Here is a 72,089-nt window from a genome sequence, read left to right as displayed (position 1 = left end):
ATTCTTTATTTTGCTTATTTAGATATAGCCAATGGAAGCAAGTAGGTTCATACACATACACACACACACACACACACACATATTGTCCACCCTGACACCCTAATTTCCCCAGAATCTCTGTGGAAATTAATTATTTTAGATAGCCAGGTTTTGCTTTGTTTTCTTTTCTTTTTTTTTTTTTATGAATAGCTGAGGGTTTAGACATCAGGACTTTTTTTTTTTTAATCTTGTTATATCAGGGACAAGGCTGTTGAAATATGCAGGTAAGAATAGTAAGGCAGCATCTGCAGTCAGCTGACTACTGCTATTAGTAACCCTCAAAAGGGCATCTGAGGCTTTCTGCACATAGTGATAAATCAGGGGGACCTAGAGCATAGGACTGGCAGGAGAGCCAGGAAAGACTTACTTGTGGCAAAGCCTTGTGACTGGAGGGGATCTGGTGTTCCTAAATCGATTTCTGTGAGTCTGTGTTTTTGTTCTCTGGTATGTACATGACCTTGAGAAAGTTTTGTGAATCAGGATGTACTTTGAGCTGTCCTGAGATCTCAGGGATAAAAATTACCAAACAGTTTGGGCTTTGGTGACCATGTTGGTGACTGTGACATAAGCTCAGCAGCAGCTGCAGAGTTAATTACAATTTCTGAGTTCTCTATTTGGTCACCCGTGCCTATAGGACCCTAACAAAAGCATTTTGGATAAAAAAAAATCTGTTATTTTACCTGTTTCCTCCCTTCTTAGATAATAGTCATGAAGGGCAGTGACAGTTTTGTTTGGGACCTAAATCAACTTCTGAGAAATATAATTGTTTGGGTTTTTTGTTTGTTTGTTTTTGTTTTTTGTTTTTGCTAGGCAATGGGGTTAAGTGACTTTGCCCAGGGTCACACTTAGTTCCTCCTGACTCAGGGTGGGTGCTCTATCCACTTCGCCACCTAGCTGCCCCATATAATTGCTTGTTTAAATCTGCTTAGATAGTTCACTTATTTGGACAGATAAGGTTCAAAGAAAACTCAGAGTTGTAAGGGAAATAGTTACTCTGACTCAGAGTTCTAAACAACAGTTGTTGCTCATTTTGAATGTGACAAGCAGCTATATGGTATGTTGGAACAATATGAATATCAGAACTGTTCTATAATTATGGGACAAGTTTAATTTATCTGACCATATACAAAAAAATGACAATTTAACCACTGACCATATGCTAAGGTGTATTCAATCTTGGAATCAAGGCAGAAATGTGGTACCTGCTTTTGTTGGCTGAGAATGAAAATCGTGACAATGTTTCTCCTTCCCCTCTCCCTTCCGAGGGAATTACATTCATTCCAAAATGTCTCTGTTTCTTTAATATCTATTTTGCATTTCTGTCCATCTAATCTCTAAAAACTGATATTAAGATAAAATTGTGGTTAACCTAATGCATTACTAGTCTGTATGTATTTCATTTTCTCAAAGACGGCTGAGAAGATGAATATGATGTATAGTTAGCCTCACAGAGAGAATGAAATTTTCTAATTTTCTGAGATCACCAGCTGAATATTTGAGAGGAGGGAGGATCTAAAAGTCTTTCCATAGGTAAAGTTAAGAGTATTAGCTCATGGACTTTACAAAAAAAAAACCCCAAAACTTGGATGCTTAGAGGGGCTTTGTGTTTACTTCCTGGGCCTCAAGTGAGTTCCAAAAAGTTAAGAAGTGAGGTGGTATTGTAGATTCCTCACAGAAAGCTGCTAAGATTAAAATTATGTATATTGTTATAAAAGATAAAATGTCATTCAAAGTATAATCTGGAAAGATGGCTGTTAGTTGAAGATTAATTGTTAATTCTCACCTTTAAAGACCCTTAAAAGCTCACAATGCCACAGCCATCTCTAATCTCCTTCACCTAAAATCAGGTGTAACATTGATGCCTTGGCCCCACTCTCTCAGGGTCAAGCTTGTTACATATCCCTCTCAGTGTTCTCAGGTACCCTGAAAAGTTTGGAGGTTTCTCTTCTGTTGCCATTGGCTGAAGTCCACACCATCTGTATTTTACCCCATTTATTAGGAACCAATGAGTAACACGCTACTTCTGTTTAACCAAGTAAAATCAGCAAGAACAAATATACTAATATTTCCCCCCATACTTTGAGAGCATAATCCCCCATATGTATAATCCTTCCTATACCAACTCAATATCTAGGAAGGATTAGACTCATAATTTAGCTCAGTTCCTATATACTTAGTCCCATCAAGTTCATATCCAGGTGCAGCATAACTACTGAGTGAAACCTTCTAAGGGGCTTGAGTCCTGAAGGTCATTACCAAAGATTACTCCTTACTCATTAGGGCATGGATGCTGAGCTGGAGGCAATACATGGGCTTACTTCTGACTCCTGGATTCTTGTGGTCTGTGCTCCCAGCCTAAATCAGAGACTCTCTCTACACTCAGAATATAAAAGAATGAATGAAAAGGCAAAAGGGGAATCATTTTTCGGGGCCACTTAGCCTCAGAGAGGGAAGAAGGTTCTAAGATTCCTCTCCCTCCCTTGCCTACCCTTACCATGTGGTTTCATTAGACATTATGAGTGAAAGAATCGCTAAACTCCCTAAACGTGAATGTAGTCAAGACAAGGACAAAGCTGACTAAGGCTTTGTTTTTGACAGTTCCAGTGAACTGAAAGAGGCTCCTCTCAACTGTGTGTTTAGCCAATCAGGACCAGTTACAGAATGTCTAGCTATGCTCCGTAGTCTTGCCAAGGTATTTCCTTTACTTGTTCACAGTTCTCTCAGAAGTATTTCTCCTCCCTATCCTCCACGTGAAGAAATATCATCTCCCTACCATTCTCTATGTGGACATGCTTTCTGATGCATTCTGCACATGCACCAGATCCCAGTTACACAGGAAAGAATGGGCACAATAGAGACAGAAGCAACAGCAAGGCCATGAACTCATGGCCCTGTCATACAGCCCTGTCAAACAGACCTGAGGTCTCTCTCTACTCTCCTCACCAAGAGCTTTCAACATTCCTTCCCTCTTCACCAAAACATATCTGGGGAGGAACAAAGACCAACTTCACGTTGGCTCATTCATGCCCAACTAATTGTCCATCTCTTCACCACATTTTTGTTTTTTGTTTTTTGTCAATTTTTAGTCCTGTCTGACTCTTCATGACCCCATTTGGGGTTTTCTGGCAAAGATACTGGAATGGTTTGCCATTTCCTTCTCTAGCTCATTTTACAGATGAGGAAACTAAGACAAACACGGTTAAGTGACTTGCCCAGGGTCACACAGGTAGGAAGTGTGTGAGGCTGGATTTGAACTCAGGAAGAGGAGTCTTCCTGACTTAAGACCCAGCACTCTATCCACTGCGGCACCTTGCTGCCCATATGACGTGTTTAGCTGACCAGAATGAGCTATAGAATGTTCTGTGCATTTTCCAAATCAGGAAGCAAAACATTTCCATTATCTATCATCTTGCTTTTCCAGAAGCAGGCTCCCCTACCTCTTCTGCATGGAGAGTGTCCCAATTATACTAAATTTTATTTTTATTTCATTCTCCGAGATTTTAACAATTACATGAACCTGATTTTCTCTTGAAAAATTCCATAATATACTCATTTTCTTTGTTTGCACTGTATGTGTGCTGTCTTTTTCTTATTTGCCCCCATATATCATTGTATCTTTTGCTTGCAAACACTATGCACAGTGTAAATCTAATATAAATATTCACTCCTAAAGTGCATATAGTCAAGGACCATAAGCATAAAATAAGTTGAATTATACTTCCAACACTGTATCCTTCTCTGTAAAAGTTTTTCTGAAAAATATTTCTCTCAAAAGACTCATTTGCATAGCCAAAAGAACACAGGCCTGCATAGGATACTTCCCCTTTTATGCATTTCTCTGCTGAAATACCACTCATTTCTCTTTTCTTGCATCATACAAAGATAATTATTAAAATAAGTTCATTAATAAAAATGTGCTTCTGAATAATGAGTTGTAAAGTCTCTATTTTCTCCTTTTTACTTATTTGTTTATTCAATAAATAAATGAGTCTGTTGGTGTCCAAGCCTTGCAAAGTAGTTTGAGATGAATTGACTAGGAAGGCTTAGCCACATGCAATTAGCACCAAGCATAGTACTGTTGTGTGGCTCAATTAATAATTCATAAAGATATGGCACAATCAAAAGTCTTTTTTTTAATCCTGTAACAATCATGCCATAATCTAGCTCGAAATAGCACAGGCTCTTGCTGAGTCTACATTGTACTATGAAAATGAAAATGGTACACTTGTCAAGACAGAGATGAGGGGAAAAAATGATTGGGAAACTCTAAGGGTTCTATCTATCATCTACTATTCCCAGAACAAAGACCAGAAATAAAAGGTACATGGCAGCCATGTAACAGCATCTTATTCCACCATTCAATTTTAAATGTAAGGTCCCTTTAATTTTTTTTTATCCCCTTGATTTGCAAACCACCTTTGGGAAGGAGAAACAAAAGGAAAAATCCCCTTTTGTGCAGCATTTTAAATTTTGTGTCAGCACACATGCACATAAATAAAATAAAATGGACACAGAAGGGAAACAGAGCTACAGTTCCTGAAAATTGATGATTCTTTATAATAAATCTATTGATGTAGATGTGCAGACAGATGGTAGAGGTTTCACATAGAATAATGAGATTTGTTTGTCATCAGCCTTGAGTACAGGGAACATCCATGCCATAACATAGAGGTCCAAATAAAGAAATACATAAACATGTGCCTAAACTGAGCCTCCACCCAACAGATTTGATAGAGGTAAGCACAGGCTGTCTCTCAGTTAACTGAGGCCCTGTTCTTTTCCTTAGTAATATTCATACAATGGTACCCCCACAATGCCTCTGGGAACTGAGGTTAGACCTAGGATTCCCCACTTTGTTATCTGTGTGGAAGGTGACCAGTAGTGAAAAAGCATGACCACTCCAATGAGTCCTAGAGATGACCACTTGGAGAAACTGGGATTATGAAAGCCATATGGCCAGCTGGACACCTATAACCTCATGCTAATCTACCTCAGAGATCACTCAGGTGAGCACAGTGCCAGTAATTGCAGCTATGACAAGATCAAAACTATCTCGGAAACCTATGAAGACTAACAAATACCAAGCCTCTTTTTTGCTAATTCCAAGAATCTTTTTTCTTGATGTTGACATACACATAGATGGAAAAGAAAAAAATCCCTTTATCAAATTCTTCCCTCACCTAAAACATTGACACCGCCAGATGCATTGACTAATGATGCTTTTTAACGTTTCTGACACACACAACCATTACCTTGCCTATCAGAGGGAATGCTTGGGATAGGAATGTCCCTTTTCTGACCCCAGGTCAAGGGGTCATAAACTCTTACAATTCCCTCAAGGTACATAATCAATTTTTTGTATATATGTATTCAAATCCACCATATCTAATGAAAGCTTTGTATTTAGAAGCTGATCATTTTTTTAAATTACTAATTAAAAAAATTTTAATGTCAAAAATAAGCTGGCTCTTGAATGTCTGTTTGAATCTGGAGATTTCTCCCCACTTTGGTGTAGCAGATCAATAGAGGACTTGCTCTGAAGGGACCCATATCTATCTTTGGTTTCTGATTCAGGGTGCCAAGGAAACTCAAAGCCGCTGCAGATTCTACTTTTCAGTGAACTAAAAGTCCTGAGAGTAGGAGGCAGGGTGGGGCTTTGCCTCCAGGGACTCAACTTTTCAGTGAACTAAAAGTCCTGAGAGTAGGAGGCAGGGTGGGGCTTTGCCTCCAGGGACTCAAAGAACAGAAGTTGAATGTCAGCTTTACATTCGGGGATATTCTGGGTTGAGCCTTATCCTCCACCACTTTGTGATGAGACTCAAGGGAGGGTCATAACATGTTGAGTTCAGCACAACTCCTAAAGATCTATTTGCCATATTATAAATTCCCCCACCCAGAGAGTTCCTGAATGCTTCTGAACCAGAGGCATTCAAGGGACCATAACAAGGATAAGTGCCCAATTAAGATTATCCCACCATGAAATGCTGGGCAAGCTCCCAACTACTGCTCCTCTTTTGCTTATGATTCAAAGTCAGTGTCTGTCAAGAGGAAAATTCTCCTTTCCTACCTTTCCCTGTATTCTCATACCAAAATATACCTTAAGCCTGTCACTCCACAGTCAGTAAATACCCTCTTCTGCTCTCTCATTATATAGCTACATGGCAATCCTTTTATTCTTCCTGATTGGCTTTCTATTGCAATCTCCACAGCATCAGTTCTAAATCTTCTTCTGTTTCCTCAGTCCTTTTAAACCACATCCTCCATCCCTACCACCTCAGCAGAAGATTACATTTGCTCCTTTATTGAGAAAATAGAGGCAAAAGTTCTCCCTTCGAGAGGTGGAGCCAAGATGGAGGAGTAAAGGCAGGGATTCTTCTTAAGAGCCCCCAGACTCCTACAAATACTTTTAAATAATTACTCTAAGCAAGTTTTAGACCAGCAGAACCCACAAAAAGATGGAGTGAAACAATTTTCCAGCCCAAGACAACTTAGAAGATCAGCAGGAAAGGTCAATTGTACCAGGGTGAGAGTGGAGCACAATCTAACACAGGCCAAGCCAGTGCAGACCAGGCCCCAGCAAACTAGAAGCAGGACAGGGCAACTAAGTAAGTGGCACAGTGGCAGTTTCTAGACCTCTCAGCCCATAGACAGTAAAGGGATCAGACAACAGTTCATAAGGAGATTTACATTGAAACACTAATGCATTGTTGGTGGGGGTGTTAAATGATACAACCATTCTGGAGAGCAATTTGGAACTATGCCCAAAGAGCTATAAAACTGTGCATACCCTTTGACCCAGCAATACCACTACTTGGTCTGCATCCCCAAAAGATGATAAAAAAGGGAAAAAAGATAAAAATATTTATAGCAACTCTTTTTGTGGTGGCAAAGAATTGGAAATTGAGGAGATGCACACCAATTGGGGAATGGCTGAACAAGTTGTGGTACACGAATGTAATGGGATATTATTTGCTATAAGAAATGATGAGCAGGTGGACTTCAGAAAAACCTGGAAAGGCTTACACAAACTGATGCTGAGGGAAGTTAGCAGAACCAGGAGAACATTGCACACAGTAACAGCAACACTGTGCGATAATCAACTATGATAGATTTAGCTCTTCTCAGCAATATAATAGTCCAAGAAAATTCCAAAAGACTCATAATGGAAAATGTTATCCACATCCAGAGAAAGGACTATGGGGTCTAAATGCAGATCAAAGCATACTATTTTCACTTTGTTTTTTGTTTTTCATGGTTTTCCCCTTTTGTTCTGATTCTTCTTTCACAACATGACTAATATGGAACTATATTTAATATGATTGTACCTGTATAACTTTTATCATATTGCTTGCTGTCTTGGGGAGAATAATGGGGGGGAAGGGAGGGAGAAAAATTTGGTAATCAAAATCTTATAAAAGTGAATATTGAAAACTATCTTTACATGTATTTAGAAAAAAATAAAAAGCTGTTAAGTGAGGTAGGAGAAAGAAGGAGATTGACAGGGGTCCCTTTGCTGGCATGAGGGGCAGGACTCTGTTGCAGTGTCTATACTTGGATCTGGATCACAGTCCTGGGTCTTAGTCCCAGTGCAAGGAGGAGCACTAGCACAGCAGAGCTTGCAGCCACAGGGGAGCAAGGACTCTGATCACAATTTCAGGGTTGAAAAGAGTGCTTATGGTCACTCACAAACCAGTGCACAGGCCAGGAGAGTAGTAAATGCACTTCTCCCTAGATCAAACACCTGGGAAGAGCCAAAAACTTACAGGTCCTCAGAATTACCTATGAAAACAGCTGCATGAAAAACCTGAAGCTTGGGACAGTGCCCCCTCCACTTGGGAAGCAGAGCCTCACTTTAGTATAGAGTTAAAAGTCAAGAAATAGGCTGGAAAATGAGCAAACAGAAAAAAATCTGACCATAGAAAGTTACTATCTTGACAAGGAAGATCAAAACACACACTCAGAAGAAGACAACAAAGTCAAAATTCCTGCATCCAAAGTGTCCAAGAAAAATATGAGTTGGTCTCAGGCCATGGAAGAGCTCAAAAAGGTTTTGAAAATCAACTAAGAGAGGTAGAGGAAAAAGAGAAGTGATGGAAGAGAAGAAAAGAGAGTGATGGAAGAAAATCATGAAAAAAGAGTCAATAGCTTGGTAAAGGAGATGCAAAAAAATACTAAAGAAAATAATATCTTAATAAACAGAATAAACCAAATGGTAAAAGAGGCACAAAAATTGAATGAAGAGAACTCCTTAAAAAGTAGAATTAACCAATTGGAAAAGGAGGTACAAAAGCTCTCTGAAGAAAATAATTCCTTGAAAGTTAGAATTGGGCAAATGGAAGCTAATGAGTTTATGAGATATGAAGATACAATCAAACAAAACCAAAAGAATAAAAAAATGGAAGACAATGTGAAATATCTCTCTGGGAAAAACAATTGACCTGGATAATAGATCCAAGAGAGACAAGAATTATTGGACTATCTGAAAGTCATGATTAAAAAAAAAAGCCTAGACATCATCTTTCAAGAAATTGTCAAGGAAAACTGCCCTGATATTCTAGAACCAGAGGGTAAAATAGAAATTGAAAGAATCCACCAATCATCTCCTGAAAGAGATACCAAAATGAAACCTCTCAGGAACCTAATAGCAAAATTCCAAACCTCACAGATAAAGGAGAAAATAGTGCCAGCAGCCAAAAAGAAATGTTTGAAATATCATGGAGCCACAGTCAGGATAACAAAAGATTTAGAACCTTCTACCTTAAAGGATGGGAGGGCTTAGAATATGATATTCTGGAGGGCAAAAGAGCTAGGATTACAACCAAGCATTACCTACCCAGCAAAACTGAGTATAATCCTTCAGGGGGAAAAATGGATATTCAATAAAATAGAGGACTTTCAAGCATTCCTGATGAAAAGACCAGAGCTGAATAGAAAATTTGACTTTCAAATACAAGATGCAAAAGAAGCATAAAAAGGTAAACAGGAAAGAGAAATCATAAGACATTCATGATAATAATAAGGGATTCACATTCCTACATGGGAAAATAATATTTATAACTTTTAAAAACTTTCTCATTATTATAGCAGAAGCAGTACACACAAACAGAAAACAGAGGTGTGATTTAAATGTGATGGTATGATTATCTAAAAAATAAAATAAAATTAAGGGATGAGAAAGAAGAATGCACAGGGAGAAGGGAAAGGGAGAGGTAGGATGGGATAAATTATCTGACATAAAAGAGGCCTGAAAGAGCTTTTAGAGTAGAGGGGGAAATAGAGGAAGTGGGGAGGGGAGCACATGAACCTTACTCTCATTGGAATTGGCTTGAAGAAGGAATAATATACACACTGAGTTGGATGTAGAAATCTATCTCACCATATGGGAAAGTAAGAAGGGAAGGGAATAAGAGGAAGTGGGGAGCTAATAGAAGGAAGGGCAGTTTGGGGGAGGTAAAAGTCAGAAGCAAAACATTTTTGAGAATGGTCGGGATAAAAGGAAAGAGTAGGATAAATGGGGAAAATAGGATGGAGGAAAATACATAGTTGGTAATCATTACTGTGAAAAAAAATTACAATGAGTTTTTCTGATAAAGACTTCATTTCTCAAATATATAGAAAACGGAATCAAATTTATAGAAATAAGAGCCATTCCTCAATTGATAAATGGTCAAAGGTTATGAACAGGCAGTTTTCAAAGTAATCAAAGCTGTCTACAGTCATATGAAAAAAAATGTTTTTCAAATCACTATTAATGAGAGAAATGCAAATTAAAACAACTCTGAGCTACTACCTCACACCTGGCAGATTGGCTAATATGACAGAAAAGGAAAATGACAAATGTTGGAAAGGATATGGGAAATCAAAACACTAATGTACTATTAATGAAGTTGTATGCTGATTCAATCATTCTGGAAAGCAATTTGGAACTACATCCAAAGGGCTATAAACCATGCATATCCTTTGACCAAGCAATCACTACTAGATCTGTATCCAAAAGAGATAAAAAAAAAAAAAAGAAAAGGGCATATGTGTACAAACATATTGGTAGCACCTCTTTTAGTGGTGGCAAAGAATTGGAAATTGAGGGAATGGCTGAACAAGTTGTTGTTTATGATTGTGATAGAATGCTATTGTACTTTAAGAAATGATGAGCAGGATGCTCTCAGAAAAATATGGAAAGACTTACATGAATTGATGCAAAGTGAAATGAACAGAACCAAGAGAACATTGTACACAGTAACAGCAATATTGTATGATCATCTACTGTGAATAACTTAGCTATTCTCAGCAATAGAATGATCCAAGACAATTCTATAGGACTTAGGATAAAAGGTCCTGTCCATGTCCAGAAAAATAACTGGTAGAGCCTGAATGTAAATCAAAGATACTTTTTCTTTACTTTCTTTATTTTTTTTGTTTTTTTTCCACTGTGTTTTCTTTCACAGAATGACTTACATGGAAAAGTGTTTTGCATGACGGCACATGTATAACCTATATCAAATTGCTTACCTTCTCAATGAGGGGGGAGGGAAGGGAGGGAGAAAATTTGGAACTCAAAATTTTTTTAAAAATATACTAAAATTGTTTTTACATGTAATTGGGAAAAATAAAATATTAAGATTTTTAAAAAGTTCTCCCTTCTCACCTACTTCAACCTCAAAATCCCATTTTCATAACCTACATTCTCTTATCTTTTGCTCCAGTCTCCAAAGAAGAGATGATCCTCCTGTCCTGGACCAGTTCCTCTTCTTGATCTCTTAATCCCATGTCCTCCTGTCACCACTAGCAACTTGTCCCTTTGATCACAGAATCATAGAGTTAAAGGGGGCTTTAGAAGTTATCTAGTATAATTCCCTCATTTTATAGATGAGGGAACTAAGGCCCAGAAAGTTTTAAGTGACTTGTCCATAGTCACACAATTAGTAAGTGCTCTTCCATACTTAGTTTCCCTTTTTTGTCATTTTGATGAGTAAGTAAATCCTCTGAGTTATGTTGATTTGTATCTTTTATTATTAATCATTTGGAACAATCATTCGTATGGTTGTTAATCTTTTTCAATTTATCTTTGGAGAGCTGTTTGCTCATATTCCCAATAACTTATTAAAGAAGGATTCCTGGTCTTATATATTTGTGTCAATTTACTCTATAACAGATTTCTATCAAAGATATTTAATGCAAAGAATTTTTCCTACTTCACAATTCCTCTTATTCATTATACATGTTTTTTTATTAAAAATACATAAGCTTTTAAATTATATATAATTGAAATTATATATTTTATTTTTTATGATTGCCTCCATTCCTTGATCAGTTAAAATTCTCCTGATAGTCATAGTTATAGGAGATGCCTCCTATTTCCCGCAATGTTTTTATTGTGTAACCATTTATATTTAGGTTTTGTATCTATTTGGAACTTATAGTGATATATTGTATAAGATGCTGGTAAAAACCTAATTTCTTTCAAATGTCTTCTAGTTTTCCCAGAAGTTCTTGTCAAATAGGAAATCTTTAACTCCTCCTCCCATCCAAAATAGTCTGTGTGTCGGGTTTATTGAACACAAGACTGTTTCAGTATTACTTATCTAGTCTATTCCACTTACCTACTTTTCTTTTTTTAACTACTGCCAAACAGATACCTTGTTCTTCAGGGAAAATTTATTTTCAAAATGTGCACAGTTGGGATAGCTAGGTGGCACAGTAGATAGAGCACCGGCCCTGGAGTCAGGAGGATCTGAGTTCGAATCAGGTCTCAATGAGACCCTTGACACTTACTAGCTGTGTGACCCTGGGCAACTCACTTAACCCCATTGCCTAGCCAAAAAACAGAAACAAAAACAAAAACGAAAATGTGCACGGTGCTATATTTTTTTTACCTCACTCTTCTTATAATTGAAGTAATACAAGTCATATGTTGAACGTAGGTCATAGAAGTATTCCAGGAAATTACTTGAATTGATCTATGTTCTTATTGATTTTCAAGCTCCCTCTGATACAGATAGCTGCTCATCCATGACTATTCATCCTCTGTAACTCTTAAATATGTTCTCTTATAAAATTTCCAAAATGGGGAAAGATGAGAGGGTCCTACCCAAATTGCTAGATTTCTACTAAATGTTTCATTGAATGAACCTCCATTGAGTGCCAACAACAACAATAATAACAACAAGATACTCAGTATTCTAACAAATGACAACAGATTCAGATCTTTTATGTTTTTGCCTAATTCCAGCATTGAATCTAAACTAAGTGCAGCACCTGACATGGTATGGCCACCTCATCTCTCTCTCTCTCTCTCTCTCTCTCTCTCCTGATTTGTTAATAGCTACTAGTTACCTACTAGTAGTACTGGTATGAAGATAAGTTGGGTTCCCAGAACAGGACTACCACCACAAGGTTATGGTTCAAATTCCAGGATTATTGCAAGTTTAAAGACTTTATTGCTGCTTCAGTAATTCAAGAGTAGAAGAGGCATAAACTTGCTTTTGTGAGAACCAAAAGGGGAACAACTATCAGATATTCTACTTGATAAGATTAATAACATAATAAAACATCATGATCAAGTGAAAAGAATACTTGATTTAGAGCTAAATGGCATGAGTAGGAATACTTTCTCATTCATTTACTAGGTATATCACCCTGAGCAAGTCATTTAACTTCTCTAAGCATCATAGTATACATCAACAAAATGGAGATAATAATTTGTTTTGGCTGATGTGGAAAGAGAGCTGTAGATGTGTTTGAAGGGAGGGTAGAGAGTAGGAAAATTATATAGGAAAGGGAGAAGGGAAACTCTGAAAAAGAAATGAGCTCCTTAGACTTTTGAAAAATTTAAATTGTGAAGTAGAAAATCATCAACAAAAATGAATATTTTGAGAAAAAAAGTTATAATTGTAATTATGTATCTATGAGACACAATCTATTTAATATTAAATTTAAGATGGTAGCACAAAAATTGTACTGCTTGTTTGTGTTCCCTTCTGAACTTTCTTCAGCTTTCCTCTGTGCATTTTAAGTGTTTAATACATGCTTCAGAATCACTTTCACTTTCTACCATTTCCCCCAAAACCTCCCACTCCAAAATAAAATTCACCTTTATAACAAATAGATATAGTCAAGCAAAGCAAATTTGTGTTGTGTTGGTTAAAACACACGTCTCATGCTTCAACATCAGTGGTCAGTAGTATGACTGTTGTTCAGTCATTTCAGTCATATCCAACTCTTCTTGATCCCATTTTTAATTTTCTTGGCAAAGATTCTGGAGGGGTTTGCCATTTCCTTCTCCAACTCAATTTACAGATGAGGAAATGGAGGCAATCAGGGTTAAGTGATTTGCCCAAGATCACACAGCTAGTAAGTGTCTGAGGTTGGATTTGAACTCAGGAAGAGGAGTCTTCCTGACTCAAGGCCCAGCTCTCTATCCACTGTCCTGAATTATGATTAGTTATTACATTAATTCAAGTTTTTAAGGCTTTAAAAGGTATTTTCCTTTAAATTGGCACTGTCATTGTATAAATAATTTCTTGGTTCTTCTCATTTCACTTTTTATCAGTTCATGCAAGTCTTCTCAGGTTTCTCTTAATCTATTCCTTTTGCCATTTCTTAAGACACAATAATATTCTGTCAAATTCTACACCATAATTGGTTCAGCCATTCTTTAAATGATGGGTACCCACTTTGTTTCTGCTGGTGTTTTCTGTAAGACAAAATCCTACTACAAATAATTTTAAACATATGGGAATTTTCCCTCTGCCTTTGTACTTTTTGGGGTATATCAACAGCAGTGTTATCATTGGGTCAAGAGGTTTGTTCAGTTTAGAGACTATGGGAGTATAATGAGTCAGTCAGCAAGCATTTATTAAGTGTTTACTTTATACTAGGTACTGTGCCAAGCACTGGGGATACAAAGAAAGGCAAAAAAATAATCTCTGTCCTTAATGAGTATACATTTTAATGGAGGGAAGCAACATGTAATAACTATAACTAATAACTATAACTATAGCCATAACTATAACTACATGTATGTATGTATATATATACAATCACGTATGTATATATATATATATATATACACACATATATTTGGAGAGAGAGAGAGAATGTGAAAGTACTCTTAAAGGGATAGGTACTAATAGCTGGAAGAACTGGGAAAGACCTCTTGCAGAAGGTAGCTTTGAGTGGAGTCTTGAAGAAAACCAAGAAAACTAAGAGGCTAAAGTGAGGAAGAAGAACATTTCAGGCATGGAGGGCAGCCAGTGTAATGTATGGAGATGGGAGATGGTGTTTGAAGAACTGTAAATATGCCAGTGTAGCTTGAACATGTAGTATATGTAGGACAGTAAAGTATAAAAAGGCTGGAAAAGTAAAAAAAGTGGGGAGCAGGCTGTGAAGAGCTTTAGATGTCAAACAGAACAGTTTATATTTGATCCTGGAGGTAAAAGTTCCACTTACTCTCATTGAGTCAGACCTATACTTTAAGAAAAATCACCTTGGCAGCTGAGTGGAAGATAGATTAGAGTTGGGAGAGATATGAGGCAGAGAGGCTAATTAGAAGACTTGTGGTAGTTCAGGTAAGAGGTGATAAAGGCCTGAACTAGAACTGTGGCCATATGAGTAGAGAAGAGGGAAAGTATAAGATAATGTGAAGATAGAAATGACAAGACTTAGTTATGGATTTGACATATGAGGGGAGAGTATCAAAGATAATACCAAGGTTGTGAGCCTGAGTAAGCTGAGAGGATGGTGGCAACTTCAAAAGTAATAGGGAAGTTTGGAAGAGGGGAAGAGTTTGAAGGGAAAAATAAGATGTTTTGGAAATGTTGAGTTTGGAAAGCCTACAGTACCTCCAATAAAGTTCAAGATATTAAGAAGATGATGATATATAACTAATTCAGGAGAGAAACTAGGGCTGGATATGTAAATCTGGGAATCATCTGCATATAGATTATAACTGACCCCAGGGAAGCTGATAAGATCACCAAGTAAGGTAATAAAGAAAAGTGAAGGCAGGCCCTTGAAGGATACATGCAGTTAGTGGACATCCTTAGATGAAGACTTAGCAAAAAAGAATGAGAAAGAGTGGTTATATTGATAGTAGGAGAATCAGAAGAGAATAGTGTCATGAAAACCTAGAGAGGAACGAGAATTCAGAAGATGCTGATTGACAGGTTCAAAGTTCAAGAAGGATGAGAAGGGAAGATTAGGCACTGAAGACATCACTGGAAACTTTGGAGAGGCCAGTTTCAGTTGAAGCCAAGTTCCAGAGGGTTTAGAAAAGAGTTGGAGGAAAATAATTAAGGATATCAATTGCAAATGCCTTTGTCAAGGAGCTCAGCCATGAATAAGAGGAGAGTACAAGATGATAATTGGTGGGGTTAGATGGATCAAGTGAGGTTTTGTTACTGTTGCTTTTGTGCTGGGTGGTTTTTTTGTTGTTGTTGTTGTTTGTTTTCTTATTGAGATGAGGGAGACGTGGGAATATTTGTAGGCATCAGGAAGGGCACAAGTATATAAGGAAATACTGATGATAAGAGACTGAGAATGATAGGGCAATTTGCTACATAAATTAAGAGGGTACAGGATTAAGGGTATATGGAGAGGGGCTTGCCTGGGGAAGGAGAAGGGCCATATTTTCATCTGAGCCTAGAGGGAAGGAGGAGATAGTGAAGGAAGATTTCTGAAAGAAAAGAGACGGTGGTGAGGAGAAGTAAATAGAGTAGCTTGATGAATAGTATCAGTTTTTCCAGTGAATTATGAGTTGAGGTCCTAAGCTAAGAGGGTGTGGGAGAAGGCAGTATCTTGAGAAACTTAAAAAGAACCAAGATATGGAATAACCACTGTGGAAAGTAGAGTGGCAAATCAATTAGAGAGAAATTGAATGTTTGTCTTGCTTCACTGAAAGTCCAGTTGAGACTAAATACCATCAATTTGTCCATTCAGTATGGTTTTGTGATTTCCTCTAGCTCTGTTCAGCAGCACATGAAAAGGAAAGAGAAAGGTGGGTGGTGGGAGTAATATAGAGTGGGTGGTTGGCAAGACACAGATCAGTGATACCACAAAGGAGCAAGGAGTATAGCCAGAGAAGGAATGATGGCCCAGGAAAAAAATTGATCCATGGAGGCAATGAAGATCATATTGATGACAAAGAAGGTGAAGAATCATAAAGGCATATGGAAAGATGGATTGGCAAAAGGTAATTATCAGATAAAGGAGTTTCGGGGTTCATGAACATGGAAACAGAACAATCTTTTTATGTAATTGAAATGCAGTGGAGGAATTCTTCATGGGAATTTAGGGTATTTGAGGGAGTATTCATATATATGCTGAAATCCCCTAGTGTGAGGGTAGGAGTTGGGGAGATGAGAAGACTGAATCAGTCACTGAGCTCACTGAAGAAGGAATAGAATTCTTTGGGGATGGGGTTTTATAAATAATAGCCACTAGAGTCTGGATTGTATTAGATGATAAATGAATGTATTTTGAATCTTAAAAAAGGGTCAATTAGTGAATGTGGTCAAGAGAGGTTCTGAAAGTGGCAAGGGCAGCTAGGTGGGCAGTGGATAGAGCATAGGCCCTGAAGGCAGGAGGACCTGAGTTCAAATACGGCCTCAGACCAAATACTTAACACTTACTAGCTGTGTGACCCTGGGCAAGTCACTTAACTCCAATTGCCTAAAAACAAACAAACAAACAAACAAAAAGTATCTCCTTCTACATAATAGGATTCCAAAAATATGTATTGGGGCAGCTAGATGGCACAGGGGCAGCTAGATGGCTCAGTGGATAGAGAACTGGCCCTGGATTCAGAAGGACCTGAGTTCAAATCCGGCCTCACACACATAACACTTACTAGCTGTATGACCCTGGGCAAGTCACTTAACCCCATTGCCCAGCCAAAAAAAAAAAAAAAAAAAGAAAGTGGCAAAGGAGAGCAAAGAATAGTTCAACTTCCCCTTCTCCTGACCAATGAATGTGTGTGTGTATGTAGTGGTTGGGGAGGGGGGAGATATCAGGAATATGAGAAAAAATGTATTTCTTCCTGGAGTAGTGATGAGCAAAGCAGTGTTATCAGGAGGGAGGCATATCTCAGTGAGAACCAGAAGGTAGAAGGATTGAGAAACAAAAAGGTTTAAGATGAAAGGAAGTTTTCTGATTCCCAGGCATTCCAGTGGGCATAGTGAGTGTAGCAGGCAGTTCTAGAGTAGGACATTGGGTAAAGAAAATGGGAAGTAGGGTTGAGATAGGTAGGTGTGTGGGAAAAGTCACTTGAGAATAAGGAACAGAGTTTGTACAATGGCAGCTGGCAGTTCAGAATCACTAGAATGGGAGGATAAAGGGATGCTGAACATTAAGCAGCAAGTCCAAGCAGAGTGTCAGGAATTAGAGAGAAGCTATTTAGGAAACATAAGAGATTAGATTGTTCATGGTTCTCCCTTCAGGTTGTTTCCTGGCCAATGGGAATATTCTATTATATGAGACCTAAGAAGGTCCACCTTCTTAGAAAAGAAGGACCTGGAATGAAGGAAATATAAAAGGCCTTGTCTACAGGACAGCCAAGTGCTGAAAATGTTCCTGGTGGGGGCTCCACTGGGGTGGGAGGCAAGCAGCAAACCTAATACCATCCCTTTCTTGGTGCCCCATATATATGTGACTCAAAAGGCCTGGGAAACAGGCAGGATACTAAGGATCTCCCCCACCCTCCCAACCTTGTATGGCCTGTTTTAGGAAGTAACCCTAGTGTAGAACCTTACAGGAAGAAGTCAGCAAAGAGCACAGGAGGTTGTCTCCACCTCTTGCCTTCAACTCAGTACTGGAGGAGCTGTAGTTCAGGTTCCAAATTGCTTTCCAGAGTGAACTTTCCAGACCAACTCACAGTTAGATCAGTTGTGAATTAGTGTGCTTACCTTCCCACAGCCTCTCTAACAACTGTTATCTTCCTTTTTTGTCACATTTGCCAATCTGATCAGTGAGGGGTAGGAGAGAATGGTAGAATGATACTTTTTCATTCGATTATTGATAGCCTGCCTTTCTTCTTTTGAGAACTGCCTATTTATATCCTTTGGTCATTTGCCAGGGATTGCTCTTGTTCTTATACAGTTGTATCAACTCTATATATATCTGGTATATCAGACAGACCTCTGCAGGAAAAAAAGATGCAAAGATTCCCTCTTAATTCCATTTGTGCAAAAACTTCTATTTTATATAATCACAATTATCTGTTTTACCTACTGTGATCATTTCTATCCCTTGATTGATCAAGCACTCTTCCCCTATCCATAGTTGTGAAAAGTATCTCCTTCCATTCTCCTTTAATTTATTTATGATATGACCTTTTATATCTAGGCCATGTATCAATTTAGAGTTTATTGTGGTAGATGGTGTGAGATGTTGATCTAAGCCTAATTTCTCCCAGGCTACTTTCCAGTTTTCTCAGCAGCTTTTGCCAAATAGTAAGTCCTCAACCTCAGTACTTGGTGTCCTTGGGTTTACTGAACACCATGTGACTGTGTTCAGTTACTTTTGGACATTGTGTACCTATTCTGTTCCTTGGCCAGCTTTTTTCTTTTCTTTTCCTTTCTCTTCTCTCTCTGTCAGTTTGAGATCTACAACTAGATGCATTTCCTTCCCACTTTCTTTCATTATTTCCTTGAAATTCTTGTTCCTCCAGATGAATTTTGGTATTATTTTGTCTAATTCTATAAGGCAATTCTTTGGTACTTTGATTGGTATAGCACTATTATCATCTTATTACATTAGTTTGGCCAAACCATGAACAATTAATTCCTCTCTAATTATTTGTCTTTCTTTATTTATGTGAAGACTGTTTTATAGTGATAGTCATATAATTCCTCCGCATGTCTTGCTAAGTAGGCTCCCAGATATTTCATACATTCTGTGGTAATTTTGAATAGAATTTTTTTTCTTACTGCTTCTCTTTCTTCTGTGTTTTACTAGCAGTACACATAAAGGTTTACTATATTTGTGGGTTTATTTTCTATCCTGCTACTTTAATGACATAGACTGTTTCTTTTCATTTTGAGTTGAACTTCCAGGGTTCTATAAGCAAATATTATCTGCAAAAAGTGAGAATTTTATTTTTTCTTTGCCTATGCTTATTTCCTCAATTTCTTCCTCATTTTATTGCTATAGTTGGTATTTCTAGAATTTGTTTTATTGTTATGGCTGGTATTTCTAGAATAAATAACAGTGATGACAATGGACACCCTTGTCTGGCATAGTAACCAGCCAAACGTGATTAGCTGAGAACAGTGTATGTGTGTGTATGTGTGTGTGTCTGTGTCTGTGTCTGGGTATGGGTGTCACTTTAGGTTTACCCAGGTTCAGCTGATAGATTCTGACCCCTCAAAAAGCTTCCCACTTTCAGTTATTGGTTCAGGCCCAGACCCTGCTCACTCCTGGGGCAATTCTATTGTTGGCTCAAGTTTAAATCAGCTAGAGTGGAAAAGTGTTAAAAGTGCCTTGGGTATATAAATTAATCAGAGAACACATAATGATTAGAATAGAATCCAGGTACTTATCTACTACTACCATCTACTCCACTACTAGCATATGACTAAAGCTGAGAGAGTAACATTTAAACTTCATTGAAACATTTGCAAGAGGTTTCTTTTTGAGGGTCAATGGCCATTTTGTATTTTTCACATCTGTTCAGGTGCCTGGGAAGGATCTCACAAGGTCCTGTACCAAAGGAAGAAGACACAAATGAAAGGTGGCCCCAACCCAGGTACAGAATTGCCTAGGAGGTTGTGAGCTCATGGCTTGCAGATAGGTAAGGGGAGTTTTTCTACCCTGACCAAGCCCTTGCATAGCTTGGCACTTCAAATACTGCAGAAAAAGGAGGCCTCAGTGGTAGGGTTCACCCTTTTAGTTATCCGGAATTCTGGCTCAGTAGTGAATTAAAAGACTTTTTGTAAGCAACCCTAAATCATTAATTGACATGAATCAGCCAGTGAAATCTCATCCTTGGAAGCTCATGTAGGGTAAGGGTTAGGGATAGAGTTTGGAGGCTGGGTTGGTTTCTATAACATATACCTTGAAACAGGGCTACCCTTATCTTCTATGTGATTGCTTGGAATCCAAGTTTAGCATGCCCTAAGGAAAAATCTTGGGGATAGCTGCACTCATTTTACCACTTATTGGATAGGTAGGATTGTGGTGGGGTTTTTTTTTTTAAATAATTATTGTAAATGATACTAGTTCTTGGTTAAGTTTCCTTTAAAATAGAACTTTCAATGTTTAGAAATCTCAGTATTTTCAAAATATATGCATTGGATTGGGGTAACATAAAAAGGTTGTTAGGAGTAGGGCTAATTTCTGATTCTGTTAGTTTAGGTTAGATGTTGATACAAACTGCAAAATGAGGCACTCAGGAGTTCACAATAGGAGATTTACTTAGCCTAAACAATAATAAGAATACATTTAGCTTCTATAGACTGGGTCCCCGTGGTTCATATAATACTGAAATTCATCAGGTCACTAGGGCAAGGTTTGGTCCTGGGGCTGAGAAACGAGTGGGACCTTTTAATGCCCTTAGGTGACCAGGAAAGCAGCAATCCCTGAGGGTAAGGGCCCATCAAGTACCAAAGACAACTTTGACAACCAGTGACAAACCTATGCCTTGAGGATGTGGGGGTTACCTTTGGTAATTAGTCCTTTCACAGGGATGTTTGGAGCTTCAAATAAATTGGAAAACAACTTAAAATCACAGAGGTTTACAGTATTTTCAAAAAGTAAGGTGAGTGATATTATAAAGAAAAAAATAATTTCTTCATAACAATCAATAAAATAAGTCAACATTGATATGAAAGTCAAGCACTTGTGAAACTCTTTTTCATGAAAAAATTCAAAATTAACTTGAAAAGCTAGTGTTATTTTATGTTTTATAATTTAAATATCCTGGAAGTAGAAGAGAAAAAAGAGAAAAGAGATCTTTTTTCCCTAAGAAAATAATTAATATTTCATTTTGAATTGCCTGTTATTTTCTGGGTATGGGAGCACATCCAGAATAAAACTCACTCAAAAGAAGGAGTGGGAATGCTAACATAAGGTCTTTGCTAGAGTATAATGAGGCTAAATAAAATTTAAATGTGATTATTTAACACATTTATTTGAGTATGAATAAGCTAGCATCTGAGACCCACTGACCAACATTTATAGAACTGGAAAAAAATTCTGCTTCTTTGTATGCATTGTGTGAGTGATGATGATGATGATGATGACGATGATGATGGCAAAAATTCAACAAAGCAGGGGAATGGTGAAGAACTGAACCTCCATTAGAAAGTATCTTCTCAGACCAGCTTTCTGGGATGGCTTTGAACTCTTGCATATCATTATTTTACGCACCTTCTTTTCTTTGTGTTGGTGGTGGGGAGAAGAAAAACATGGGAGACTAGCCTTTTGGATTTTTAATCAAAGCTACTGCTCTGCTGATTGCTGTAGTGGATTTTCAAAGGGTAAAGCAAGTGGGCAAATTAAAATCCCATGTTCCTGTGGGCTAGGAGCTGAGCTTTTCAAAAAGCTCTGCAGCAAGAGCATATTTTCAATTGTATCTTACTGTTACCCTATCCTTTCTGAGATCTACATCCTCAGAACTCTTCTCTTTCCAGTTGATTAGCACAGAAAGAGAAGAGAGACAGAGAAAGGCAGACAGACAAAGACAGAAAGACAAAGAGAAGGGGAAAGAGATGGACAGAGAAAACAGAGACACAGAGACACAAAGACAGACAGACCAAGAGAGACAAAGAGAGATAGACTGAGACTGAGACAGACTGAGACAGAGACAGAGGGATGTAGAGACATAGAGAGACAGAAAGAAGGGTAGGGGTGAGGCAAGAGAGGAGAGACAGAAAGACAGAGACAGAGAATATAGAGAGGTGGAGACTGAAAGGCATACATAGACAGAAAAAGACAGAGATAGGCAGAGACCGAGAAAGTGACAGTCACAGAAAGGAAACATAAGGAAAGCATTTTACAAGCCTTAAAGCACCATATAAATGAGTAATGATTATTATTTTAAGAAAGAGAGAGGAGAAAAAGTGGTCCTATAGTAAAGGGATAAAAGCAAGAGCCCAAATAAACTGGAGTCTAAAGTAATGAACTCAATGGGCTAATAGTGACAACTGGCTGTATAATATAAATAGATTAGATAGATCAAGTTCTTCACTTGAATTTTTGCCCTACAAATCTCAACATTGGCAGTATAACACAGTGAAGAAAGAAACTGCAATCTTTGTCTTTATGTGGACAACACCTCCCACTCCCCTCTGCGTCCCAAACATTGTCACTTTAATGGAAAGTTCCTTTTTCTGAGAATTCTGTTTGTTTGGTTTTTCTTTTTTCAAATTTCAATTTCTCACTCTTAGTTAAACTTGCAGCCTACTGTTCCCTTTCCCGTGGTCCCTTAAACAGGAGAAAAAGAAGCCCAGTTGACTGTTTAGTAGTCTCGCGATTAATTCCCATAGACTGGGATTCCTAACCTTTGAACTATGATCTGTGAATAGATTTTAAGGTACACATGGACTTGGATGAAGAAGAATTATATTTGTAATCCAATGTATTTCTTTTTATGCATTTACAAACATTATTCTGAGAAGTTCATAGGTTTGTCCATATAGCCAAAGGGTCCATGATACAAAAAAAAAAAAAGAAAGTTGAGCAAATCCCATCTCGTTTTCAATCTAAAATGTAAAGCGTTAAATCGGTGTGTGTGTGTGTTTGTGTATCATCGAATGTTGAGACTGGAAGGGATCTTACAAATGAACTTCATTCAGCCTCTTCATTTCACAGACAAGTAATTCATGGACACACAACAACCTTCCACACTTCAAAATTTATAAACAATGAAATGATGGAAAGTGTTAAACGTCTGTCAAGTGGCTAAGTTAAGGAAACAAATACAGAATGTGACTCCTAGGTAGGAAACAACTGGAAGGAAAATGCCGGAGGGCTAGCCTGGACCAGGCCATTGTGATCTCTAAGGCTTCTGGACACGCCAAGAAGTGGGGCGGAGCGTTTGTTGACTGTTTAAATACTTTAATGCTGTAGCACGCGTTGGTCACTGCTCCGTCCAGGCAAAGGCTGAAACAGCATTATGTTGTGAACAAGTGCTGCGGGTGGGAAAAGGCTAAGCGGCAGACTGGGAGGCACTGAATGTTAGGGCGGTGAAAGACACCCTTTGTGCAAGCATTCTGGAAAAGGAGGAAGGGAGTTGGGCAGAGAAAAGGAGAGGTGGAACTGAAAGGCCAGGGTTGCCATGCTCAGCTGATTCCGCCAGATGTGCAGGTACATTCCAGCGGTTACAGTAGCTGCTGAAAGCTCCTGTAGGGGGCCTTGTGGATTTCAGAGATGCGACAGAAGACGAATCAGCGCACTCCTTCAACCCTTCTTTGGTAGGGGGAGGGGCGGGGAACGAAGAAGGGGGATAGTTTCTGAGAACGGAGAAGGGAATTAAAGAATTCCCTCCTCTCCTTTACATAGGTGGAGGAGAGATCACACTGGCATTAAAAACACATCACCTCCCTTGGCTGCTGTGCCAGCCATCGGGAGACCGGCGAGCCGACACTGAGAAGGGCAAGCCCCGCCTGGGTGGAGGTGTTACAGACCTTCTTACCATACCTGGGGGAAAGGGGCGCCCGGACCGCGCTCCGTTCCTCCTGCACCAAGGCTGCATGGCTTGTGGCTTATTTTCCCAGCTGGCAAACGTCACCATGAAGACAAGGGAATGCCTGTGGTGAGTTGTTTATTTTGCTAAGAGTTTGCGGTGGGGTTGGGGTGGGGGTAGAGACAGAGAATGAAGGGGTGTGGAGGAGAGGTAGGGGGAAGAGGGAGTTGGGAACTGAACTGCATTGCTTGGGTCTCCATCCACCGAAGTAGTATAAATCTCTCAGCCCTCAAGGAAGCCGCTAAGAGAAAGGACTGTGCTAAAAACTGCTCCCCATCTACAAAAATTGTCCCTTTACGCCCTTTGCATAGTTGAGCCAATTTGATGCATAACAGTGGGCGGCTGATACATATACAGCAGATACACAACCCTTCACAAAACACACTAGTTGTAAAACAGGATGTTCAGGCAGTAGGTTTCCAGTGTTCAGCTAGCAACAGCAGTTTTTCCCGGGTCACAAAATTGGCCTCTGCCTTTTCCGTTATTTCCAGAAAAAGGGTTCCTGTAAGATTAGTAGATGTGTGTGGCATATAGGTGGAGTTGATGGAAAACTTGTCCTGTGGGAATCCCAGAAAAATAGATGAAGTTAGTGCATGCTTTCTTTGTATGCGAGTGATTTTCCTTATAATTCTTACAAAGAGTTATACTGACTTAGCAGTATTTATCATTCTCGAGGATAAACCGGTTTTGTGCCTAACAGACCCCCAGAAGAATCCCACAGAAAGTATTTGTTACCCTCATCTTTGCGGCAGGTGGTTTCAGAGTCTGATGAAATGTAAGCGGGTCCTGGGCTCAGTATCACAAAGTGTAACTGATGGTAATAATTGCCTGGAAGAAAATCCTAAATACATTAGTGAGATGGTAAAGCTTTTAAGGCTTTCTTGGGAGTGAGTGCCTGGCTAATGAGAGGTTAATTTTGTTTCCGAGGGAAGACTGTGCTGGTTTCCTGAGATAAATGGCCAGGAAGCACATTACCTCCCTGGCTCTGGCAATCGGCTCCCAAATGCTTTTTGCACCTGCTACTTTCAAGCTCAGTGAGTGGTTGTAAAGATGTGAGGATCCTGTCAACCAATTTTTGTAGGTACAATTAATGAATCTTCACCCTTACAATTCTGGACAGGGTACTAACTGTTGTATCTATTATCTAATACATAGGTTCAAAAAGTAAGTGCCAGGGTCCAAGCTTTTCAAGGACTTTCGATGCCCGTTTGGCCCTCCAGTCACCATACAGGACCATAAGGGTTAAAGATGATGTAAGTACAAACAGTTGGAGAGCTTGTATTCTTTTAGAACTTATTTTATTTTAGTTCCTTGACCTCCTGGCCTCAAAATGGTAGATAACAAGGTGGGGGGGGGCAGAGGGGAGTGGGAAACATATCACATATACTGTGTTTTAAAAATTGAAACCTCAGGTCTGATACCCAGTTGCTCTTCCTTAATGCATTGTATTAAGCAGACAGACCTTGAGACCTGTGTTGGATTTCTGAAAATGGATATTATATTAACAGGGGAACAGTTAAGCCATCATGAATGCCTTCAGGAAAAGCAAACCACATTTTGTTTAAAATCCATTAATGCTTCTTGCATGTGTTTGAATTCTACCCAGTTACACATTAAATTTATGTTTTGCTGGGTCCCTGAATAGCCTGCTACCTTGTTTCCTCTTTACTGGACTAAAAGAGAAATGGGAATGAGGGAAGGAGAAGGAAGGAGGGGAGGAGGAACTAAATAGTTGGATGGATTCCTGACTTGTAAAAATCATTGATTTCAGCATATTGTTAGTTTGAAATGTAAAGTCATTATCTATCAGTGATGGAATAGCCATTCGATTCTGTTTTTCCCAAAGTTAATGCTGGGGACCTCATCTCATTTTTTTAAGTAAAAACACTGTGTGCCCTTTGAAGTCCATCTACAATGCTCTTGGGTTTAAAACCTGATACAAATTATTGATATCAATTCTAATTTACTATTCCAGTCCCTCACCTCACCTAATGCCTTGACACTTGAAAATGGGAACCTCCTTAATTGTAAAAATTAGCATTTCCCTCTAGCCAACTATACACTTATACAGCAATAAAAAGTGAATTGTTACACACATAAATCTTGAGCTTGTCAAATTTTACAACAGAGGAACAATAAAGCACCTTAGAGAGATGAAATTTTTCCTGTTAAGTGTCATTTAGTGACCCTAGAGTTTGCAAAGAGCGCCCTCTATTGTTGGCAAACTCCAGAGTACCTGTCATCATAGTAATGAAGCTATGAAAACCTCAGAGAGTCAGGAAAAAAACAAACAGACCTAAATTATTTTTTTAAATTTTGAATATTTGTTATATGCTGAGTTACAAAGAATTTATGATGCTTCTTTCAATTGGTTCCTAAAACACAAGTTTCTGGATTAAAGGAGGACCAGAAAAGCAAATTTTATAAATTGTGTCAGTTTTATTACAGTATTTTGGAATATTTAATTGCACCTGCTTATTTTTTTAAGGAAAAAAAAACTTCCATTGCTACAATTTTGATTTACATAATCTATATTATAATTACTTATATCCTACAAAATAGTTGTGCCAACACAATAAAACTTTGGTATGTAGCAAAATCTTGAAGTATGCTAATTTCACATCTGATTCCCTACGAAAAATCATTTCTCCAGGTCGTAGTAAAGCTATTATTATGTTATAACATAGTCAAAGCTTGAATTATATCTTAGGCAGTGAAAGTTATGTTTACTACTTGAGTCACCCCATCACGTGTAGTAATTATGCAATTAAAACATATGGCTGAATAGCGGAGGCAATCCTGCATAAAGGCCCCAGTCTTGGCTACAGCAGAGTCTGTAAGAAGTAAATTGTCAAATTGAGGGAGGATGCTGCAAGTCCCCACTATCCAAACTTATTTGAATAGCACACTGTTTAAAAAGGGGGGAGAGGGGGAAGGGTTAATGTGTCCATGCCTGATTGTTTCCAAATAGTGTCAAAGTTGTGATATGGGACCTATGGACAAAAAAAAACATCAGTCATGACTTGATTAGGTTAAGGACGATAATATGTTTTCTAGGAGAGATAGGCAAAGTGGTTTCAAGTAGGTTAGGTGGCAGTCCACAGCTACTGATAATCATAATGATTCTATCTGACTACAGGATTCTGGCTTTCACCCTTTTCCGTCTCAGTCTCCTTACAGACAAATTGGCCTTTTCCTTGTTTCCAATTCTGGAAAAAATAAGAGATTTAGTTCATGAGTTGGTTGCTAGGGCCTGGGATACCTTACCTAGGCTCAGGCATACAACAACATTAACACATTTATATAGCATTTTAAGCGAAGTGCTTTCCTAAGCCTAAACCTGTGAGGCAGGTAGGGCAAGTAGTTACCTTTTTTCAGATGAAGAAACTGAGGCTATGAGAAGTTGTGACTTGCCCTATCCACGATTTCACAATTAGTTAAGCATCTGAGGCTGAGCATTAACTTCTCATTAATCTAAATTATCCTCTAATAGGGCATGTTAAAGTTTGCCCGCTGTGGGTGAACTAAGTAGACACTAACCCACGGGCCCAAACTAACCAGCTCTTAGCTGACAGTCACTAACTGGCCACTAAGCCCTGACTTTGATGGTGAAGTCGAAGGAAAGAAAGCTTTCTCCAGCGCTGCAGGAGCGCCACTGGGCGATCCCGGCCCCGCGAAAGCGGCCAGTGAATTCCAAGGCGAGCCCACGGAGGCCTCTGCCAGCCAATCAGCGGCCCCGACCCGCCAGCCACATTCCGACTCCGAAAAGCCCGATTTCTTCCCTGCGATGTTGCACTCTCGAGATCTGAGTCGGAATGCGGTGTCCGGGGAGGTGATTGGCTGCGAAGGTGAAGCCCCGCACACGTGATCCGAAAACGCCGCTCCGTAGGAGCAAGGAGGGAGGTAGGGCGTGGCCGGCGGGGGCGGGGAGCACGCGATAGAAAACAAGCGAGCCAAACTTGGGAGGCCGAGTGGGGCCCTCTTAAAGTAACCCAAAAGGAGGGACCCCTCCCCCGCCCGTCTGTTTATATTAGGCTACATTAAAAGAGCAAACACCAAAACTGTAAAGACAGGAGGCGGGCTGGGCAAGGGTGATGGCCAGTCGCCTCGTCTCCGACACCCCGGGGCAGCCGAGCTCCCACCGCCCTGGGCGGGGAAGGCGGGCCCCGGAGGCCCTGAGAAGTGTCGGCTCTGTCTGGGTCTGCTGGCGCTCGCGGCCCCTGGGACGCCGCTGAGGTAGGAGGAGGGCGCGGATTGGCTGCGGGCGCGCCCGACGTGGGAGGGGAGTGCGGCGCTGAGATTGATTGATGGGGCGGGGGAGGGGCGTGCGGAGACACCCGAGCGAGGCCGGGCCCCGCGCGCACACTCGCCCCCCGGACCCGCGCGGCGCACGCAGCCCCTATCCCGGCCTCGCCGGAGCCCGCGCGCTAGCGGCTTTAGGAAGTGGGGAGGCAGGCGGCGAGACTCACTGACCTTCTTTGTGTTCTTTTCTCCTCCTTTTGCGATGCTGCCGGGGGCCGTTCTCCTCCTCCTCCTCCTCCTCCGGCGCGGTGTTCCCTGCTGCTGCTGCTGCTGCTGCGGGGGCGGCGGCCGCTTCTCGCCGTCGCGGGACTGAAGGAGGAAGAAAAGGAAGCGAGGCCCGATCGCGTGTCCATGCAGCAGCCCCGGCTCCCGGGCCCCCACGCCGCCGCCAGAGCCCCGGAGGAGACCTGCATGGACGGGCATGGGGAGAGCTGCCCCTTCCTGCGCCGCCGCCGGGGCTGAGCCGCGCCGGCGCCGCCTCCGTCGCCGCTGGCGCTCGCCTCCGCTGGCCGCCCTGCTGCTCCTGCTCGGCCTCGGGGGGCTGCCCGCAGGTACCGACCGGCCCCTGCCCCGGGGGGGGTTGGGGGGGCGCGTCCACACATGCCCCAGCGCCCACGCACGCGCACCCACACCCCACACCGGGCTCCAGTGACGGGCGCGGGGATGGGTGGAGGGGGAAGGTTGGAGAGGCGCACTCACTTTTACTGTACTTGGAGATGCTCCCCCGAGAGAAGTTGGCCACGGCGTGGTGGTGGTGGTGGGGAGCCCACGGAAAAGATTCGATTTCTTTGTTTCTGGCTGAAACCTCTAGAGATTGCAGAGCAAACGCGCGCGCGCGAGTGTGTGTATGTGTTGTGTGTGTGTGTGTGTGTGTGTGTGGCTTCAGGACACCTGGCTGGCTTAGCAAAACCTTGTAGTTGGAGCAACTGAGACAACTTAAAAACATTTGGCAAGCCTGAGAGATGCGTGTAAGATGGCCCCTTCTCACGAGCCTTCCCTTCCACTTTGCTCAGACTTCTGAGAGGTCCCCCCTGGGTGAGAGCCTGAGGGAGCTGCAGGGAAGTGGAAGAGGAGTGTTGGTTTTGAGCTTTAGGCAAATGCTCCGGATGCATTATTACTCTGCGATCGTATTTACTAAAAGTCCGGGATCAGATCGAGTTTCCGCTGCTGCCTCCTCCATGCTGGAGAGAAGGAGCCTTGGGCTGTTTCTCTGGAGTTGGGGGGTTGCGTGCATTTTAACTGGAATGTGGAAACCAGTATGTAGCTTAATCGCACCGTAACTAAAATACTTTTAACCGACTCCGTATTTGAAAAACGTGGTTTAAAGCATTTTTCAATTCTCTCCCTAAAAACTTGTGGCCAGAAACATTTTCTGGCACTGTAGATAGGGTGTGAGAGAGGTTAATATTTGCCAACCGTTGTATAGTCCGTATTATTCTTCCCTAATGAAAACAGCACTGTAGGTACTTTGATTTGGGGCAGCACGAGAAGGAAATCAATCTTAGATTGGTTAGATTGGGGGTTGATGTGTTAAAAATCTATTGATTAATTCCCCTTAAAAAGAGTACCAGGTTTCTTTGTAAGGCATTGACTTAGGGGGAAAAATGTATTGAAAACTGAAAAGGGATTCTCTCTGAAACTGGAAGTTTTACCCTATTACTTCAGGATGAACACCTTTTACTTTTAGATGAACACCAATCACCAGTGCTTATATCAGCAAAGTATGTGAGTCCTGTGCTTTTCACGCGACTGAGATGTCTGTTGTAATTGTCATTTATTTACTAGGTTGCACCAGCCACTTTAAAATCGGGAATGTCTTTAAGTAGTGAGGGGAAAAAAAACCAGAAGAAAACACTTTGCTTCTTGGCGAAGCAGTACAACCAATTTTATCTTGTTTCCTATTGTAACTGTTGATATGAGGGGAAGATAGAGGGCAGACCTTAAGAAGTATGTGTCAGGTTTCAGAATTAAATTTTTAAATGAAATTTTATTTCCTTTGAAAAATAAATAGCTAATTGTATGCTGTATATCCAGGAATATTCTTTGACAATATTTAAAAGGTACATTGTTTTAAAATGATTAGAGGATCTTTGAAAAGGTGAGAGGAGTCATCTCAGTGCTTGCATCACTTTCTACTTGGGCTCAAAGAAAATAAAATTGGACCAAATGAGTGTTTTAACAAAAAGGCAATTTTAATAATCAAATGTTTTGTATTGTGTGGATTGATGTGTAAAGTACTAGGTATCTGCAACTAGAAAATATAAAACACAGTGTCATGCTAATAATTGTAGTGATAACTAACATATATAACATTTTAAAGTTTGCCATATATCTTCTCATTTGAGCCTCACAATAACTGTGTGAGATAAACACTGTAGGTATTTTACCCTCTACCCTTCTTTCCCTCCATCATGAGTGAGGCTCAGAGGGATGAGGGAATTGAGGCTCAGAAATTAAGTAACTTGCCCATAGTTACATAGTGTCAGAGGTGGGATTTATGCTTAGTCTTCTGACTACAAGTCCAGCAAGCCCTCTGATATACCAAAACTTCCAGTGGTATTTAATGTTGTTTTTGTTGTAAATGTTAAGCTAGGCCTGTTTTAGCCTTGGCTACTCTGGTACTTCATGCCTTGATAATGATGGAAACCCTTTTGGAAGTATGGAATTTGGTCCTTGAAGTTATTAATCTCTTGGGTAGGCTGCAAAAAACAACAAAAACCTCTTCTTGGAAAATTAAGGCTTCTTTGTTTAAAAATTTGGAACTTGAAACTTAATGATTTTTTTAAAGCTTATTTTTTATACAGCCTCACTTTATTAAGGCAGTAGTTGAGAGATTTCTTTGAACATTTGTTTCCATCTGGCCCAAGCAATTTATGTTCTGGAAAAGGATTGTCTAGCCTTCTTTCTTTAGTGTGAGCCCTCTAATAAGAGCAATACTTTCTGAAAATGCAAAGAATGATTTTCATTTTGGGGATCCTAGTCAGGTGCTTTTTGCAGATGGGCAACCATATGTTTTATCACTGTAATCATGGGATTTGCCTCAGCACTCATGTGGCTTAAAGATTCATTCTTTTTAGTATAGCTTGCACATATCTCATATTGTCAAAAAAGTCATCACATTTCAAAATTGTATGAGTAAATTTGGCTCATTTATTTGTGAGTTTTGTGTTGAAATCCCTGGCAATAGGATCTTTTGTAAACACACATCCATTAGCACATTCTTCTCCATTAACTGAAACAAAAATAGAGCAGCTAATCTTCCTTCACATGAATAACAAATAACTTGATGAGCAAAACAGTGAAACCTTTACCTGTAAATTTTTAATTTACTCCCTTGGGAAAGCGTAGAGTGCATTATTCACATATTTTTTAACCAAGCTCTGCATTTCCTGATTGTGGATCAAATATGGAGCAGCTTGCTTCCTCATGTACTTCTTGGCTTTCCTTTGCTAGATCTTTGAGACTGTTTCTATTTGGCCTTGTCTTGGCATTTTGACAGGAGGTTTACTTTACCACTTATAACAGGCAGAGTGTGCATTGCCATTATAAATTCATGAAGCCTAGATATTTCTGGGGGAATGCTGCAAATAAGTTATAATAAAGAAACTTGGGGTGAGGAGTTGAGATTGATGAACCTGGGCCTGTATTTCCCCCCTCCTTCCTCTACCATTCCATACTAAAAGACCAAACAGCAGTCCAACACTATTTAGTTCCTTATCCCTGGAATATGTGGTTTCTGTTTTATGTAAGATTTCATGAAGGGATCAACATCCACCTACCAGCTAAAGGAAGGGAGTGGGAGAAAAAGAGAAAGCAAAGGGGTTAGAAATTTAATTCTTCTCCCTTTTCTGTTTGGACAGTTAGTGCATTTGCATTTCCACACCACTACTTTTGATAGTTTATGACCATTTGAAATAATTACAAGTAGATGTATGCTTGGTTGAATTTTATAGACCATAAAAAGAACAAATAGGCACAGTAAGTTTAGCGGAAAGTTCTTGTGCTATCACACAAGTATAAAAGCTGGATGTTAACCAAGTTATCTTAAGACCATATTTTCATTTCTTTACTTCCTGCTATGCTATGAATCAGTTGCTTGAGTCTTTACTACCATGGCCACTGCTAATGCATAAATGATAATACCTAATAGAGAAAATGTAGCCTTCAATGGAAGGTAGAAGGCAGAAAGAGCACTCAATTTAATGTCAGAAGACTTGAGTTTGAATCTTGGCACTTACTTATTTTACCTGTTAACTTTGGTGTCACCATCTATAAAATTAGGGGCTTGGATTCTATGACCTGTAAGGACTTTTTCAGCTCTAAATCTATGATCCATGATCCAATGAGGACTGGGAATCAATAGTTAAGTGTTAGGAGTCAACCATTACTGTTTATGTTTAACAAAACTAAGCCTTCTGAACTTTATCTTTTTTTTTTCTTATCTGTAAAATAGCCTTAACTCATTTTTTTGTAGTATAATGCTTTGAGAATGATCAAGTTTCTTTTGAAGAGAATGGCTTAAAAAAGCACCTACTTTAACTACTCTAAAAAAAGTACCTACTTTAACTACTCTAAACTTTGAACTCTTAGAAAATAGGACCCAAAGCCATCAGCTGTTTTTGTGATGGATGCCTTAAAAGAAAATGCAAATTTAGGATTATAGTTACGGTTCAGTAATTGTTTTCATTTGTCCAATGTGCAATATTCACTCCTGTGGTTTTGAATCAGTTAAAATTAACATCAAAGCCTAGGATTTCTTGTTTCCTTTTTTTTTTTTTTAATTTAAAAGGTAAATGGGGGAATATGATGTTTCTTTATATATTTTCTAAATTTCCTAACAAAAATGATATCACCAATGGTTTATTATGGACTTTAAAAAATTCCCACTAAAACATGATAAAGTTCTTTTGGGTTCAAATTTAGAGTCAATGTTCTAATGTAAGGTTGAATTGGGATTTATTTAAATAATTGTTTTATTTTTAATACCCAGAGGTACCCATGGCTTGATCTGTATTCTTGTAGGTCCACTTCTATATTCCAGTATTTATATTAGGATAAATACTGATTTTGTTCTCATTATGTGTGCTTTCATAATTCAGGGACAAACTATAAAGATGTTTTGGCAGTTATTATTTTGTGTTTTATGGCATATGTTATGCGTTATTTCTCCTTAAGAAAAAAGGCAGTAACTATAGTCACATGTAGAAATCAACATTTTACGTTCTTTTGTTCTTTTGGTTCAGAATTGTAAAAGCATAGTCAGTCATAGCCATCTGCCTCTGTTATACAGAATATCTCAATACCTGTCTTTTCCTTTGTCGTTGGCCATCCATGAAGTAATAAATCCTGTGCAAATGTTTGGTCCAGAGCATTTGATCTCATGGCCCTGAGAGAATAAGAGAAAATTTTAAAAATTAAAATTTTTGGCAATACACTTGTTTATAGGTAGTTAAACTTTCTAGAAGGCTGGTGATTATAAGTTGTGATTAAAGTGGAGTGTGTCTGAACGGTTGGCTGATAGAAAGTCTTTTTTTTTTTTTTTAAGACTCTTAGTACTTTCATTTTCTTGGTATAGAGGCCGTGTAGATGCATAGTATGAGTTCAAACCCATATTTTGAACTTTTAAATAGATATTCTGTAGTTTAGAAATATATATTTTTTCCTTTGGGTAATGATAGATGCTTCTATTTTTCACAGTATCCCTCAGGTAGTTTTGCTTTACTTTCTAAAGCTAATAATTTTTTTTTTAATAATGCGGTAGAATTCTAATAGAGAATAGACTTTAGAATAGAATTTACCGTTATAGTAACTGAGTATTTTAAGTGTACTTGAAAAAAATAACAATTTGAATAAATACCTTCATTTACCATTCTATCATAGCTTCTCTCTAAGGGTAATCTAAACATTATTATACATAATTGGTTCAAGTAAAAAGTTTGTCTGACAACTAGTGTTTTTCTCAGGGTAGTTCGGTTTAAGAGAGGCAAAGAACCATATTTGTATCTATTCTTTTAGGCTCTTTTAAATTATTGCTGAAGCCCCCTCCCTTCCTTTATTTTTTCTTCCTGATCAAGGAGGCATAACTAATAGTCCCTGAAGGAAAATCATAGTTTTCTTATATAGTTCATTCAGGAAGTAATATAACCTCTTAAAATGTCTCACCTTTTAAGCAGTTTGTTATCTTACTTCCTTTAGGTTATTGCCAACAGCCAACCCAGTGTCGAATCCAGAAATGTACCACAGACTTTGTGTCACTGACTTCTCACCTGAACTCTGCCATCGATGGCTTTGATTCAGAGTTCTGCAAGGCCCTACGTGCTTATGCTGGCTGTACCCAGCGTACTTCCAAAGCCTGTCGTGGAAACCTGGTCTACCATTCAGCTGTGCTGGGAATCAATGACCTCATGAGCCAGAGAAACTGTTCCAAGGATGGACCCACATCCTCTACCAACCCCGAAGTTACCCATGACCCTTGTAACTATCATAGCCATTCAGAAACTAGAGAACATCAGGGAGGGGACCAGAGTCCTCCCACTTATCTTTTTTGTGGCTTGTTTGGAGATCCTCACCTTAGAACTTTTAATGATCACTTTCAAACGTGCAAGGTGGAAGGTGCCTGGCCTCTTATAGATAATAATTATCTTTCTGTACAAGTGACAAATGTACCTGTAGTCCCTGGATCCAGTGCTACTGCTACAAATAAGGTAAGACTGACTTTTCTTTTCTAACTTTGAGTTTGTAATGAGCTGGATTTGGTATGAGAAGCAAAAGTTTCAATTAAAATGGAGCCTTTTTTTTTTTTAAGAGTTGAGAGGGTCAGTTTTAGGGATTGATGTTGGTTTGGTTTTTAAAGCTGTGAGTTGCCTAACTCAATACTAGGGTTCATTGTAAAATAAGCCAGATTAAAAAACAAAGATATGTGGGTTGAAAAAAATAACATCAAAATTTGAAGAACTGGGCAATAATAGTTTTTTAACCACAGCATGCCTGTTTCTATCAGTTATGTCTCTCTGTGAATATATTATTCTTGTCTCTTTAAGTGTTCAAATAACAAATCAACTGAAGTATGTGAGTTGGTAAGGGTATGTGTCTGAGGCCTGAGGAAATGGCCTATTTGGGAAACAGATTTCATTGGAAATTTAGAAAAGGTAATAAAATATAGTGGTTCCAAGCCAGCACTGATGCAACCTGTTGTCTAGAGTATCTTAGCTATTAACTTAGTGATGACCAAGAGTGTGTAGAGTGTCTATTGCAGTGCAGTGATGTATAATCTATAACCACAAGGTAATCTGTGGACTTCAGAATAGCAATTTAAGGCTAGAGGTGGGGGAAGAAACTAAAAAATTACATTCAGCTTACCCTGAGCAGCTGGCCCATGTTTTATATAACCACTAGATATGGGGTTCTTAACCTTATTTGTGTTTTGAACACCTTTGGCAGTCCAAAGCCCGTATACGCTCTTCTTAAAATATTTTTAAATGCATAAAATAAAATACATAGGATTACAAAGGAAACCAATTATATTGAAATCTTTCATTTAAAAAAAATAATCCAAGTTCTTGGATCTTGGTTAAGAACCTCAGCTTTTGTGTTGTCTCCGTGGAAGAGAACAATCTATGTGCTGACCTTAGATTCTTGTATCAATCTTATTCACTGTAAGTAAACAAAGGATTGGTAATACAGAATTTTTGCAAGAAATGGTATCTTCAATATTTCCATCATCATCTACTACCTCTGTGGAAGGTCTTAAATATAAAAATATCGTATTAGACAAAGATTTTTTGAACAAGTAATTTCCAAACTTTTGTGATTTTTTTTTTCCTTTTTTACTTTCTAAGAAAGTGTCATGTTGCCTCATCCAAAACATTCTACATGGCATATGTACTTTAAAATTAATTTTTATAGGCATGTTGTAGAAACTGTTACAAAGCCTCTGGAGATAATTCGAGACACCTCTAAGGATGTCCGGTTTGGAATTAATTTCTCTGAACAAAGAAGAGCTTGGACGTGTATGATAAATACAGAAATGTTTGCAGTTATAGTCTCAGCCAAAACCTAAAACTTCCCTTTTGCTTTCTCAGTCTTGTAATAAATTCTACCAGTGATTTTTATGTAGAATTTTTTTTTGTCATGTACCTGTTAAGGAACATGTTAGTTATAATGTATATATAAGGTGTGACTATAAAAGAATCCATCTCATTACTTTTATGGTTTTAAAAAAATCATAACCATAACATTGTTTAAGGCCACTGAACATTGGAAACGCAAGGAGAAAATCTCTCCTGGGGTGTAAAAAGTGAATACTGGAAATTTTCTAAGTTACTGGAGACTGTGGAGATGGCATAGAAAGCAACATTATCTTGTGTGGAGGTCGGAGAGAAAGACATGACTAATTTTGCAGGAGGCTGCTGCACCTTACAAATTGTCACATCTTGTAATGTCTTCTGTCTTCTTTCAGCCTTTTAAAAATTTTATTGCTTTGGAATGACTATACTTAAAAATATTCCATAGGATCTGCTATTTTGTGGAGATTAATATTTATATATAGTAGAATGATCAAATAGCAAAGGAGTAATTGAGGTATTTTCATTTTTGTTGGTCTTTTGTTACACTGTTGAAAAATGGTTCTTCACATCTGGTAACCATGCTGTCCAGCAGCAAAATCCTCAGTGGCTCTACTACGGCCTGCAGTGTCTCTCTTCCTGAAGCACTCTATAAATTCTGTCTCAGGGTTTGTAGAGTGCATGTATATATCACGTACAGGCCAGTCTGAGGTAGAGAATACTAGAATAATATCTCAAGGATTTCCTTAACTTAATCTTCTTAATCTCTATACTACATCAAAACTTCCTTAATCTCAATACTGCAATATATCACAAGGATTTCTTTTAACTTCCCTTTTCAGGACTTACCTATAATCGATTAAGCTGTGGTCAGCTCCATTGAAGAGATTGCTATATTTAAACATGTTCTTATTTTGTTTCCATCCAAAATTGGACAGTCCATTGGACTTGGATACCCTTTGCCTAATCTCCTCACCCAAAAAAACATTCACCCTTCTTTAAAAAAAAAATACTGTATGGTGAAAAGGATTCCTGAATGAGATATTCCTCTCCTAGGTAGAGCCCTCTCCACTTGTTTTCTGGAGCAGGCTGATTTAGGATTATAGAATTGGAACTGGAAAGGATTTCATAAGCCCTCTAGTCCAGCCCTCTCACCTGAAAGATGAGAAGATGAAGGCCCAAAGACATTAAGTGATGTACTCTAGTCACATTTTAGAGTCTGAAGTGGGATTTGAACTCAGGGGCTTTCTCTACAGTCTGTAAGCACTCTTTCCACTCACTTTGTAATTCTTCTCCCCTCCCCCTTTGATACCTTTACAGTCTGTCTTTCTCCCCTTCCCCAGAAAACAACCAAAAAGAAACATCAGCAAGTTTTATCTTTTCTTTTTCTCTTGCTGTCAGAGGCCTTTTCTAACTAACCAAAATAAGTAATAGGACCTGTTACTTTATGAAGTATACTGTGAATACCTGAAGAGCAAATAGGTTTGTCCAGACAGAGTATCCAAAGAAATACCTAAAGGAGCTGAAAGGGATCTGGAAGGGGTCATCTAGTCCAGCCCCTTTATTTTACAGATGAGGGAATTGTGGACTCAAGAGTCTAAGTGTTTTGTTCCAGCCCACATAACTAGCCTGGGTTCTTCCCACCATACAGTGTTGTCACCACATGTATACATCTATGTCATTTGTCCACCTTTTCTTCCCCACTCCTAGAGTAGAGTGTAGCTTGTCTTGCTGTGTTCAGGTTTATTTTTTTTTAGGAGTTGTTTTTTTGCATTCTCCTCCCCCCTCAGTTTAATAGTCCTCTTTTGGGGGGTTCTGTTGGATATATGTGTTGTATTTTCCATGCTATCAGGAAAGTGCTTTACCAACTGACTTGGTTCTCATTCTTCTCTAAACCCCCATACCCACCCAAGCAGGGGGCCAAAGGGGTTTCTGGCATGGCAGCACTCCTCTACAGATGCGTATCAGCTCTGGGCTTTCCTCCCTAACTGTGGCTGCTTAAGATGCATATAGGCACCCAAGCATGGAGGCAAGGCAAGGTGAGAGCCACAGAACTGGAACTTCAAGTAGTTTCTTGAAGGAGAAGCATTTCTCTCTAGGAGAGAGTCCAATTGCATTAGCTCCCAAAAGGCAAAGTATAAGGCTATCTTGGATGGGGCTATAGAACTTCTCTGGAGTCCTTAGTGCAATGTTTTCAAACTCATATAGAAACAGGCCACTAGTGTGTATGTAAGGGTCCCTGTAGGTTACAGATTGACTAAGAAAACTACATATTAGCATCTGTGTTCTATTGTATTTATTTTGTTAAATATTTCCCAATTACATTTTAGTCTGTTTGGGCTCCACTTCCTGCATTCAAAACAATTACTAGATATTTAAAATGTTAGAGCAGGAAAGGACCTTAAGAACCGTATAGTCCAAAAACCTTATTTTTATGCACTGATACCTAGAGACATGAGATTATTTGTCTAAGGGCATGTAGATCATTATGAATACAATTGGATCTAAAATCTTGGTTTCTTAACTCCAAGCCAGGGGCTGTTCCATGCAGCCTCTCAAGAGCAGGTTGAAATGTGACTCTATTTGTAGGAATTATATTTTTATACCATCATTCAGTCATATACCTACTTTTCAAAGTAAAACACATCTATAGTGCTAATTTTAAAAAATCAATTTTCTTATTCAAACCAACATCCTGGCCCCTTTGGTCCCTGCTTCTCACTCTAATTATGTATTTTTATGTTTGTGTTTTTTTCTGTCATGTCTCCCCTGCTTTCAATCATACTACTCCTATCTTGTCTCAGTAAGAAAGGAAAATGATGGGACCTTTCTGTTGCCTTTTCATTGTAAATTTTCCTGTGCACTGGATTGTTATAGAAGCTCATTTACTTGCAGGTTAGTTTATGTGTTCAGGAAGGAAGTTTGTTCTTTTGCACATGTTTGTACCAGATAGTGCTCATGAGGGGAGAGAGTGACATTGTTTCTGGTGAATGGGCTAACATCTGGACAAGCTGGGATTGCCCTGGTGTGTTTCCTATTGTCACCACTTTCCAAGCCGACATGTGTTACCAGTTCTCCAGATTCAGGTGGGCAGGATATATCTAGACAGACTTCCCAGAGCTATTGAGGAGAATACACAAATTGCTTTTCACACTTGGGAGAAGTTCTGTTCTCCAGCCCTGCTCAGTGAAAGCTCTCAAATTCTTCCAGCCTAGCCTTTGACCCCCTTCATTCTTCTGGCCCCTCAGGTGGGGTCAGCAAGTTCTCATGTTAGGCTTCTAGACCCCATCTCTCTAAACTACATAGTAACTTTCATTGAGTTCTCCTAAAATTCATAATGGTGGTGAGAGGAGCAAAGCAATTTAATCTGAAATAATTCTTCATGTCTTCCATCTTCCTCAGTTATATTTCATCTAGAGTCTGTGGTATAGTAGAAGGTATACTAGATTTGGAAACAGGAGACCTGTGTTCAGATTCTGAGTCGTACTTGTTCTCTGAATGACCATGGTCAACTTGCTTTACTTCTCTGACCCTCAGTTTACTTTTCTTTGAAGTGGGGCTACTAATGTTGTATACATTTCAAGGAATTGTTTATAAAACCACACATTTCAGAGTTTGAAGAGACCTCAGTGACAACCTAGCTCAACCTATATCTGAAAAAGAATCCCATATCCCCAGCCAAGCGGTCATCAAGCCTTTACATAAACTCTCCAGTGAAGGGGAACCCATTGTTTTCTGACAGCAGTGTTCACTGCTGCTGTTAAAACACCATTGATCACCCTGAAAGTTTCTTAGTGGCTGCCTTGGTGTCTGGCAGTTCACTCGTGACTCTCCCCAGCATAGAGTCTTCTGCTGTGTACATCATGCTTTCAGTCAGCTCTCGTACCCTCCCTGAACTGCAAGATCAGGGCCAGGACATAGTTACGTTTCCAATAATTGAGAGGCAGAGGTCTAAATTGATCTTAACTTTGGCAGCTTTTGGCTGTTTGTCCTCCTTGTTCTCAAGAGTGGTATAGTCCTTGGAGCAAGGTTTTAGTAACCTTGTCAGCTGTAACTGAGACTGCCAAGATGGGTGCCAACTATGGTGATATTCCTTTGTGTTACAGGCAGGTGATCTTGATAATTTGTACACAATGGCCACTTATACAAAAAGAGCCAGAGTAAGTTGGGGGTTTTTTTTTATGTGAACACATTGTATGACAAACTGCTTGCTTTTTCCAAAGAGCACTTTGTTGTGTTACAGATTCTGTATATCCTGTGAGAGTAAATAAGTATTATGTCATAATGTTCATGGTATTATATAGATAAGATATTTGTCATCATTTTTATTCCCACTTTTACTGAGCTAGAACGTGGTTGTATGGTTGTCCCTAGGGAAAAAATGCAAAGGAATACATAAATGTAAACTTCTATTTTTATTCCCTCCCTAATTTATCTAGATTTTTATATATTTGTTTTACATAAAGTAAAACATCCCTTTATTTCTCCTTCATCTTTATTAAAACTTGCTGGAAATTACATAAATATATATATATACACACATTTTGTAAAAACATTGCCATATTTAGACTTCCCCATTCCTGCAACTTCCTCCATCATTCCCTCTCAGATATGCCTTGGAAGAAGGAGTTGGAGCAATGGAGACCTGATTATCCATTCCTTAAATAAAATTAACTCAGAAGCTGCCTGTCATAAGTAGTGTCCTCATTAAGGAACAGTATACCTCAGATGCTTTAAAACCAATACACTGCTTGCACCATCTGTTAGTCTGCAGGCCAGAAGCCAGAGCCTGGTCTGTATGCTACTGAAAGTTAGAACTTGCTTCTCTGTCACATTTCTAAGGCTGCAACTCTCTTACATAAGAGGAAGGGGCAAGAAGAAGCATTAGATGGGTTATGTATTTTTATTTGGCATCAAGCCATATTAACCAAATAGTTTGCTTGTGTGGAATGTGGTGGGTAAAAATCAAATTGAGCACTGAAAAATGTTTCCTTACCTATTTTTTTGTTCTGCATTTATTTTGACAGAATGGAACTTGCTCATCTACACAAAGTGTGTTTTCCTTTGGGTAGAGCAACTTACATTGTGACTTCAAAAAAACTGCATTTTAAAAAATTGCCTGTGAGAATAGAATGGCACACATTTAAATATTTAACCTGGTCAGCCTTAGAGGGGTTGGGGGGATGCATGAGACCAGGGGACTTCTGGTGAAACTTGGTCCTGTAGAGATGGTTATTTTGAGACTGCTAAAGAAAAAAAAATTGGCACTGTAGAATTGATATGACAGCATTTTATAAACTAACTTGTGAGCTGTTCTTCATGTTACCAAAATGAAGGTAATCTTTAGATTTAAAGGTTTGTGTTTGTGTTTGGGCATGCCTTCTGCCTGTGAAATGAGAGAATCTGGAGGACTTAAGAAGAGGGGGAAAGGGCATTGATTTGGAAAAATTGCAGTTAACAGAGTCAGTGGCCTCTGGCACTGTTGTCCCTGACCTTCCTGCATGACTTACTGTTCCCAAGAGGAAGACAGCTCTGTGGAAAGCCTTCAAGCTTTTCTACCTTTTTTGCTGTTTTGCATTTTTCTAGATCTGAAAAATGTTTGTGATAGACTCAGCAAGAGTGAGCCCCTCCTGTTGGTCTGGACCAGCTCTACCTCTGCCACCTTACAGTAACTTTAAGGATCAATCACTCAGCAAATATTTAATAAACACCTACTGTGTGCCTGTTGCACAAACATAGGTCATTTGTGGCTTCCAGGCTATTCCACTGTGACTTTTTTTTTTTTAATTATTTGTCTCCCATTAACAGACCACAAAGAGTGGGCCTGGGTAGGGACCAATGAGTAATCCCCTGATTTCCTTGGTCTTTTTAGGCCTCTCTGTAGCCTCAGATAGAATCTGGGCCTTTGAGGACACCCAGGCCTAGGCAGGAAAGCTGTCTGCACTTGTCTAGCTTCAGGCCTAACACTTGAGAGCAGCTTGGTCTTTCATAATTCAAAGGTTATTACATTGCAGAAAATAGGAGGGAGATTGGTGGTGAATTTTGGCGCAGGAGACATTGAGTGACACCAGCCGTTCAAGGATGGTGGGGTCTATTACTTCTTTAGGTCTCACCTGAAAGGCTGGTAGCAAGTTCTTTCTGGATATGTTTATAATGTTGGGGTGATGAGAACCAAATTAGCAATTTTTTAAAAAATCACAGTGGAATAGTGATTGTGATTCCCCTGCTAAAACACCTCCCATAGTTCCTAATTGTTTTCAAAATACAATACAAACTCCCCAAGCCTCTTATTCAGTACCCTTGGACTCAACAAGCAATTTAGCAACCTTTTGAGGCTACTTTTGTGCCACACTTCTTGACATAATCTGCTTTCCTGAACTGTACACTGTTTCCTGAGCTCATCTCACATTCTGAAACTTCCATGTCTTTGTTCACTTTATTTCCTGGGCTTGGAGTGGTCCTTTTCCCCCTTTCTACCACTCCTAAGCCCTACACATATTTCTGCCTGTTGGACTCCTCTTTTAAGGCCCAGCTCAGATGTCACCTTCCTTCATGAAACCTTTCCTGATTCCCCCCCCCCCCAATAATTTATCTTATGTTCCTCAAAATTCTTATACTACTCTCACTTTGCCTGTGCATTCACTGTATTATATTTTACCTACACTCTTTTGCTTTTTCATGGTGAGGTGATAGATATCATACATTCTTGAATGATACTGCCAACAGAACACAGACTCTAGCAGGATCTCTTAGCCATATTATCTAAGGATATGCCTAGTTAAATGTAGATAATCTTATCATGAGAAAACTGGTTGAGCACCAGATGATTTTTGTGGTTATTGGGGTTATGGGAAGAGGTTTACTCATGCAGAACATTTACTCGAGTTATGAAATGTCCTTCACAGGAGTTATCTATGTCTGTGAAATCTTGACTCCTTCAGGTATCAAAATAAAGAACTCATTTGTTTACTGTCTTGAATCCCCCGTAACTACTTTTGATTCCAAACCCTCTTATCTTCTCCAGCAGTTTGCTAACACAATTATTCTCTCTCTAATCTTCCTTCTCTGCTGCCTCCAAACAAGATCAAGTCTCTCCATCCTCAAAAACAACTCTTCCTCACTAGATTCTAGCATCCCTGTAATCGTCCCTTTCAAAGACAAACTCACCCCCGTCCCCCGAGTGCCGTTACTTCCTTTCTTCTTTTTATTCACTTTTTAACCCTGAATCTACTGTTTCCAGTGTTACTGTGTGTCTGTTAATTGCCAGGTCTTTTCTCAGGCCTCATCCTTCTTGACCTTTCTGCAGTATTTGATGTTCCTTCTGGATACTCTGTCCTCTCTGGGTTTTCATGGCACTGTTCTCTCCTGGATTTCTTCTCTTAACTGTCTGTGGGTATACCCCATGAGTACTTGGTCCTGACTCCTCTTCTTTTTCTATAGTCTTACTTGGTGACCTCATCAGCTCTTATAGGTTTAATTATTTTCTCTATGGTAATGACTGCCATATCTATATATATCCACTCCTCTCTTTCCTGAGCTCCAGTTTCACATTTCCAGCTGCCTTTAACATTTCAAACTAGGTGGTCCCCTAGGTTCTTCAGACTCACTATGTCCAAAACATTGAACTCATCTTTCCTTCTGGACCTAACCAACTTTCAGACTTCCCTCTTACTGTTGAGGGCCCCACCCTTCCAGTTATCCAAGACTGTAGATATCTATTCATTTGTTAAAGCTTCTTGGTCACTCACACTGTACTGGATCAGGCTCTCATCATCTCTCACCTGGACTATTACAGAAACCTCCTAACTGGCTTAAGTCTCTATCCTAGTTTATCAGTTATTCAACAAGCATTTATAAGATACCTATTATATGCATTCTCCTTGGCAGTGGGTATACAAAGAACAAATGGAAATTCCTTACTTAAATGGCAAATTATTTTCCCAGAGCCATGTCTGACCATGTCATTCCCTACTCAGTGAACTCCAGTGACTGGATTGCTTTTAAGCTCAAATATAAACTTCTCTGTTGGGTTTTAGAAGCCTTTCACAACCAATTCCCCATCTGCTTTCCAACCTTCCCACACTCTCTGGTTCATCAAAACTACCCTGGTCATTTCTTACACTCTGCCTCTTATCTTTATGCCCTTGCACTGGTTGTCCACCATACCTGGAATTCACTCCCTTCTCATCTCTGTCTTATAATCCCTTGTTTCCTTCAAAATTCAGTTCAAGCACTACCTGCTATGTAACCTTTCCTGACTATAGCTCTCCCTTTTCCCCCCCTCGTCAGATACCTTATATTTATTGTATCTGTGTGTATGTATGTATGTGTGTATGTGTGTGTATGAATACATACATACACACATGTGTTGCCTCCCCTGAAAGAATATAAGATCTATGAGGGCAGAGACTTCAATTTTTCTCATTGTATTCCCAAATCCTAGTACATTATCTATCACAGCAAATAAATGTTGGTTAATGTTTCTTTTTTGTATGCCCCAAACCTATCAATGTGCCATATATGTGCCTAATAAGTATTTGTTGAATTGTTGCTGAATTTAATTAGTCTTTCTTGTTTTGTGAATTACTTTGTGGAAATTGAAATCTTTTATCCCTGCCTCTAATATGGTTATTCTCTGTCAGTGGATTCCCACAGCTGGGTTCCATGTCAACATCTCAGGCTACCCTAAAGCCTCCAGCTCTATGTATCCATCACCCTCTCGCCAAGTGGTTCTTTAGCTACCAAGCCACCCTTGTTCCTGCATGTAGTACCCACCTAGGACAAAGCCTGGTCCATTTGTTACTTTTTGGAAAGAGAAGAAAAGAGATGTATCATGGGAGTGGGGAAAAGAGGATGAGAGAGTCCATATGGAAATAACATATAAAAGCAATTAAATCAGTCTTATTTTGAACCTAAATACCTATGGGAAGTTAAAAATAATAATAATGGATTTGAAGCCTTCTCCTTCCAAAATATAGTACTGGCTTGCTTAAAAAAAAATTATCTGTATCTTAGTTCTAGCCTCCATATATATTTGGTCCAGACCTGTGTTTCATCAGTGTTGGGAGCACTGAAGTGTTCCCTTCTCATTCCCTTCTTAATGTAGATCACCACATACTTTTAGGGAGTTGCCAGGAACAAGGAAAGATTGTAATTTTCCTAGGATAATCTAGCTAGCTGAAGTCAAAGGCAAGACATGAAAGTTCTTGACTGAGGTTGGTGTTCTGTCTCTTACCATTTTTTCATTCTCTTGATCACACATTGACTGAACCTATATAGTGATAATAAAGTTAAATTTGGTTCATTGATTTACAGCTGGCTTTTTGGCATTGTATAGGTTTGTAAAGTCAGAGGAAATTTGTTTTTGGTGAAATATTTCAATGCAACTTGTTTTTCTAAAATTGAAATGTAAAACCTTGTATGATTTCTATCATTGTGAATTCCTAAAAATATTCTAACTAATCTAGATGAAACTGATTGTTTAAGCTATCATAAATTTTGGAGAGTGTTATCAAAATCTTTTAAATTAATTTTTAAAAATTCTTAACTTTAACACTAAGAAAAGGCAGCATTTCCGTACATGAAGCAGAACACAGAAAGAGGCTTCAAATACGAAACCACAAATCTCCATTTTATTCTAATTTACTTTTTTAAAAAAAGCATATCCTAATAAATACCACACTACTTTCAAAACTGACCTACTTGTCTGTGCTTCCTTCTCAACTTCCTTTTGTTCTCCTTTGTGCATTTTTAAATGCTACAGTGGCCTCTTTTATTGACATCTCTTTCTGATCCCCTCTTGCCCAATTAAAAATTAAAAGAAAAAAATAAATAAGCATAGTCGCAAAAAAAAAAATTCGTGAACACAATGGCCATGTCCAGAATTATGTCTGTTTCCTCACCTTGTGCCCATCACTTTTCTGTCAGGAGGTGTATGACATGCTTCATCAAAGGTCCTTTGGAGACCTGGTTGCTTATTGCATTGATTGGAGTTTTTAAGTCTTTCAAAGTTGTTTCTTTGTTGTTGCTGCCCTTGTATAAATTGTTCTACTTTTGTTCACTTCTTTCTGAATCAGTTCACATAACCTAGGATTCTTTGAAATAGCTTTTATCATTGTTTCTTCAGGCATAATAATATTAGGCTCATATGCTTCACATTACATTTGCATACCACAATTTGTTCAGCTGTTCCCCAGTTGTCCAATAAGCAATATAAGGCATATCCCCTTAGATTCTACTTGTTCTCTTTCCTTTTTTTCCCTTTTCATTCTGCCTTCAGGATTTCAGTTTATTTTGCTTGTGACTATTCCCTTTCCAGTATTATCCTCCCACATAACCATCCCCCTGTCCTCACTTGTTTGTCTGTTGAGTTTGGTGTATTTCTACACGAAGCTGTGTGTGTGTTCAAACATCCTTTATTCCATTTCAGGTAAGAGTGAGATTCATCTGCTGCCCTCTCTCTGAGCTCATTTCTTCCTTCATTTTTGTATAGTCTTTTCACATCCTAATTAGGAGAAATAGCAAATTCCAAACCATTCTTCCTCATTTCTTTTGCCTTCCCTTCTCTTTTTCCTCTTCAGACCCCCAGAACAGAACCAATCAAAGCCAAGACTTTTTTTCCCCCCAATTCACTCAATACCGTTTGAGAATGTTAAAGTTCTGAAGGGATACTTGTTTCTTTTCCCTCTATTAGAATGTTAGCACTGCATCACCATATAGCTCCTTCCAAATGCCCAAATAAATTTACCTTTCTGGCTTTCTCTTGACTCTGATTATATTTGAGTTATTTCTCAGCTATAGTATTTTTATCAAAAATACTTAAAAGTATGCTGTTCTGGTAAAGATCCAATGGTTCCAGTAGGATTCTACTTGGCTTTGCAAGGTAAAATTATTCTTGATAGCAAACTTATCTCTTTTGCCTTTTGGAATTTGTATTCGAAGATCTCTAGTTAATAGCAGAAGCTGCTAGATCTCATGTGAATCCTGTCGCTGTTTACTTAGTTTACTTAGTATTTGCTTCTTTCTAGATGGTTCCTTTATGTTTTCTTTAACGTAGGAGAATTGAATTTTGAGTGGGCTCTTCCTGAGGCTTTTGATTTTCTTCTGATTTTATTCCAGTATTTCTTGCTGTGTCAGGGTCTGTTTGGTCTATTCTAGTTTTCAGGAAGTACATTTCTTGGGTAAGGTTTACCACTTTATAGGTATTAAAGTAATTAGTCCTTAGAGTAAACTCTTTTTTTTTTCCTTTTTTTTTTTTAAGTTTTCTGGCTGAGTTTTTGTGCAGTTCTGGGATGGAAGGATTGACTAGTTTCTCATTGGCTTTTTAATTTAATTTTTAATTTAATTCATTATGGTTTGAACTTCCATATGTGGTGTGTGGAAGCTGGGCAGTATGCCTCCATTCAGGCAATCATTTTGGCCAGAAGCCTGCAAGTTTTGTTAATAATAATAATAGCCACTCAATTTTATATATCATCTTAAGGCTTACAAAGTGCTTTCTTCACAACAATCTGTATATATTACCATATATTACCATTCATGTTTTAGTCTCTATTCCAGTCAAACTGATTCATTAAGTATTCCCCAGAAGTGACATTCTATCTCCTACCTTAATGTTTCTCTACATACTAGGCCACTATGTCTGGAATGGATGCCCTCTTTACTTCTTCCTCTTAAAAAGTACAGTTTAGGTGCTACCTTCTACACAAGATCTTCCCTGATCACCCAAAGATATCAGGTACTCATATTCCTGAAATTACTCTGTATTATTATGAATTTACTTGGGCTGGAAGTCAATGTAGTTTGGTTTTTTTTTTTTTTAAATTAAATTTTATTGTCCATTCTGAAGTCTTCCCCACCCCACCTCACCCATCAATGGAGAAGGCAAGAAAACAAAATGTGTTACAAATATATATAGTCATACATTAGCCATGTCCAAAAAAGAACAAGAAAGACAGGGAAAAAAATATGCTTCAGTTTGTACTCTGATTCTATCAGTTCTGTGTCTGGAAATAGTGTGTTTCATCATGAGTTCTTTGGCGTTGTGGCTGGTCTTTTGTGTTGATCAGATATTAAGGCTTTCACAGTTCATTACAATTGTGAATATTGTATAAATTTTTCTCCTGGTTTTGGTCACTTCACTTTGCATCAGTTCATACAAGTATTTCCAGGTTTTTCTGAAACCATTCCCTTCTCCTTTCTTAGACTGCAGTAGTATACCATCACATTCGTATGCCAAAGATTATTTAGACATTCCCCAATTGATGGTCATCCATTCAGTTTCCAATTTTTTGCCGCCACCGAAAGAACTGCTATGAATATTTTTGTATGTGTGGGTCTTTTTCCTTTTTCTTTGATTTCTCTGGGGTATAGACCTAGTAATAGTACTGCTGGTTCAAAAGGTACACACAGTTTAATATATTTAATTCCAAATTGTTCTCCAGAATGGTTGGGCTAGTTCCCAGCTCCACCAACAGTGCATTAGTTGACCTGTTTTCTGACAGTCCCTAGTCCTTCCGGCATTTTCCTCTTTCTTAGGGAGGAGCTGTCCAATGTCCTCCAGTCAGCAGAAGGAAGAGGGGTGGAGGTGTGAGTTTTGGAGTTCATTTCATCTTGCAGAATGATGAATTTCTAGAGATTATGAAATCCAAGTCATGGATGGAAAATAAGCTGGTGCAGGGCATGAGTGGAAGTTACACACGGTCAGACTTATGCTGGATACCAGAAAAAAGCTGTATAAGTCAGCAACTATTAAGTGTTTACTATGTGCCAAGAACTCTGCTGGTCACTGGAGAGTAAGACAAAAATGAAACAACCCCTGCCTTCAAGGAACTTAAAGCAATCCTAAAATCCTAAAAGCAATCCCATGGGCTACTGTGGGAGGTAGTGGGTATCTTCTCACTTCTGGGTCTGGAGGCAAAGGCTAGATCACCACTTGTCAATTGTATGAAATAGGGATTCTTTTTTGGGTGTGGATTGGACTAGACTATACTGGTAAGGTCACTTCCATCTCTGAAATTCTTTGATTCCTTAGATTATTGTTGCTTTTTCAGGGGAGGTTGATTTGTGTTCTCTTTCTGTTGCAGTCTTGTTCTTTTTCCTCCCCTACCTTGTCTGTTCTCCCATCTCTCTTTCTCCCCTTTTCTTTCTCTTCACCCCCTCTTTTTCACTCTCTCTACTCCCCCCCCATTCCCTACCCCCCCTTCCTGATGGGCTTTGTGAGTGGCGAAGATCACAGGGAATAAAACATTAAAAATGAATGAGAAGAGGTGGAGTAGTTTGTCTAAGTATTGGTGGTTGAGAGGGGTGGAGTGGAGGAAGTTTTAACAAAAGGCATTGATGTTTTAAATGCACAGCCATAGGATCCATCAATAATAAATGGTGTGGCATAGAGCAGATGTGCCAAATTGAGTTATTACAGTATATGGATTAGTTCCTAGAGAAAAACTGTATATCTGGTGTTAGAGATTCACTGAGTTCTGATTAAAATTTACAAGAATTACATTCATGTTGACAAAAGCTTTTATAATTTATATTTGGAAGCATAAAAGTGCTTTACTGTACAAAAATTGTAGTATTAAAGTATTTTAAGAAAGAATTACTTGGAATGAATAGACTTTTCTGTTCTTAATTAGGAGAAAATAAATTTTTGATATCTCATCCCATTTAATAGTTACAAGGAAGCAAATCTTTTCATAATTGAAATGGAAGCAGAATGAAGATATGATTTTATAAAATCATTGATCTAGAGCAGAGGTTCCCAAAGTGGTTGATACCGCCTCTTGGGGAGCGCTAGAATGATGGGGGAGCAGTAGTAGCCTTGGGTGCAGTTAGTTGAGGGCAGTGGAAGCATAAGGAAAGAAGAGAAAATAAGAAAATTTGAAAAACTGTTCATATATGTTTCATCTGTGTATGACACCATTAAAGTCATAGTGATTACATTCTTCTCCAAATAAACACACAAAATGCAATTTATAACCCATCAGTGGTCAAGGCTGCTGACAGATCTTAATAAGCAAGTGTTGGCAGATAAGCATGTCACACATTGTCAGGAAGTCCAGAATGTATTGGCAGGATTGTGTGCATGTAATGACTTGTTTACAATACAATACTGTACAGTTACGTGACACAATATTGCATCATCAAAATTTCAATGTAAGAAAAAACCCACAAATTTACAATAAATTGTTAAATTTAAGATGCATCATTTTTTTTTCAAAAAATATTTTATATATTTTTTAAATGATGCAAATTTCAAAAAAAAACAAAAAAAAAAAACAAACAAAAACCAGGGTTAAAGAAAGTAGATTTCCAGGGGGACACTGAGTAAAAAAAAATTTTTTTTTTTCTGAAAAAGGTGTAGGCCAAATAAGTTTGGGAACTTCTGATCTAGAGCAAAAAGGGAACATGAATGTCACCCATTCTATTCTCTCCCCCCCTCCCCCATTTTATAGATGAAGAAACTAGAGACATGAAGAGACTTGCCCCTTGTCACAAAGATATAGTAAACAGCTACTGAAGGATTCATGCCTAGGTTCTCTGATTCCAAAGTCAACACCTTTTTTCTGTGACATGATATTTTTGGTCTTTACTCTTCTGGTATGTCTAGTTATCCTCATTTTCTCTTTATATCCCACCATCTCTCATATAAACAGATACACACTAGATGGAATCCCCTAAAATAATCCCAAACTATGCTTTGGAATCTGTTAATCTAGACACTTTCTAGAGTGGTATCATTCCACATATGTGTTATGTATGAGATCATCTTACCCAGTAGAAAACCAGACCAAGAAAAATCTAGACTGTAGTTTCTCCTGTAGAGATTATCCCCATGAAATTGAAAAGGGAGACACATTTGTCTTGGGTAATTAGAGTTCCTCATTGGTACAGAAGAGTAGGAACAAAACTTAATATTTTGAACATCATAACAGACGAAGATAACCATGTGTGGGAGTCTATATTAAGTGTTTTAAGTACAAGTGATAAATAAAATTGTGTGTGTGTGTGTGTGTGTGTTAAATTTCTGGATTGAAATAAGAGTGTTCATGAATAAAACAGATTCTTGGTTAAGATTAGTGAATAGTTCCATATGTTTTGTACTGAAGCTTGTTTGCCTCTCTTGGAAATTGTTGAGAGCTGGATGATATCAGTGCTTTTCTTTCTGTCCCAACCAAATGACTTCCTCTTGGTTTTTCCCAAGGTGAGCAAAAAATGCTTATTTCTGGAAATGATGCCAAACTGGTTTAAATTTAGAGTTTGGTAAACTAGAAAGACAAATTGCTTGGCGCTTTGAAGCAATGTTCATTTAATCATTGAGTGCTGATGTTGTAATTCTTGAGAATAAGGGTAGTTATTATATGAAAACTCCAGTTCTGATTCTCATGATTGCTGGCTTTCATATTAACCCCTTACTTGCTCAAGTACAGAACTGATTTGAGTTGCTCCTTGTCATATAGTGTTGGTCTCATGCTTGTCAAGCTGTTTGAATTTAGAACAGTGAAATAAAACTATTTAGTAGACCTGATAAATGCCTAATTCCACAGACCCTATTTACATATGAAGTTCTTATGTACAGTCAGTTTGCTGAAATATCTTTGCTCCCATTCCTCTACAGTGGTATGGGTGTTGAAATGTGAGAAGACTGGTAGTGAAATGAAATTGTGGTTCAGGGTAATAGGAGGTGGGAAAATGCAGCATTTTCATAGTGCATTGTCTGCTTTTGAGCTGTGTTTTTCAGTCCCAGCTGCAGACAGCGGATGTGAATTGTGAACCAGCTGCCATGGTGCAGCTGGTTCAGATCTGACTTTATAAGTGCCTGAATGAAGCAAAATGAAATGTCTGGAAAATTCCGGTCAGGCAGCACTAGTGGGAACATGTGAAATTAAATTGTGTGAGTAAATGTGGGCTAAGTTGGGCAAATGAGACAAGCTTGACAATAGGGGTGAGAACCTGTAGTATGGGAAGTACATAGAATTGTGCTAGTTTAAGGCCTCTCTAGCAGGAGTTGTTCTTTTGATTTTTCTCTTTAACCTCATTGGGCCTCAGTTTTCCTCATCTGTAAAATGAGGCAGTGAACCAGATGTCCTTTAACATTGATTCCAGTGCTAGATTCTGTAGTCCCTCATGGTAGTTTCCTCATTTAGGGACAGAAGAAGGGAAAAGTTAGTGGAAATAGAGTATTCATGATGTTAAAGATTAGGTAAAACTTCAGAATACAGTTGATTTATTATTCAGAACTGATTTATGGTACAAAAGAAAAATAGAACTGGATTTGAAATTGGAAGTTCAAATCTTAGTGCTGCTGCTTTCTGGGCCTCATTTTCCATGTCAGTAAAATGAGGGGGTTAGATGAGATCACCTCCAAGTTCCCTTCTAGCTCCAAATCTAGGATTCTAGGATATTTATCTTGTGTCAGTCAGTAGTCTGTCTTTAAATTGCTTGGCAGCGTGTTAAACTCTGGGAATACAAAAGAAGGCAAAAGACAGTAAGTCCCTGACCTCAAGGAGCTCACAATCTAATGGGGGAGGTAACGGAAAACTACTATGTTCAAACAAGATATATCAGGAACAATTGAAAATAATCAACAAAGGGAAGGCACTAGACTTTAGACCGATTGGGACAAGTTCCTCTTCCTTCTTCCTGTTGCTTGTCTATTAAGAATGCTATCGGGGCAGCTAGGTGGTGCAGTGGATAGAGCACTGGCCCTGGAGTCAGGAGGACTTGATTTCAAATCCGGCCTCAGACCAAACACCTGACACTTACTAGTTGTGTGACCCTGGGCAAGTCACTTAACCCCATTGCCTAGCAAAAACAAACCAAAAAAGAATACTATCAAATATCATTTACTGATACCAATGGATCTTCTTCCTCACTGTGTAATCTCTTGTTCTGCAGTAGTGCAGTTAATGAAGAGGCATCCTGCCAAGAAAACAAAAGGGCTAGTGTCCAGAATAAAGGTGATGTTTGAGGGAAACATTTGCTTTTACAAGTCAAGCTCTTTCTACCTTACCAGCATGCATCAGAAGCATATTGCGCAGTACTTCCCCTGCTGGGATGTGACGGGAAATGTTTCCAACTATTAAGTAATTTTTGTCTTAGAAACACATGCTTGGTAACTATTGTTGGGATTTCCCTCACTTCAGCTTTCTACTTCTACTCTCAATATTTATATTTGGCAATGGATATGACTAACAGTTTTACTGTGCCCTTATCTGATTACTTTGTAGTCTAAAAGAGAAGAATCCTTACTAGTCCAGTATAGTATAAAGTGTTCTGGATTTGGAGTCAGAGGACCAAGGTTTGAATCCTGGCTCTGCCTCTTATTAGCTGTGTAACCTTTGAGTAAGTCATTTAACATCTATAGGCCTAAGTTTTCCTAATCTTTAAAATGCGGGGGTTTGACTGGTAACCCCAGGACTAAAGAGTGTCATGAAGAATTCCTAAATTCTTCCATTAGCACAATTAATTTATTAGTTTAGTTAATTGTCATTTTAAGAAGACTAGAGAACCTTCTTGGGAAGGAATGAGGAATGGGACAAAAAAAGCGGGTGGAAATAGGAAGAGGAGGGAGGCATGGCTGTATCGAGTAGGATGGGAGTAGAGGAAGAGGCCTGAGTGTGTCCCCCGAGAGGGGTTCTGCGCAATGGTCAGGGGGGTGGGCTCAGGTGGTATGAGAGCTGTACGTTTGAATTCTAGTAATTTTTGAGCCTATCCATTCATTCTTTCTAGTAGATAACATCACCATGCTTTATTGGGATAAAGCAACGTCCTGCTAAAGACTTCTTTAAAAGTTTTGACTAAAAGAACCATAAATAGATGTTAGCCTAGATTTTACATTTTTGTTGCATTTTGTTGCTCTATTTGCTACCTACTAAATTATGTTCTAGAGCTACTATAGTCTTCATGATAGCATTGCTCTCCATCCTAGAAAAAAAATTTTTCCTTTGTGTATGTTCCCTGCATTTGCCTTAAAATTTGGTTCTGAATAAAGAGGGCTCCTAACCATTGTACTAAAATGACAACATGAAAGTATCCAACATGATCTCTGTAGATGATTTGGAGTTGAAGGCAGAGGCACCGGGTGTCCAAGTAAATATGACCCCTTGCCATTAACACCATGACTACTGAGTAGCCACGATATTGTGATTCTTATATTTCTCTGCTTTAAAAAAATGAAACTACAACTCTTTCCTTCCTGTTTTCCACAGATAACTATTATCTTCAAATCCCACCATGAGTGTACCGATCAAAAAGTATACCAAGCCGTGACAGATGACTTGCCAGCAGCCTTTGTTGATGGCTCCACCAGCGGTGGGGATGGTGATATCAAAAGCCTGCACATTGTGGAGAAGGTGAGCGGCCACCACGTGGAGATGCATGCCAGGTACATAGGAACCACAGTGTATGTGCGGCAGTTGGGTCGCTACCTAACTTTGGCCATCCGCATGCCCAAGAGCCTGGCTATGGCTTATGAAGAAAGCCAGGATCTGCAGCTCTGTGTGAATGGCTGTCCTTCAAGTGAGCGCATTGATGATGGGCAGGGGCAGGTGTCTGCTATCATGGGGCAGATGCTTCCCCGAGCTGCCTCAGCCCCAGCCTGGCCTGGGTATACACTGGAGACCGCCACTACCCAATGCCACGAGAAGATGCCAGTGAAAGACATCTATTTTCATTCCTGTGTCTTCGACTTGCTCACCACCGGTGATGCCAACTTCACTGCAGCAGCTCACAGTGCCTTGGAGGATGTGGAGGCACTGCACCCTAGAAAGGAACGCTGGCACATTTTCCCCAGCAATGGCATTGGGGGCCTGATGGGAAGCAGCAACTTGTCTGTCAGTCTTAGACTCATGTGCTTGATTCTTGTGGTGTTTTTGTAGGGTTTTCTGTTGTTTTTTTTTTTTGTCTACAACAAAAGTTTTAAAATATATATTGTCATAATATATTGAGTAAAAAGATAAGAGTATATATGTATATACCATGTATATGAAGGGATGTTTGTCCTGGGACACCCACCAGATTGTACATATTGTGTTGGACTGTTTTTCATGTATGTTGGATGTAGTATTCTTTGATTGTATCAATTTTGCTTTGCAGTTTTGTGAAATGTTTTATAATGTCCCTGCATTGGGACTTGTTAGAAAGCACTTTATTTTTTATATATTAAATATTTATGTGTGTATATGGTTAATATGTATAGTCCATACACACAGAGACCACACCCAGTACTCCCTCTGAAGAAGGCCTACTTAAGATGCAGATATGGTCATTACTACTATTTTTTTACCTGATTCTTAGTGCTGTGTTGCCAAGGACCTCAATTTTCACGTTCATAAAAATCACATTCTTTATTTTTATAGATCAAGCTGATTAGATCATTTAAACTATATCTTCATCCTATTTTCCTCCATCTTTCAGCCAGTGTTAAGCATATGTGCTTATCTCAGACTGCTGAGGAAGAGATCCCAACTGCCAATCTTACACTGACATTTTTTGCCAATTAGTCTTTAGAGAGAAGAAAAAGGCTCTCTCTGAGTCAAAATTTTTGTCCCCTAATGTACTATCAACCTTTTTTCCCCTGAACATCTTTCTAAATGTCATTATATTGTTTCTCATAGTCTTCTTTACCGTCTTTTCCCTTTGCTGTTCTTTTCCAAGTTTTTCATACATGTCACCTTCCCCAGTTAGGACTGTGTCTAGGTATCCAAGATGGAATGGGGCATGGAAGCAATGACAATATAAGCTTTTTTATGCTGACATGGTGAATTGGTTAAAGTAGTAGTTGTTGCCCAGGTCATTGCATCAGCTTCTCTCCCAGGACCTTTAAATGAATTTAAAGAGTAGTAATTTATCCATCTAACTCAGTGTTGTTTTCAAAAGTCTGGGAGCCAGAGCTCTAATTCTTGTTTATCCATGCCACCCTGCCCCCATTCTTCCACCTAAAAGAAAAAGCAGACTAAAGTGAATCTTTGACCACCTCATTGTGGCTTGAAGTGTATTCTTGCACCAGGTGGAACCAAGACCGCTTATCTGCATTTGGATAATTTTGATAATATATAAATCTGTGTTTAGCTTATATTTGTCAAGTAACTGCCTCCCTCTTCCACATCACTTTGCCTGTAGACATAGCAGAGCTAATGACCAAGTCTTGCTTTCATTCTTTCAGCTGAGGAAGCTGGCTGGAGTTCAGCACAGCAACAATTTTGAGTGATTTGAGGCTTCTTTGCACTGAGAAATGCTAGTTTTAATTTAGGGCTGTGATGAGATAGATATCTTTGGCTCCTTGTCTATTCATGTATCCAAGAGCTTGAGAGAACAAGTTGGTGCTCGGTCTGGGAAAATGTTGAAAAGAATCCTGACTGTCACATAGAATGATACAATGACTCCAGAGCTAGGGACTTGAACCTTTGATTTCAGTGGTGTAGGGAACTTCCAGATGAGGACGTTCTTCTACCAAGGCAGGTTAGCACCGTCTCTGAAACTTGTAGCCTTAGAGAATTGTGTAGGAGCACTTAGAGGTTATGTAACTTGCCTAGGGTCTCAAAGTCCATGCGTGCCAGAAGTGGGACACATAATCTAGAGCTAGTTCAGTGGAAATAGATCTTGAGAGGATCTTAGAAATCATTTAGTCAAGCCCCCTGGTTTTACAGATAAGGAAACCAGAGTCCTGAGGTTAATTGGTTTGCCAGAGTGACATAGTTAAGTAATAGAACTTGGGATTTGAACCTCGATCCTCTACCTTCAAATCAAGTGAACAAATCTGAACAAATTTCCTTTTTTTTTTTTTTAATCATAGGTTTTGCACAAATTGTTATCAAATTGAAGAAAGACCATTTCTCAAAGCAATAGGTGAGACCCTGAAGACTTTTGGACTGAAAGGTGTGCCATCACTTTTCTACACTTTTAGGTCCTTTTCAGGGAGGAAAAAAAGTGCCTCTATTAATGATCTGAAAAAATAAAGCTGATCTTTGTATTTCATATGAAAGGATAAATGGAAGTGGTCCATATTCCTGGTGCATAATCACACTGTGGGTGTAAGTACCTAACTCTCTTACAGTATACTTAACCAATTCCCTTTCTTGCTAGAATACCTGTACATTACTTTGTCATCCCTAGGTCTCACAGATCATTAAGTTTCAGAAATGGAAGTTCTTCCCTAAGGGGAGGGTTAAGCTAATTTTCTGCTGTTCCTTGTCCCTGGTTTCTGGAGAAAATGTTACTTGCACATGTTGGTTCCTGAAATCCACCATTAGCCAAAAAAAAGTTTCCCTTCACCCCAAACATGTGGGTGGATAGTCCGAAGCTGGTGAATGGTCTCCTGGGGAACTCAAGCGTGGAAGGAACACGGATTTTCCACAGATGCTTCCAGTGACTGCCTTAAGAAGCCTTCAGTTCTTTTCTATTTCTTTGTGTGCTTGGAAACCCTCACAATGTGTCAAGACTTCACAGGAAACTTTTAGATGTGGTTCATGGATATACTAATAAGTATTTGTGTAAAAGAGTGAGTGTGCAGTGTGTAAATACTTTAAATTATTATGCTAGAAAAATAAAGTTATGTACCCTGCTGTGGAATGCTTGTCGTGGTTATGGTGACACCTGCTGAGAAAGTGGAGAAACACGGGTGAAGAAAGAATCTGTTTAAAAAGCACCCATGGATATGCTTAAAAAGCGTATTGGATAACCTATCTGATTAAACTCATTGTGTCACCCACCTCCAAACTCAAACTAACAGCATTTTCTTCATTCTTCCATTATTATATATTATATTAGTTGATTTTTTTAGGGGGTCATGAGGTTTTTTATGGTTGTAAGTCAGAAAACTATCAGAGCTAGAACGGACCTTAAAAATTATTTAGTTTAACCCCCTCATTTTACAGATGAAGAAACAGGCTACAAATAATTCCATTGTCTGTGAGATCTGATAGTGTGCCAACATCACTGTTTTCAGTAGTTATCTGGTTCATGTTCATATTCATTGGTGATTTAGACAGTTTTATTGCTGCAGTGTGTGTTGGAGAGATCATTAGTAATGAGAACTGGCATTAAAGCAGTGCTTTAGGATTTGCAAAACAATTTACATTTCTTACCTTATTTTATTCTTATAACAGTGCTATGAAGTAGGTGCTATTATCCCCACTTCACAGATGTGGAAACTAAGGCTTAGTTTGAGTGATGTGCCTAGGGTCACATGGGTGGTATCAGACTGGATTTCATCCCAGGACTTCCCGACTGCAAGTCCAGCACTCGACATTCTACCATTATTTTGACGTGAAGATTGGAGTTTTTAAATTTTTAGCAAATTCCCACATCTTAGATATTCTTTAAAATTGCATTACAACTTTTTTCTTTATTTAGGAAACACATTGAATGGGAGAAAATTTGGGTTCAATTCTTTTGTAAACAACAGCCCAAGAAAAAAGTTGTCTACAATAAACTTCTTCAACAGTGCCTTTAGTTCTGCTCTAGAATGCTACATCTTCACCTCAGCCAGTAGGGAATCATTCCAATCTGCTTGTGGATGGATGTTCATTCATTGCTGGAGAATGTCATGAAACTTAACTGGTTGGTACCACTGTATATGTGTACAATGTAATCTGCTGGACCCACACTGCTGCTTTGTAGTCTTTTTATGTATTTCTTACTTAACACATTGCTCACATGTTCAGACCTCTTGTCATTCTTCCCTCATCCCACTTCTGCTTTTTGATGAAAAACTGACTTGAGACCTCTAAACTTCCTTGCCTCTCCATATGTTCTGTATGTTTACTTATCTTCTCTTCCTTCACTCCTGTTCTGAGCAAGAAATTTCCCTTCTTGCCCTTCCCACTTTCTCTGGCATATTCTTTTATCAATTATTGCATCTCCCCTCTGTGCTATCTTTTTTTTTTTTTAACTTCAAATTTGATAGGATCCTATCCTAAGAAAATCAGCTGCACCTTCAATCTGCCATTCTTTCAACTTCCTTTCACTGGCAAGCAACTTAAAGGCTTGTTCTCTTCCCCACCACTCACTCCTTAACCTTTTGCATTCCAGGCTCTGCTCTCATCAGTGACCAATTATCAAGTCCATTGACTTTAAGTCTTTATCATGCCCTCTCTGCATCATATGAAACCTTTTCATCACTGTCCTTGAAACTTTTTTATTGACTTACTGTTCCCCAAGCATGCCCTATCTTTTTCATTTTTCTGGCCCCAAGTCTTTGATCATGTTCTCTTGAATGCTTTCTTTCTTGCTTATCCCTGTATTTATTCTTATTGAAGGCTTTCTTAATTTTTTTATATTATGTGCATTTCCATATATTTATATATATATATGTATACACATACACATATATAGGTGTGTGTATATATACCTATATATTTATATGTAAACCTTTTCTTTAAAATATTTTTATGTCACTTGCATTTCCGTATAGATTTATATACTTCCCTCTCTTCAGAGAGCCATCCTTTGTAACAAAGAATTAAAAGAGGAAAAAGCAGTTAAGCTAGACTGATGAACACATGAAAAAATCTGAGTGTATGCCATGTTCCAACCATGAAGTTCCCCCGACTTCTGCCAAAAGGAGGGAAATAGATTTTCTCATCCTAATTTACACAATGTTCAATTTCAGGCATTTTTCAGGGTTTTTAAATTTTTCTATTTACATTGTTGCAGTCATGCATATTTTTTCCCGGTATTACTTCACTGTGTATCAGTTCATTATGTCTTCAAATGTTTTTGTGTTCATATTGTTCTTTACCCTGTATTTCAAAGATCATCTCAAATGATTCTTCCTTCATGACTCTTTCCTAGCATCTCTTCCTTCTCAGTATCCCAGTAACACTTTGTTGTCTCTGTTGTTATTTATTTACATTCTCGTTCTCTTTGCTAATATTATCAGCTCTTAGAGGGCAGGGGTTATGTTGTTCATCTGTTTGCTCCCCAGTAGTACCTAGCACACCTAGCACAATGCTTTGCATGTAGCAAAACTTAATGAATATTTGTGGAATGAAAGGAACTAATCGAATGTGATTCTGGATTTTGTTATAAATGTGAGTATCTGCTGCCTACTTACATGCCAACACTGGGCTAAGCTCAGGATACATGACAAAGTAAATAGTAACAATTCCTGTGTTCAAGGAGCTTAACTTTATACTGGATGAATACAACACATAATGGGCAAATAGAAGATAATTTTAGGAGGGAAAGCATTAAATATTTTTCTACTTTTTTTTCAGTAAGGATGTATTATAATTATTTTCAAATTCCTATTTAGAATTGCATCTGAACATGAAAACAAGCCTTTTTCTTCATTCATAATATCAATTTGTTTTTATATAGTGCTTTACAATCTCAAAAGAGAAAAGGTCTCATTTACCCCTCTAAAGACTATGAGATAGTCAAGGTGGACTGGTATTATCCATTTTATAAGTGAGTACACACTCATGAAAGTTAAGTGACTTAGGCTCACACAGATAGTAAAAGATAGAGCTTGATCTCAGTCTCAGATTCAGTGTTTTTCCTACTATATCATCCTGATTTGCACCTTGGTAGATAATGATTAATGAATTCAAGTGTATAGGTTACACTATGGCATCTTTCTATTTGTCTGCCATCCAAACACATAAATCACTTGCTTCTTTATTCAGAAGCATCTTTATTCAATCAGTTACTTTTGAATTTTCCATTTTCGAAGCTCTAAAAATCAAGGTTGACATATTAGCTGAATTAGGATAGTAATGTGATATTCATCGGTCTAGGGAACTCCCACATGAAGAAACTCCCTTTGATGCAAGTGAATCCTTTGCAATTTATAGTTTTCGTTGTCTGGGGCACTGAGAGCTAAAGTGACTTGCCCAGAGTCACAGAGTTATGTGTCAGAGGCAGAACTTGAACTCAGGTCTTTTTCCATCTTCCATATGCAAAGATAATAAAATACCTCACAAGCTGTCATTAGAGGGTGTCTGTTCTGAGTTGTCTTTTCAGGAGAGGTGATAAAATTTCTTAATTCTTTCTATGCTTTTTTTTTTTTTACCTTGGTATGTATGTATTTTCCAGGTGACTGAGACCAGAGTGAAAGGTATGGTCAGTAGCCATAGAGCAGAATGATACCTAAAACATCTGTAAAAATGTGGTCAGAGTCTTAAAATTTAGCAGGGACAAAGTTAGCATCAACCTACTTGGCAGACCGGTAGCAGAGAGCAAAGACAAGTCTGCCACCTAGTGACTTGCATCAGTGTTCACTCACGAATAGAGTTCTTCTGCTACTCAGCACCCTGGAGTTTGGTTTCTCACTGCCTTTCAAGGGTCTATAATTCCTAGTTTACTCTCATTCTAGCCCTTTGCTCTGCTCTTTCTTCCACTCTAGCTCAGTGCCAGCAGGATCAGACAACCATTGATCTCTTAAGTAAAAGCACTATAGGTCTGTCCCCAAGGAGAGCTCGAACCTGTGACCTTAGACTCAGCATGGTTCTTTAACAAACTTAGGATGATGGGGAACACAGAATTAATGGTCATTGCTACGAACATGAATGGGATGAATTCATCTATAAAATAAGAGGATAGCAGAATGGAATAGAAATCAGAAATAAAATCAAATGACTTATATGAAGTGTTTTGCAAATCTTAAAGGACTGTATAAATTTTAGCCGTTATTATCTAACTAGCTACATCAACTGAAACATGTCCAGTTAGGACTGTTTACACTGCCAAAGAATAATTATAGCTTACACTTGTCTATCTGTTCAGATGGTTGGTGTCTGGAAAAAAGGAGTATTCGCTATAATGATTGAATCATTTAATAGAGATAGTAGAGAAAGGTTGCATAGGTATTTTATCCCCAATATTCTTGACTTTGGATTACATAGAAATTTATTCAGCCAGAAATTGAGAAGTTCAATTCCCCTTTGTTTCACATCCCTATTGTTACCTCAGAAGGGAAAGAAATGGCCTTGAAGGGCAGAATCAGCTCAACCTCCTCCTCTTCCTAAGCTACCACTCACATGTGTAGCTCTTTAAAGTTTGCAAAGTGTTTTATATTCATTATTTAGCTGATCCTCACAACAACTTTGTGAGATCAATGCTTTCATTTCCATTGTACAGATAAGGAAACGGGCTTAGGTGAAATAATTTGCCCAGTCACATATACTGAAGTGTCTGAAGCAGGATTCGAACCCAAGTCTTCCTGACTCCTAGTTTATCACTCTTATCATCATGCTGTTTCCATATTGCCATGATAATGAATATGTAGAAGGCCTCTATCAAACTGCATTTCTCAGTGGTGAATCCATATTAGGCCTGTGTCTAGCACATGTAACAATCCCTAGGACAATGAGAAAGAATGGTTTCCATCCCCGTTATGTTCTGGTCAACCAGATGGACATATACATGAACCAATAAATTTTATTATTGTTTAGTAATATTAATGCAAGATACTATTAAAATATAAGACTTAGCTATAGGCACGATGGAGACAAAATAGGAGAAACAAGCATCACACAATACATGTATATATCACAGATCTGTCAATCACACATAAATAGATCACAGGATCCCGGTAGCCATCTAGTCCTACTCTTGTGGGAAAAAAAAAATCACCCCTAAAATATACCTTACAAGTAGTGATCCATCTTTTCCTCAAATACCTCCAGTAAGAGAAAGGGAAAGGGATGGAATAAGCATTTATTAAGTACCTACTATGTGCCAGGCACTGTGGTAAGCACTTTACAAATGTTATCTTACTCCCTGCCTTCCACACTGGACAGTTTTAATTGTTTTTCCTTCCATCAAGTTTGAATTTATCTCTTTGCAACATTTGAACCTTTGCGCCTTCTAGGGACAAGAAGACATCTCTTCCAAATGAAGACCCTGTCATTTCTTTAAGCTAATCATTCCTGATTTTTTTCAACAAATCCTAAAATGGTCTGGACTTGAGGCCCTTTGCTATCTTAAAACCCTTCCTCTGAACATTCTTTAACTTGTTAAGATCCTTCTTAATGTATGATGCCCTAAACTGAACACAGTATTTCAGATTTGGCCTGACCAGGGGGACCATCACCAACTTAGCCCTATGCCTTTATGTTACTCATTGCTCAGAATCCCAAGCTCTGGGTTTGAACAGACCAGGTTAAATCTTGAGGACTTATCAAAAAAAGAAAAAAGTCTCTTTTGTCACCCACCTTTAACAATCTTGAACTGTAACTCGTGTCTAGTTCTCAATAGATGTCCTTAGTTAGTATTCAAGCTTCCAACCTGATGATGGAGCCTCATCAATTAATATATTTCAGTTACAGTTATTTCATCCCCTTAGAAAATGCAAAACTGCATAAACGATAGTAGTAGTTTATAAAAAAATCAATTAAATTCTCTTTTCCTCTTTAAGGAATCCTACTTCCTTTCAGGGGCATATATAATGTTATAGACTTATAGTACAACCTTAAGGATTAAGGAATTCCAGAAAGGAATAAGGCATGTGAGGTGCATGGTAAGTACAATCATCTATCAGCCATTCACATTGCAAATAATTTATGGTGATAGTGGATTCTACCTCTTCTGTCCAACAACCTGAGTCCAGGGACTTGATGTACAATTTCCCTTCCTCTCTGTAGGATTCTGATGCTTTCCAGGCACTCTCCTTTCTCTTTCTGGAATGCTGGGTCTTAGAACTCCAAAAAGTTGGGTCAAGGAATACTTTTCAGTCCTCATTAAAGACTGAGATTCAAGAAATTTCATAACTCCCCCTCTGCCTGCCCTGCCTGCCCTGCCTGCTGACATCTCTTGAGCCTAGAAGCTGTCACAACTTCTCCATGGTTACCATCTGCAAGACTAGGAGTTTGTCATCCCTAAAGGACTGTGCTGATGCACAGGCTATACCCCCTGAGAACAGATTCTGTTCTCCAGTTTTTGCTCAGCTGTCTCTCCACAGTCTCTGGCAGATCTGCTTGTCTCCTTTGGAACCCAGGTTACAGCTCAGATCTATACAATCAAATGTTTATATTCTATAAACTTTAAAGTGAAGTAGTTTGACAAGGTGGAAGGAGAAGTCACCGGCCATCTAGTCCAACTCATATCTGAAAAAACAAAACACAACACCCCTCTACATCCCAAGAAGTTAGGAAAACCTGGATTCAAGTCCTACTTCTGATACATGACATACTGGCCGTGTATCCATGAGCAAGTTACTTAACTTTTCAATGCCCCAAGAAATTCTCAGTTCAAAAATTACAGATGATGTTCAACCCTGGAAGTTTCCCCACACCAAGGAAATCATAGGTGTGTATCAAAATAAAAAGGGCAATGTAAGGTGACAGTACATCGTCATTAGTGTCTTTTTTTATCTTCACAACAATCCTATGAAAAAGACAGTACAAATATTATTATTCTAGTCACTCAGACTCACAGCCTTGGAGCCATCTTCAACCTCATTGCAGTAATGTTGCAGTAAAAATCTGCAATAAAGAGAAGCTGAGGCACAAAGTTCCAAGCATGATCAATTTATTAGTACAGCTAGTGAATACCAATAAATTGGCTCCAAGACCCCTCAGTAGTCAAAGATGCATCTGACAGAGCAACTGTTACAGCATTTACACCGTGACTATACAAACATTTTGTTCCTGATTGGTGGGTGTTGCTTATATCAGTTCCTAGCCAGGTGGACCAACCTCCCCTGACTAACACCTTCTGGGAAGTCTTATGTTGGGCAAAATTTTTATCACCAGATTAACTCATCTTCCCTAGAAAGTCCTGTGGTGGGCAAACATCCTATGACCAGTTTGACTCATCTTCCCCCATGGTCAGCAAAAGCTCATGAATTTGAATTTTTGTAGTTGAACTTTAGCCCATAGGGAAGTGAAGCTCTTACAGATTCTACTACTAGGACTATGCAATCAAGTCTGAATTTGATCCATAAATATTGATTCTGATTAGATAACCTGATAAGATACAATTCTCAATCAATAATTAATCATGGAACATCAATTTTCAAATGTCACAATAGGCAACTGAATTATAGATTTAAGAGAACTCGAACTTACATAATGAGGGAGCCAACCAATACATAGTGAATTGACTAAACCTTATTAAAATAATACAAATTGAAGTGGGGTATCAACTTCTAATTTCATAATACCCATCAGTTACCAAGTCCTCATTATCCTACCTCCATGACATCTCGCATCTATCCCATTCTCTCCACTCGCACAGATACCACACTAGTGAATGCCCTCTTCTGTGGGATGATTACATTGGTCTCCTAATTGTATTCCTTGCTCAATTCTCTCCCCATTCTAATCCATCCTCTATTTAGCTGCAAAAGTGATTTTTTCTAAAGCATAACTACATCATTAATTAAATAACTAAGGAATTAAGGTTGCCCAGGAGAAACATCAACATTCTCAGATATGAAGACACTATCACTCTGATGGCAGAAAATGGAGAATTAAGAAACCTTGATGTGGGTGAAAGAGGAAAATGTAAATGCTGGCTTGAAGCTTATCAAAAAATTAAGATCATGGAAACTAGTCCCATCACTTCTTGGCAAATAGAGGGAGAAAAAATGGAAGCAGTATCAGATTTTATATCTTTGAGCTCAAAGATCACTGCAGACAGCATTGCATCCATGAAATTAAAAGATGCTTGTTCCTTGGAAGGAAAGCTATGACAAATCTGGACAACATACTAAAAAGCAGTGGAATGAACTTGCTAACAAAGGTCTGTCCATACAGTCAAAGCTATGGTTTTTTTCTAGTAGTAATGAATGGCTGTGAAAATTGGAGTGTAAGGAAAGCTGAGCGCTGCAGAATTGATGCTTTCAAATTGTGGTGCTAGAGAAGACTTTTGAGAGTCCCTTGGACTGCGAGGAGATCAAATCAGTCACTAATTAGAGAAATTAATTCAAAATATTCACTGGAAGGACAAATAGTGAAGCTGAAGCTTAAATACTTTGGCCACATAATGAGAAAACAAGACTCATTGGAAAAGACCCTGATATTGGGAAAGATTGAAGGCAAAAGGAAAAGGGGAATGGCAGAAGATGAGAGGGATAGATAGTGTCACAAAAGCAATGAATATGAATTTGGAAAAACTTTGGGAGATAGTGGAGGACAGAAGGGCCTGGTATGCTGTAGTTCATAGCTTTCCTTCTAAGGAGCTATGGTTCATGAAGAGTTGGACACAACTGAATGAACACAAACACAACAACTACTACATCACTCCCCTACTCATAAAACTCCGTGGGTTCTCCACTGCCTCTGGGATCATATATGCATTAAAACCCTTCTCAAGCTGGCTCTAGCCTATCTTTCCAGCTTTACTTTATATTACTCACCTGAGTTATAGTTCAACCAAACAGGCTTTTTTGCATGGGCTACTCTAACTCTCATCACCATGCCATTGTACAGGCTTGCCCCCGTACCTGGAATGCACCCTCTCTTCTTCTTAGAAACCCTAATTTCCTTCAAAGCTCAGTTCAAAGATTACTTTCTACACAAAACCTACACAATGATCCCTCTAGCTACTAGTGCCCCACCCCACAATTCTCTTGTATTTATGTATATATTTTGTACATATTTTACATATGTGCATGCTGTTTTCCTTCCTTAGGAGAATGTAAGATCTTTGGAGGCAGGGACTATTTTATTTTTGTCTTTTTTATTTCCCCCTATTCCTGGTTCATAATAGGAACTTAAATACTTCATAAGATCATAACTTTAGAACTGGAAAGGATTTTAGAGGCCTCATTTTATAGATAAGGAAATTGAGGCCAAGAGAAAGTTATATGACTTGTCCAAGGACACACAGCTAATAAATGTTTGAGGCAGAATTTGAACTCAGATCTTCCTGACACCAGGTTCAGCACTCTACCTACTGAGCCACCAGTTGCCTCAAACTCAACTGACTGATCTCCATTTTCCATTGGAGGAGATTGACTCACAATAAGATTAGATGATTATTTACTCACACACAGTAAGTGGCAGAGTTGGGATTTGAATCTATGTCTTTTGGTCCTAAATTCTGTATTCTTTTTCATTAAAAAAAGAAAAGAAAAAAGAAGAATGGTTTGTTATTTGGCTCCATGAAAATGAAAAATCCTGCTTTAAAAGTCAACAGAGAAAGTATGTTGCTAGATTGATTTGATCTGTTATATAAATCAGCCAAGGAGAAATTGTGTCATCCATCAACAGCATTTCATTTATATTTAATAGGATTATTTCAAACAATGTTGTAATCCTCGCTAGGGAGATGCACTACTATTTTACCATCTACAAAGAATCCTGGAAGAAGAGTTAAATCCCTTTCAAGCACTTGGATTGGGGGAAGGGAGATGAGTGATACATTCATTTCTCTACCACTGATTTCCCTTTTCAAGCAGTAAATAGCATGCAAAGGCTGGTCAGTGAAGCAGGGGGTTCATTGGGTATTTCTCTCCATTCTGTCCTCCCATACTTTTCCCCTTCCCCCACATGTTCTTCTATAGCTGCTGCTGGGACCTGGTTAGGCTGCTGGTGCTCTAGGTAGCATTCTCCCCCTACAGACTTCAGATCACACATCAACAGTGAGTCACACACACATCCATGTCTGTATACCATACATACATATCTTACAGATGTCATAAACAGATGAACACCATTTGTTTCAGAAACTGTTTTCCACTTGAGACACATGGATTGCTGTGTCTACTCTTAAAATCATGGTTACAGGGTTTTGTTGCTGTTGTTTAAAGTTCTAATTCACATTCCCAAATAATACCCTAAATTTAAAGGTACTGGATGTCAAAAATCAGACGTTTTGAAACTCAAGGGCTCCACTCAGCCCTTCTCCCCATTCACATACCATCTGCCTCATAATCCCTCACCTAGAATTTTGCAGTCACCTCTTAATGGGTCCCCCTTGTCTCGAGTCTTTCCCCACTCCAATCCATCCTCAAGACATCTGCCAAAATGATTTTCCCTAAGACCAGATCTGATCTTCTTCTCAATAAATTCCAGTGGCTCCCTATTACCTCTGAGCAAAATAGAAAATTCTTCAATTAGGCTTTTAAGGTACTTTAAAATCTGGCCCTAACCTGTCTTTCCAGCCTCATTCTATATTGCCCTTCCCATTCTCTAAGCTCCACATAAACTGGCCTTTCTGTTCCTCCTACAGAGCACTTCATCTTCTGTCTGTACCTTTGCATTAGTGTTTCCTATACCTGGAATTCATTCCTTCCTCAATGCCTTGCTAAATCTCTGTCTTCATTCTAATGGAGCTCTAGCACCACCTCCTACACAAAGCCTGTCCTGATCTCCCCAATAGCTAGTGCCCTCCTTCCTAACTAGCTTGTATTTATTTTGTATTGGTATAGCTTGTATTTGTATTTTGTATTCATTCAGCAAATGCTTAGATGTGTACATTTTGTCTCCCTGACAGAATGTAAAATCATTGAAAATAGGGATTGTTTCACTCTTTATATTTAAATACCCAGTACCTGGCACATATTAGGCATAATTATGAGCTGTATGACCTTGGGCACATCACTTAACCATATTTGCCTCAGTTCCTCATCTGTAAAATGAGCTGAATAAGGAAATGGCAAACCACTCTAGTATCTTTGCCACGAAAACCCCAAATGGAGTCAGGAAGAGTTGGACACGACTGAATCGATTCAACAAAATTGCTTATTGAGTGATTGATTGGATCTACTTAATTTAATACCTATTCCCAGGCAAAGAGCACATGATGCTAAAGCAAAGTTTTCTTGATCAAAGTAATAATAATTATTTTTGAGTTATTTTGCCCTGGCATGTTATGTTGGAAATACATAGTATTTTGGACTTGCCTGCATAGTAGTGGTTATGTCTGAGCTCCTGTTTTCAATTTAGTTGGTTTCAAAGGAACAGAGATATGAGAAAATCAACTGTTATTATCTTCCATCAGCGTGGCAATGTGGTACAAGAGAAAAGAATGTGGGAGATCTGAACTTAAGAGGATATGGGTTCCCTGGATTTTTCAGTAAGAGATCCAACCTGTATGACCCTTCTAAATCTCAGTTTCCTTATATGTAAAAAGAGGAGATTGAATTGGGTTATCTCTAAGGCCCTTTCCAGATCTAATCTAATTATCAAAATAGATGCTTCAAAAATACATAGGAACAGATACACTGTTCTTGATTTATAGAGACACACCGCCCTCTAGAGGTATGAATGGGAGCTTATGACTTCATAAAGAAAATGTTCACAGGATCCTAAGTGTAGAGATGAAAAATCATAAGGAATAGGTAGGGCAAAGAACATATTATAGAAATAATAGATAATTTCATAAAGGAAAATTATGACAACATACCCATGGGACAACATACCTATGAGTTGTAGCCAAAATAGTCCCTGAGGGAAAATGTCATCTCTAAAGACTTTCATCTCATCAAAATAGAGAAGGAATATGTCAATGAATTGGGCATGCAACCAAAAATAAAATAAAATAAAATAAATCTTAGAAAAGTAACAAATCAAAAACCTCAAATGAAGGAAAAAAACAAACATTTTAAAATCAAAGATAAGCTAAATTGAAATTTTAAAAATTGGTAAATACAACTAGAGGTTTATTTTTAAAAAAACTAATAAACCAGTAGCTAATCTAATAAAAAGATTTTTTTAAAAGTCACATCAAAATTGAAAACAGAGTATTCTCAACAACTAATGAAATAAATATTAGAAATTATTTTTCCTAATTAAATGCCAATAAAACTGGTAACTTATAGGAAAGAGATGAATACTGACAAAAACATATACACATTAACAGAACAAGAAAATGAATTTAAATAATCCCATTTTAGAAAAAGAGCTTGATTTTTTAATAGAAAATAAAGGAAATTTCAAAGGAAAAATACCAAAACTAGATGAATTTTTATAAGTTAATTCTACCAAACATTGAAAAAATAATTCCAATGGTATATGAAAATTTTCAAAAATAGAGAAATAATGGATCCTACCAAAATACTCCTATAAGATAAATGTCACCTGATATTCTGAATCAGGGAAAATTGGAGAAAGAAAACTATTAACCAATATTTTCAGTGAATATCAATGAAAAAATATTAGATAAAACATTAGCAAAGAGTTTACAACAATATATCAAAAAGATATGACCAGGCTGAATTTCTTTCTTTTTTTAATGAGTTTTTATTGATCTCTTGTTTTTTATATCACCATAGTTTCTCCCATTATTCTTCTCCTTTACTTTCCAAGAGAACTAGACCAAGTGAAAAAAAAATTGTATTTTTAAAGACAAACAAAGAGAGGCAGAGCCAAGATGGCAGAGTAAAGGCAGGGATTCACCTGAGCTCTCCCCCAAACCCCTCCAAATATCTTTAAAAAATGACTCTAAACAAATTCTAGAGCAGCAGAACCCACAAAAAGACAGAGTGAAACAAATTTCCAGGCCAAGGACAACTTGGAAGGTGGGCAAGAAAATCTGTTGCACCAGGGTGAAAAAGGAGTACTGTCCAGTGCAGACCACGCCTGGCCAGCCCTGGTCCCAGAAAACTAGGAGTAGGCCTTGGGAGATATTGAATCAGCAGTGGCAGTAGTAGCAGCTGCTTCTGGAGTTCTCAGCCCACAGATGGTACAGGGGTGCAACAACTGGTCAGAAGGACAGTACAGGGGCCTTTTTGCTAGCACTCAGGCAGGACTCTGTTACTTTTCCCATAATTGGATCTACGTCCTTGGTGGCAGTCCCACAGCAAGGAGGAACACTAGCATATCAGAGTGTGCAGCCACAGTAGAGGGGTGACCCTCCTCAGTTCCAGGGTAGAAAAGAGTGCTTGTTGTCACTCACAAACCAGAGCACAGGCCTTGATATGATCCTTGGATCATATCAGCTTAGAAGAACTGAAAACTTACAGGTCCTTAGATGTAGCTCTGAAAACAGCTGTACAAAACCCCTGAAGCTTGGGACAGTATGTCTTCTATCCTGGAAGCAGAGCCCTGCTTTAACAAAGAGTTAAAAGTCAACTAATAGGCTGCAAAAATGAGCAAACAATTGGAAAAAAAAAACTCTGATTACTGAAAGTTACTATGGTGACAAGGAAGATCAAAACATACACTCAGAAGAAGAGAATAAAGTCAAAGCTCCTACATCCAAAGCCTCCAAGAAGAATATGAATTGGTCTCTGACCCTGGAAGAGCTCAAAAAGGATTTTGAAAATCAAGTAAGAGAGGTAGAGGAAAAATTGGGAAAAGAAATGAGAATGATGCAAGAAAATAATGAAAAAGAGTCAACAGCTTGGTAAAGGAGACACACAAAAAATATTGAAGGAAATAATACCATAAAAACTAGACTAACCCAAATGGCCAAAGAGGTCCAAAAAACCAATGAGAAGAAGAATGCATTAAAAAGCAGAATTGGCCAAATGGAAAAGGAGGTACAAAAGCTCACTAAAGAAAATAATTCCTTAGAAATTAGAATTGAGCAAATGGAAGCTAATGACTTTATGAGAAATCAAGAAACAATAAAATAAAACCAAAAGAATGAAAAGAAATAGAAGACAATGTGAAATATCTCATTGGAAAAACGACTGACTTGGAAAATAGATCCAGGAGAGATAATTTAAAAATTATTAGACTACCTGAAAGCCATGATCAAAAAAAGAGTCTAGACATCATCTTTCAAGAAATTATCAGGGCCGCCACGTGGAAACTGAGTGACTAGACCGGCCTGCCAGTGAGCCCCATGGCTTCTGCTCAAGGTGGCAGTGGCAGGACCCAGAGCCTGCTTCAGTTCCTGTGGCTGGTGAGCCAGCTCAAGAGAGTACCACGTGCAGGCTGGGTCTACAGAAATGTGGGGAAGCCAAAAAGCATATCCAATCATATGTACAGAATGGCTATCATAGCTTTTGTAACTGAAGATAAGCATCTTAAGAAAGACAGATGTGTCTGGCTCACGCTGGTTCTTGATATGGCAGAGTGCATCATTGGTGATATAGCCACTTCAGATAACATTCCTAAAGAAGAAAAACACAGGCTAGAAAAGGAAGCTATGAAGCTGTTAACCCA

At 38.6% G+C, this 72,089-nt stretch overlaps 1 protein-coding gene, 1 long non-coding RNA gene and 1 pseudogene across 2 annotated transcripts; 2 read left to right on the top strand and 1 right to left on the bottom strand.

Annotated features, from left to right (window-relative positions):
• The first annotated feature begins 23,704 nt into the window (after positions 1–23,704).
• Positions 23,705–54,979, top strand: LOC114034230 (RGM domain family member B-like). Its single transcript, XM_027849831.1, has 5 exons — positions 23,705–23,788; positions 24,875–24,972; positions 28,337–28,572; positions 34,217–34,725; positions 54,294–54,979. The coding sequence occupies exons 2-5, from the start codon at positions 24,968–24,970 to the stop codon at positions 54,960–54,962; spliced, it is 1,419 nt and encodes a 472-aa protein (XP_027705632.1). The 5' UTR covers positions 23,705–23,788; positions 24,875–24,967; the 3' UTR covers positions 54,963–54,979.
• LOC114034231 lies at positions 23,782–28,229 on the bottom strand. The gene is made up of 3 exons (XR_003568074.1): positions 28,193–28,229; positions 24,455–24,547; positions 23,782–24,276 (listed from the first exon to the last, which is right to left on the bottom strand). It is a non-coding gene; the product is annotated as an uncharacterized LOC114034231 (long non-coding RNA).
• A 16,787-nt stretch (positions 54,980–71,766) lies between the features above and the next one.
• LOC114034222 overlaps positions 71,767–72,089 on the top strand; it is a 7,980-nt pseudogene continuing 7,657 nt past the window's right edge.

Source organism: Vombatus ursinus, unplaced genomic scaffold (assembly GCF_900497805.2).
Source record: "Vombatus ursinus unplaced genomic scaffold, bare-nosed wombat genome assembly UNPS02008614.1, whole genome shotgun sequence".
Lineage (NCBI taxonomy): Eukaryota > Metazoa > Chordata > Mammalia > Diprotodontia > Vombatidae > Vombatus > Vombatus ursinus.
The sequence above is the reverse complement of the archived record's forward strand: the minus strand, read 5'-3'. Positions and strand labels throughout refer to the sequence as shown.

Coding starts and splice junctions, on each gene's coding strand:
- LOC114034230 (XM_027849831.1), top strand. Junction 28,573..34,216: donor CCTCGGGGGGCTGCCCGCAG/GTACCGACCGGC, acceptor TACTTCCTTTAG/GTTATTGCCAACAGCCAACC. Junction 34,726..54,293: donor GTGCTACTGCTACAAATAAG/GTAAGACTGACT, acceptor TGTTTTCCACAG/ATAACTATTATCTTCAAATC.